Source organism: Apodemus sylvaticus, chromosome 4, assembly GCF_947179515.1.
Source record: "Apodemus sylvaticus chromosome 4, mApoSyl1.1, whole genome shotgun sequence".
Lineage (NCBI taxonomy): Eukaryota > Metazoa > Chordata > Mammalia > Rodentia > Muridae > Apodemus > Apodemus sylvaticus.
Genome location: NC_067475.1, coordinates 70,514,655 through 70,586,743, shown reverse-complemented (window position 1 = coordinate 70,586,743; position 72,089 = coordinate 70,514,655). Strand labels below are relative to the sequence as shown.

General features: G+C 41.5%; 1 protein-coding gene and 4 pseudogenes across 1 annotated transcript; 3 read left to right on the top strand and 2 right to left on the bottom strand.

Moving 5' to 3' along the window:
* The first annotated feature begins 23,581 nt into the window (after positions 1-23,581).
* LOC127683619 (TD and POZ domain-containing protein 1-like) lies at positions 23,582-24,666 on the top strand (annotated as a pseudogene).
* Positions 24,667-30,242: 5,576 nt separating this feature from the next.
* LOC127683618 (TD and POZ domain-containing protein 4-like) lies at positions 30,243-35,149 on the top strand (annotated as a pseudogene).
* Positions 35,150-42,620: 7,471 nt separating this feature from the next.
* On the bottom strand, positions 42,621-43,690 carry LOC127682225 (TD and POZ domain-containing protein 1-like; annotated as a pseudogene).
* Positions 43,691-50,140: 6,450 nt separating this feature from the next.
* Positions 50,141-51,184, bottom strand: LOC127682441 (TD and POZ domain-containing protein 2-like; the record flags this gene model as incomplete). The annotated part of the gene is made up of 1 exon (XM_052178809.1): positions 50,141-51,184. A coding segment is annotated over exon 1 (1,044 nt), but the record flags the coding sequence as incomplete, so codon positions are not given.
* Positions 51,185-64,589: 13,405 nt separating this feature from the next.
* On the top strand, positions 64,590-65,671 carry LOC127683617 (TD and POZ domain-containing protein 2-like; annotated as a pseudogene).
* Positions 65,672-72,089: the final 6,418 nt, after the last annotated feature.

Genomic DNA, 72,089 nt, shown 5'->3' with positions numbered 1-72,089 from the left:
TCAGTGAGTTATCAGAGAGTGCATGTTGGAGTTAGGGGCTAGAATTCAACAAGGAGTTAAGGGGAGGGGGCTTAAAAAGTAATTGTCTCTGGAACTCTCAGGAAATGTAGGCAGGTAGAAAGGAAGACTACAGCTTGTCTTGCTTTTTTTTTTAAAGATTTATTTATTTATTATATGTAAATACACTGTAGTTGTTTTTAGACACCCCAGAAGAGGGCATCTGATCCCACCACAGATGGTTGTGAGCCACCACGATATGGTTTCTGGGATTAGAACTCAGGACCTTTGGAAGAGCAGTAAGTGCTCCTAACCGCTGAGCCATCTCTCCAGCCCACAGCTGGTCTTATGATATAGCTCTATAGATGAGACTGGGGAATTGAATTTGGCATGGAGGAGTGAGTGATGAATTCTTCAGTTTCCATACCTGTTTCCCTGCCCTGTTCTTTTGCTGTGTTCTTAGAGATTGTCTGCTGGTGTTGGAGGCTGAGATGATGGGCTGAGTTGGGGGAAGGAAGATTGGGGGATAAGTTCTTTGTGATCAACTGGGGTTTGTGCTTTATCCAAAAGAAAAAAACAGCAGATTTCCTGCTATAGATCTGGGAATGAGAATGGGGAAATTGTAAGTGGGGGAGCAAAGAGAGGTGTGGATCTGCCTTTAGCCTTCTGTTACCATGGAAAGATGGGCACTTTTGTTAGCAGGAACACAAGCCTGGCTTGGGGCCTTCAGACAGGACAGAGCAGAGAGTGGGGAGAGGGAGGTTAGAGGGGAAGATCTGTGTGATCCACAGGATATGGGAAGAATGGGCAGTGAAGACTCCCGCAGGTGTTGTGCTAGAGATGGGGTTGATATTGTGGAATTGGGTCTGGGCCAACTGAAAGAAGATTTATAGGAAATCTACCTTGTTTTCTGGTAGGCATGGCCTAGAGCCATGGTTCTCAACCTGTTGATCCCCATCCCTTTGGCAGTCTAATGACACATTCACATGGGCTTAATATCAGATATCCTGTATATCAGATAATTACAGTATGGTTCATAAAAGTAGCAACATTACAATTATGAAGTAGCCACAAAGCACTTTAATGGTTTTGGTTGACCACAACTTGAAGAACTGTATTAAGGGGGCACAAGATTAGGAAGTTTGACAACCACTGGCCTAGAGACTATGAATTCATAATGAATCAATCCTTTTGAATGTTTTCAAAACACATAAAAGATTTTTGCATGCCTTGACCCACAAACACTGTTCTCCCAGAAGGAGTAGATGTCCTCTACTTTGGCCTACTCTTCCCAGGCATCAAGAGAGCATGGTGATGGGGTTCTCATTTGCCAAGATTAAATTCTAAGAAAATAGACCAAAGGTTTCTAATACTGATAGGGCAGTGAGGGGTCTGTACAAACATCTACAGCTGAGCTCAGCTGATTGGACTACATGTTACTTATCTGAACATAAACATTTTTGAAATCCAGTCTGATTTCAAAAGTTTTATTCATATTATATTTTAGTTGGTTGAGGTTTTGTCTACAGAGTTGTTTGTGGCCACGGAGACCAGAGGAGGGCTTCAGATTCTCTGGGTCACCAGTTACAGGTAGTGGAAAATTCTGTGTGTGCTGGGAACTGAACTAGAGTTCTCTGAGAGAAAAAGTGATACCTTTTGCAGCTGAGTTTCTGCAAACTGAATCTTTAAAAGAACATCTTCATTGTCTTTTCCTTTTCTGATGAGTTGGCATTTATATTTTACAACGAATATTTAAGTGTACGCCAAATATCAAGGAATTGATGGCCTACACAAATGCTGAATTGTACTTTTTAATTTCTCTCATATGCTTTGTTTAGTCATTTTTCTACACTTTTGATTTTATGTTTTGGTTCATGATTTTGTGTTTTATTGACTTTATGCATTTGTGTGTAAGTGCATGTATGTTTCATGTGTCTTTTCTTTGCTTTTCATCCTGGTTTTGTTTTTCTGCTTGTCATCTAACTGGAAGGAGTGAGACCTGAGCAGTACAGTGAGTAGCGAGATGGCGAGGGACTGGAAGTAGATGGGGAAAGGCAAATTGTAATCTGAATATTTTGTGTGGAGAAATAATTTTCAATAAAAAAGAAAGAAAAGCAGGGCCTCTGTAAGGTGATTTTGTCATATGTTAATCCTTAGGAATAGGAAAGTACTCTCATACAAAATTCAGTCCAGGAATCCCAACATGTTTCAGATGGAGCAAGGATTTGGAGATCGAGATATTCATGCTTAACCATGGCTTTGAGGCCTGCATTGACTGTTGAGCTATTACCATATAAAGAGTCAAAGAGTATAAAGGAAGTGAGGAGGTCCTTGCCAATTGGCTCTTCTACCATTATATCCCTAGAGAAGGTGTCATTTATGAAGAAATGCATGTGTTGATCCTTCCTGACCTTCACACTGTGGGAATAAATTCCATGGTTTGTAAATTACACAGTATAATATAATTTAGTATGCCAGAATGGTATTTTTTCTTAATTCCAATAACACAAGATAGAGCTAGTCACCAGATACAAAAACCTGCAAAAATTTCCAATAGAGGATAATAAAATATTTTCATGGACTCCCAAACTCTTCAATATTAGTAATAGTCAGGGAATGGCATGACACAACTGTGTTGGAAGATGGAGAAACTATAGGGACAGAGGCTGAATTCCTCATTCCAAAGACTGATGCTGAGAGGATGAACCTGAAAGAAGAGATTGTGCTCTGTTAGCTCTGTATCCCATATTCCTCAGAATTCACTTGTCAAGTTTCCCTTCAACTTGACCTCATGCTGAGGACGACCACAGGTGTGTAATCAGAATCAAATGGGACAGGGCCTGAAGAGATGACCGAGCACTTAGTGCTCTTGCTGCCAATCAATAGAACCAGGTTTCATTCCTAGTAGCAATGGGCAACTCACAAAAGTCTAGGTGCCAGCCTCATGGGATCTAGTGCCCTCTTCTGGATTCTGTGGGTAGCACACATCCAGGTAGGCATGCAGAAACAACACTCTAAACATGAAGTAAACCATTTTTCTAAAACATTGATTGAGGCAATAGAGATCCACAGGAGGGAGATAAGGTTTTTCTCAGAATTGGGAGAACCAGCCAAGTGTACTGGCTGGTTTTGTGTGTCAACTTGACACAGGCTGGAGTTATCACAGAGAAAGGAGCTTCAGTTGGGGAAGTGCCTCCATGAGATCCAGCTGTGGGGCATTTTCTCAATTAGTAATCAAGTGGGGAGGGCCCCTTGAGTGTGGTACCACCTCTGGCCTGGTGTTCTTGGGTTCTATAAGAGATCAGGCTGAGCAAGCCAGGGGGAGCAAGCCAGTAAGGAACATCTCTTCATGGCCTCTGCATCAGCTACTGTTTCCAACCCTGCTTGAGTTCCAATCCTGACTTCCTTTTGTGATGAACAGCAATGCAGAAGTGTAAGCTGAATAAACCATTTCCTTCCCAACTTGCTTCTTGGTCATGGTGTTTGTGCAGGAATGGAAACCCTGACTAAGATACCAAGAATATGAAAGAGCAAGTTTATGTATTTTATTTTACTCTCTCTTCCTGATATATGGTTACCACTGAATTTAATATCCCTAATGGCATTGCACTAAAATATAACCAGAGGGGCTTTACTTAGAAATACTTCTTATCTCATTCTGAAAGTTCTGGAAAACTACTATATTTTCTCCCCAGGCATCTGCTCCTCCTCCCCCTTCTTTAATTAAGCATGAATTCGTTTAATACTGTATAATCTGAGTGAATAGTGTTTTCCTCAATTCTTCTAGTTCTTTCCCATGTCCTTTCCCATATAGATCCTCTCCCTTTCTGTCTGTCATCAGATTAGGACAGCTGGTACAGATCCATGGGCCCTGGGACTGCTGCCTCAGTGTATGCAATTTAAAGGGGATTCAAAGGGCATTGTCTTCCTGAGGACCTCCATTCCCTGTGTCTCCCTCCCTGCTTCTGAATGTCTTCCTTAGGGCTCTCTGAACTATGAAGGCATGGATTTAAGGGAAACATCTCATTTACGGTTGTGTGTATGAAGATCTTTCTCTCTCTGTCTCTGTCTCTCCAATGTCTCTGTCTCTGTCTCGCTCTGCATAATGTCTGGGTGTTAATCTCTGTATTTGCTCCAATCTGCTGCAGGAGGAAGCTTCTCTGATGAGTGAATAAGGTATTAATTAAGGAGATTAGTAGGCTAAAAGGATTATTAGGTGTTATTTTATTTTACATTTTTACAAAAAAGACTAGTAGTATTTTACTGGTGTTTTACTCCAGGTCACTGGGTTATCTAACATCTGGTTTGTTTTAGTTGGTGTTCTTTAGCTGTGAAAAGGCACCATGGGTTTTTTTGTAATTCCAGATGAGTTTGAGAATTGCACTTTCTCACTCTTTGAAGAATTGAGTTAGAATTTTGATGGGGATTGCATTGAATCTGTAGATTGCTTTTGACAAGACGGCCATTTTTACTTTATTAATCCTGCTAATCCACAAGCATGGGAGATATTTTCATCTTCTGAGGTCTTCTTCTATTTCTTCTTCCATAATTTCTTTCTCAGCCTGTTTATCCTTTGAGTATAGGAAGGCTACTGATTTGTTTGAATTAATTTTACATCTGGCCACTTTGCTAAAGTTGTTTATCAGCTGTAGGTGTTCTCAGGTGGAGTTTTTTTTGGGGGTCACTTAATTATACTATCATATCAAGGAGAAAGCCAAACCTAAAGATTATATGCATTGATGAAAGTGAAGATTTACAACTGAAAAGGCCAGCAAGTATCTTCAACAAAATTATGGAAGAAAACTTCCCTAACCTAAAGAGAGAGAGATGCCCATGAATAGACAAGAAGCCTACAGAACTCCAAACAGACTGGACCAGAAAAGAAACACCTCCTGTCACATAATAATCAAAACCCCAAAATGTACTAAACAAAGAAAGAATACTTAGGGCAGTAAGAGAAAAAGGGCAAGTAACATATAAAGGAAGACCTATCAGAATTACACCAGACTTCTCACCAGAGACCATGAAAGCTAGAAGATCCTGGATGGAGCTCATGCAGACACTAAGAGAACACAAATGCCAGCCAAGACTAAAATACCCAGCGAAACTCTCAATCACCATAGATGGAGAAACCAAGATATTCCATGCCAAAACCAAATTTACACAATATTTTTCCACAAACCCAGCCCTACAAAGGATAAGAGGGGGAAAACAGCATTACAACGAGGGAAACTATACCCTGGAAAAAGCAGGATATTAAACTTCTTTCATCAAACCCAAAAGAAGATAACCACACGAGTATAAAATTAACATCAAAAATGATAAGAAGCAATAGCCACTACTCCTTAATATCTCTTCAATGGACTCAATTCCCCAATAAAAAGACATAGACTAACAGACTGGATACATAAACAGTACCCTACATTTCACTGCATACAGGAAACACACCTCAGTGTCAAAGACTAAAACTGCCTTAGAGTAAAAGGCTTGAAGACAATTCTACAAGCAAATAGTCTCAGGAAACAAGCAGGAGTTGCCATTCTAATATCAGATAAAATTGACTTTCAATAAAAAGAGACACAGAAGGACATTTCTTGCTTGTCAAAGGAAAACTCTTTGACAACAAGAAGAACTCTCAATCCTGAACATCAATGCTCCAAATGCAAGGGCACCCTCATTCATAAAAGAACCTTTACTAAAGCTCAAAGCACACATTGCACCTAACACAATAATCGTGGGTGACTTCAACACCCCACTCTCCTTAATGGACCGATCAAGAAAACAGAAACTAAACAGGGTGTCAGTGAAATTAATTGAAGCTTTGGACCAACTGGATTTAACACACACACACACACACACACACACACACACACACATATATATATAGAACTTGTCATCCCAAAGTAAAAGAATATACCATTTTCTTAGCACCTCATGGTACCTTCTCCAAAATCGATCATATAGTTGGTCACAAGACAGACCTCAACAAATATTAGAAGATCAAAATAATCCCATGCCTCCTATCAGATCCCTATGGTGTAAGTGGTCTTTAATAACAATAAAAACAACAGAAAGCCCACATACACATGGAAACTGAACAATAGTCTATTCAGTGATACCTTGGTCAAGGAAGAAATAAAGAAAGAATTCAAAAATTTCTTAGAATTTAATGAAAATGAAGGCACATCATACACAAATCTATGGGACACATGAAAGCAGTACTAAGAGGAAAACTCATACCTTCGAGTGCCTCCAAAAAGAAATTGGAGAGAGCATACACTAGAAGCTTAACAGAACAATTGAAAGCCCTGGAACAAAAAGAAGCTAATTCACCCAGGTTGAGAAGAAGTCAGGAAATCATCAAACTCAGGGCTGAAATCAATCAAGTAGAAACAAAGTGTACCATACAAAGAATCAACAAAACCAGGATCTGGTTCTTTGAAAAAAATCAACAAGATAGATAAACCCTTAGCCAGACTAACCAAAGGGTGTAGAAGCCCGTGGCCACATGTGAACTGGAGACCTGGAAGAAAATTTTCAAGTCTCGCAGGTCTCTGCTCGTCTCCAGGTGAGACTGCCCTGAGGCAGCCTTGGTTGTCAAGGTGAAAGCAGCTGCATTGTTCTAGGGGAACAAAGGCCCAAATGGATGGAGCTAGAGAACATCATACTAAGTGTGGTAACCCAGACTCATAAGGTGAATCATGGTATGCACTCACTAATAAGTGGATATTAACCTAGAAAACTGGAATACCCAAAACATAATCCACACATCAAATGAGGTACAAGAAGAAAGGAGGAGTGGCCCCTTGTTCTGGAAAGACTCAGTGAAGCAGTATTCGGCAAAACCAGAACAGGGAAGTGGGAAGGGGTGGGTGGGAGGACATCGGAGGGAGAGAAGGGGGCTTACGGGACTTTTGGGCAGTTGGGGGCTAGAAAAGGGGAAATCATTTGAAATGTAAATAAAAAGAAAAAAAGCCAGTTTTTAAGGGTGCGATGAGCATGCTCGACGATTCCTTGACCAATTGGGTTATAAGGAATTCTAGTTTTATGTTTAATTCCAATTTTTTTACAAAATGAGATGAAGTTCTTACCAGAATAGGCTGGCCCATTGTCTGTCTTAATGACCTTGGGTAATCCCATGGTGTTAAAGACTTGTAAACAGTGATCAATTACTATTTTAGAGGCTTCTTCCAAATGTAGAGAGGCAAAAAGAAGTCCTGAGCAAGTATCAGTGCAAACATGTATAACTTTTAATTTTCCAAATTCTGCATAGTGAGTTACATCCGTTTGCCAAATTTGATTAGGTATAAGGCCTTGTGGATTAACCCCTAAGTGAGGCACTGGTGCTAAAGTAAGGCAATTAGGCATTGTTTTACAATCATTCTTGCTTGCTCCTTTGTGATCTTATGACAGAGTCTTAATGTATGGCTAGAAAGACGAAATTTATCATGATCGCGTCTAGCCATTTCTACAAGTTCTAAAACTAAAGCCTCTCCTATTAGAGCTCTGTCAATGCACTGATTGCCTTCAGCTAAGGCTCCAGGAAGACCGGAGTGAGCTCTTATATGGCCAATGTAAAAGGGAGTTTTCCTAGCAAAATGATACTTTGCAATTGTGAAAACAAGGATCCTGCTGGTGTATTAAAATTAAATGTGCCGCAGGTCTCTAATTGTGGTACATAAAATGCAACGTAAGCACTGTCAGTAAAGAGATTAAAAGTACTATTTACAGATTGAAAGACACACAACACCACTGTCAGTTCTGATAACTGAGCAGAAAGCCCAGGGGTCTCTATATCCACCTGTTGATTATTAATAAGATATCCAGCTCTTCCTTTGGAAGAGCCATCTGTGAAAATTAAAAGAGCGTTATGCAACGGCTGTAAAGATGTCATTTTAGGAAATAAAACCTCATGCATATTTAAAAACTTTATCAATTTGTCTTGAGGATAATGGTTATCTACAGTCCCTTCAAAGCCTATTTGAGCAAGCAACCAATCTGTGCTATGCTGTTTTAACCAAGCATCTTGATCTACGTTATAAGGCTGAATAATAACATCTGGTTCTTTGCCGAAATAAGTTAGCGCCTGCTTTCTTCCAAGCACAATTACTTGGGCTACTGCCTCATAATATGGCAAGATATTAAGCCTTGAAGACACCCTCAAATGAATCCACATCAGAGGAGCCTTATGCCATAATAAACCTGTAGGCAAATAAGTCGTATTAAAAATTAGCAGATGCAAAGGTAAAGAATAATCTATAGAGGTAACAATAACCTTCTCCACTAGCTGTAAAGCCAAATGTCCTTCTGAAGTTAATAATCTAGGGGATGTCGGGTCAGCATTCCCCTTTAGAATATCAAATAAAGGTCGTAATTCTCCTGTAGTAAGCTTTAAATATGGCTGAAGCCTGTTAATGTCACCCAATAACTTCTGAAAATCATTTAAAGTTTTTAAATTGTCCCTGCAAATAATTATCTTCTGAGAAAAAACAGCTTGATCTGTAAATTTGAAACCCAGATAATTATACGGATCCTGGGTTTGTACTTTCTCTGGAGCTATTTGCAATCCTTTAGCGGCTAAAGCTTGCTGTAAATCTTTAAAACAAAAAAGCAAAGTCTGAGGAGTTTTTCCTCCAACCAGATTCATTTGTTATAAAAGGTCTCTCCCCCACACTTAGGACAGATTTCTGGGGAGCAAACTGATTGCCCGCTTATAGCACCCCTGTTATCAGGGCAATCACCTTTAAAATGACCCAGACTACCACATTTAAAACACCTTTTATTTCCTTGTCTCTGCGAAAGTATTCCCTGGATGGTGGTCCCCTGGAACGCTGCAGCTATTGCTAGACCCTGATTATATGAGGCACCAATTTCAGAACAGAGATGAATATAACCAGCCAAGTCTGTGTTCCCTGTGAGGTCTGATGGCCTCCCGGCAGGCTGCATTAACATTTTCATAAGCTAGCTGAGCAATCAATGGATTTTCTGCCTGAGAATTTCCAAAAATTCTATTAGCTGTTTTTAATAATCTATCCACAAAATCCTGACAAAGCTCATCAGGAGCCTGTTTGACACCAGTTAAGCTTCCACTATGATCTCCCTTCGATGGTAAAAGATTCCAAGCATAGCGGGCAGCCATCTCAATCTGCGCATACACTGCGATGGGAAAACCAATCTGATTAGTATTTCCTTCAAATACGCCGTCTCCCAGTAACATATCAGCATTCCATTCTGGATGGCCTGCCTGAGTATTTACGGTGGCAGTTCTTTTGCTAGCCTCACGCCATTCAGAACTCCAAAGCAAGAAATCTCCTCCTGACAAAATAGCCTTACACAAAGTTTTCCAATCCTGTGGAGTTAAATTTGACTCTATCACAGTATCCAATAAAGCTTGTATAAAAGGGGCTGTAGGGCCATACTGAGCTACAGCTGCCTTTAATTCTTTTATCACTTTGAATTTCAATGTCTGATATTGTATAATCCTATTCTCCTGGTCTTCGATCTCAAGGACAGGAAAAGCTAAGAGTTCTGATGCATCCTGCCCTTCTCCACGAGCCTGGCTTACAGCTCCTTCTAGTGGCGATTGGCATGTCCCAGGATCATTGTTCTCTCTACTATTTGATACCCTTTTTAGCTCCTGTAATTCATTAGTCAATTTCTCCAGCTTAATGTCAAACTCCAATTTTTGTAACTGCATATCTCTCTGGATCTCATCTCCTGCCATCAGAGTCATAGGCAGAGCAGAGGGCACGATAGGGGCCTATTTTTCCCCATGAGATTCAGCTGTTCTCTTTTTGGGATGAGTTACCTTTTCTATAATTAGCTCATCAGCACTATCTCTGCGTTTTTGTAACTTAGAGTGGGGAGGGTCCTTCTTTGCGGAGGTCCTCTCTGGCAGGCTTTCTTCTTGAGATTCCTCAAGTTCTTGAATCATATCTAATTCCTCCTGGCCTCCTTCATCTATAATATCCTTTATAAGTGTCCAGAGGCAGAGGGTAATATTATCTGCCTTGGCTGCCTTTAGCGAATTCCCAAATCTCTCCCAGGTTCTCTCGTTTAACGTTCGTTTTTCTTGGAACCAAGGACAGCAAGAATATATTTGATCCAAAAATCCTCTAACCTTCCTTCCTTAAACCCTATCCCTTTTGCCTGAAGCAGCCCTAGGATGCTGCGGGGAGCAAGTTTCCACGCGAACTTTCCTGTCCCATTTTTTCTCTATCTATCTATCTATCCCAAGCAGCTACTGTGCTGGGTCAACACAATTCTGCTTGCCTAGCCATATCCTTCTGCACCCACAACAATAGTTTCAAAGGATAAAATTTTACACTAGCGCTAGCATTTAACTCCTATAGTTGTTTACCGTGCGGATACCATCTTCTTTCCATTTTTTCTGCGAAGCTTTGCCAGATAGGGTTACCTCAGGAAATTCTCCTGTATCAGGTCGGTTCCTGTTCAAGGCACCATTATGTAGCCGCCCACGGCCGCATGTGAACTGGAGACCTGGAAGAGAATTCTGGGGATAAACGGGAAGGGGACTAAAGAGAAATGAGTCAGGACAAAATTTTGCCCATTGAGACTGATTTTACTATTATTTATCCAATATATATAGTCTTTAGAAAACAACCCTCCCCCCCCCCCACATCAAGGGGGAAGGCCGCGAATTCCTTGGCTCTTCTTCTCAGCAGTTCGCCTGCTTCAAGTCTCACAGGTCTCTGCTGGTCTCCAGGTGAGACTGCCCTGAGGCAGCCTTTGTTGTCAAGGTGAAAGTGTCAAGGTGAAAGCAGCTGTATTGTTCTAAGGGGAACAAAGGCCAGAGATAACACCAGCAGAAGGGTGGGGGCTGCCAGCCAGGAATGTCACAGCTTGAATGGAATGGGCTGAGAAGTCCAGCTCAATGCTGTGGGGGAAGGGACAAAAGGGCACAGAAACAGTATCCAAATTAACAAAATTAGAAATGAAAAGGGAGATATAACAACAGAAACTGAGGAAATTCAAAAAATCATCAGATTCTACTACAAAAGCCTGTACTCAACACAACTGGAGAATCTGGGGGAAATGGACAATTTCTTAGACAGATACCAAATACCAAATTAAATCAGGATCAAATAGATCATCTAAACAGACCCATAACCCCTAAAGAAATAGAAGGGGTAATAGAAAGTCTTCCGGCCAATAAATGCACAGGACCAGATGGTTTTAGTGCAGAATTCTATCAAACCTTCAAAGAAAGAAGACTTAACACCAATACTCTTCAAAGTATCCCACCAAATAGAAACAGAAGGAACACTACCCAACTCCTTCTACGAAGCCACAATTATGCTGATACCAAAACCACACAAAGATCCAACTAAGAAAGAGAATTTCAGGCCAATTTCCCTTATGAATATCGATGTAAAATACTCAATAAAATTCTTGCCCACTGAATCCAAGAACACATCAAAACGATCATCCTCCAAGATTAAGTAGGCTTCATCCCAGAGATGGAGGGATAGTTCAATATATGGAAATCCATCCATTTTAAACACTACATAAACAAACTCAAAGACAAAAACCCATGATCATTTCATTAGATGCTGAAAAAATACTTGACAAAACTCAGCATCCTTTAATGCTAAAAGTCTTGGAAAGGAGAGGATTTCAAGGCCCATATCTACACATAGTAAAAGAAATATACAGCAAACCGGTAGCCAACATTAAACTAAATGGAGAGAAACTTGAAGCAATCCCACTAAAATCAGGGACTAGACAAGGCTGCCCCCTCTCTCCATATTTTTTCAATATAGTACTTGAAGTCCTAGCTAGAGCAATTAGACAACATAAGGAGGTCAATGGGATACAAATTGGAATGGAAAAAGTCAAAGTGTCAATATTTGAAGATGATATGATAGTATACTTAAGTGAGCCAAAAAACTCTATCAGAGAACTCCTACAGCTGATAAACAAGTTCAGAAAAGTGGCTGGTTACAAAATCAACTGAAGCAAATCAGTAGCCTTTGTATTCTGAAAGGGCAAGCAGACTGAGAAAGAAATTAGGGAAATGACACCCTTCACAATAGCCACAAACAGCATAAATTATCTTGGGGTGACTCTAACTAATGAAATGAAAGAGCTATACTGATAAGTAGTAGGACATTATGCTAAGATGGCCTGCTTCAGAGTATTATATAATCTGTGACAGGTTCACCCTTCTTTAGAAAGGCTGTAAGGGATTCATTTTAGGGAAGATTCCTGTTATTAATATGCTCTTCCTATTATTATTAAATATCTATATCTATATATATCACTTAGTGATTTCTATCTCTATCTCTATCTCCATCTCCATCTCCATCTCCATCTCCATCTATATCTTTATCTATATCTATATCTATATCTATATCTATATCTATATCTATATCTATATCTATATCTATATCTATATCTATATCTATAATCACTAAGTAATTGCACACCCCTTTGGAGCATATCTCTGCAGGTCTATGAAGATATACTATTTTATAGCAATGCTAAATAGACAAATAGATGACTTAAGGCTTAATGATGATCTTATTAGATTTCCTAAAATTATATCAGTGATTATTAAGCTCTTTTATAATGGGACTATTATTGGGTCCTTTTCTGATAGTCAAAACCGCAATGAGAACTCTGCCATTCTCCCAAGTGTCACCAGTTAACTGCTCTGGATCGCCTCCCAGATAAGATTATTCCTGAGAACCACACACCCTGACTCAGTGATTCCTTTAAGGAATGCCTCAGAGATCAAGCAATGCAGTGTTCAGTGTACCTCTGCCATCCTCTGCTCAGTCTCCAGGCAGTTTTCTTCTTTCAGGAGCCAGTCCACATATACAAGCAGTCACCTGTGGGAAGCTGCATCTGTGTGTTTGGCAGGATATAGAATTAGGGACCTAAACATACTAGGCAAGTTCCCAAGCATTCAGCTAAACGTTTCCACACTTTGTACCCTCATTACTGACACAGGCCCTTTCTTCCTTTCTTAAGTATTTATCAGATTTTCCTTCAGAAAACTTGGTCTAAGAAGGATGCAGAGCATCTAACATTGTGTTTTTGAGACTGATGTTACTCATAATTTATTGTATCAGTGTACAAGGGAGCTCAGGTCTCCTTTCTCAGCACCACAGAGTATAAGACAGGGATATTTCTAAGAATTGAAGGTAAACATCATCTACATCAATAACTGAATATAACAAAAATTACGTTTCTGCAAAACCCATAAGGGGATTTAAAAAGCTCAGCTTGTGAGCTTTTCTGCTCTCCCATGTGCATTGGCTTCTCCCTGCAGACCAGCCCACCCTGTGCTGCAAGGTGAGCATGGTACAAGGCTCCTTCAGCATTTCTGGACAGAACAGGAAGCTTTCAATCGTCGTTCCAAAAAAATCTGAGACATCCACCTACGCTGTCTTCTATTCAATAAAATGGTCAAGGGCTGGAGAGATGGCTCACTGGTTATGAGCACCGATCTCTCTTCCTGAGTTCCTGAGTTCAATTCCCAGCAACCACATGGTGGCTCACAACCATTCATAGTAAGGTCTGACACCCTCTTCTGGTGTGTCTGAGGACAACTACAGTGTACTTACATATAATAAATAAATAAAGCTGTAAAAGAAAAGAAAATGGTTAGGATGACTTCTGTTTGGACACATAGAATTCAGCCATGATCAGTTGATTCAGTGTCCAGAACGTGTGTGAGGCATTTCCAGACATTCCGTGATAGAAGTCATTCAGGATGCAAACCCCAACACATACAAAGCATTTCCAGTTAAAAGTAAAACCAAGGTGTATTTGATCATAGTCCATAGTGTTGGAGTGTAGAGCCATGGAAATTTTAGTGATCTCCTAAAATAGGGAGAGGTGCTCTGTTGCAACTTAAGAAGGATCTTTATTTTATTTGTGTTAGCTCCTGCCACACCATATCCATGTAAGGTGATTACAGTGTTTGGGGAGCCCTGGATATCTATGTGGCAAGGCTATATACTAAGCAGCAAGCAGAGAGTTAATGTGAAAACATCTAATTGTAAAGCTACTGTGTCCTTTAACATAATTGGCTGGTGCTGGGTGTCATAACATAAACTTTTTTTTGTTTTTTGTTTTTGTTTTTCCTCTGAGACAGGGTTTCTCTGTGTAGCCCTGGATGTCCTGGAACTCACTTTGTAGATCAGGATGGCCTCAAACTCAGAAATCTGCCTGCCTCCACCTCACAATTGCTGGGATTAAAGGCGTGCTCCACCACCATGTGTCTAACATAAAGTTAACTTCTGTTCCCCTCTGCTTTGGTGGTCATTAGGCAGGGGCTGGTGGCCTTGAACTCTGAAAACCGCCTGCCTTTGCAGTATTGGGATTAAAGGCTAAATATTTTTCTTAAGTTGAAGTAGGTAGTTTCAGTTAAAATGCAAATTCTTCTGGTGTGTGTGGGGGGAACCTACACATTTAATCTGAGAAAAATATACACCTTTAATCTGAGTCTTGAGGCAGAAAAACACATACCTTTAATCCATATCTTCAGACTAGAAGACACTCCCTTAACTAGGCCACACCTTCTACTGCAGGCACACTATAAGCATAAAGAAGAAGGAAGCTTTTTTACTTTGGCTCCCTGCTCTCATCTCAATAGCATGCCCATTCCTTCACTGGCATTAGACCCTTCTTCTTCTTCTTTTTTTTTTTTTTTTTATTCGATATAATTTATTTACATTTCAAATGATTTCCCCTTTTCTAGCCCCCCCCCACTCCCCGAAAGTCCCGTAAGCCCCCTTCTCTTCCCCTGTCCTCCCTCCCACCCCTTCCCATTTCCCCGTTCTGGTTTTGCCAAATACTGTTTCACTGAGTCTTTCCAGAACCAGGGACCACTCCTGCTTTCTTCTTGTATCTCATTTGATGTGTGGATTATGTTTTGGGTATTCCAGTTTTCTAGGTTAATAACCACTTATTAGTGAGTGCATACCATGATTCACCTTTTGAGTCTGGGTTATCTCACTTAGTATGATGTTCTCTAGCTCCATCCATTTGCCTAAGAATTTCATGAATTCATTGTTTCTAATGGCTGAATAGTACTCCATTGTGTAGATATACCACATTTTTTGTATCCACTCTTCTGTTGAGGGATACCTGGGTTCTTTCCAGCATCTGGCAATTATAAATAGGGCTGCTATGAACATAGTAGAGCATGTATCCTTATTACATGGTGGGGAATCCTCTGGGTATATGCCCAGGAGTGGTATAGCAGGATCTTCTGGAAGTGAGGTGGCCAGTTTTCGGAGGAACCGCCAGACTGCTTTCCAGAGTGGTTGTACCAATTTGCAACCCCACCAGCAGTGGAGGAGTGTTCCTCTTTCTCCGCACCCTCTCCAACACCTGCTGTCTCCTGAATTTTTAATCTTAGCCATTCTGACTGGTGTAAGATGAAATCTTAGGGTTGTTTTGATTTGCATTTCCCTAATGACTAATGAAGTTGAGCATTTTTTAAGATGCTTCTCCGCCATCCGAAGTTCTTCAGGTGAGAATTCTTTGTTTAACTCTGTACCCCATTTTTTAATAGGGTTGTTCGGTTTTCTGGAGTCTAACTTCTTGAGTTCTTTATATATATTGGATATTAGCCCTCTATCTGATGTAGGATTGGTGAAGATCTTTTCCCAATTTGTTGGTTGCCGATCTGTCCTCTTGATGGTGTCCTTTGCCTTACAGAAACTCTGTAACCTTATGAGGTCCCATTTGTCAATTCTTGCTCTTAGAGCATACGCTATTGGTGTTCTGTTCAGAAACTTTCTCCCTGTACCGATGTCCTCAAGGGTCTTCCCCAGTTTCTTTTCTATTAGCTTCAGAGTGTCTGGCTTTATGTGGAGGTCCTTGATCCATTTGGATTTGAGCTTAGTACAAGGAGACAAGGATGGATCAATTCGCATTCTTCTGCATACCGACCTCCAGTTGAACCAGCACCATTTGTTGAAAAGGTTCCTTCACTGGCATTAGACCCTTCTTCTTAAGAATTCCAGTATATAGTGAAGAATACCTGAGACTTCATACCTTTCAGAATAAGTAAATACTGACCCCCCCATGTCCAGCAAGAGATAACACGACACCAGGGAGTTTTCTTCCTCCAAGCAGTTTATTAGGCAACCTTGAACAAAACTTCTTCTTCTTCCAGGGAGTGCCCACCAACCCCTTTTATGCTGTCCCAAGATCAAATCCACAGAAGTTTCAGAGACTACAATTTGAGACACTAGGTTCTCTGAGCTTCTCAGGCAAGGGAGAGGGCAGTGGTCAAGGAATTCCAGAGGGTGTTCAACCTGAGATTCAGATTCCCGAGATTTACCTTAATCAATGTGTTCCCAAAACACACAGTAGTGCCTGACACCTCCATACTAAAAGAAAACTGTCACAGCATATTTGATCAAATTGTGAACCCCAAAAATGTGTTATGCTTGGAAGAAAACTGTTTTTAGTTGTGGAGTGGCTCAGTCTTGGCACACACCTTTAATCCTTCTGGGTGGAATACAGACATTCACTGAGTATACACCTTTAATTCCAAACACTTAAGGTAAAGTTAGTTTATAGAAAGAAGCACCAATGTTCAGAGAAACTAAAAAATTAAAGAAAGATTAGACAGAAAAGGATATGCCCGACCATTACTAGAAGAGAGAAGAAAGGAAAGAGATCACTGCAGAGAGAAAGAGAGAAGAAACAGGTAAAGATAGAATGAGCCAGAGAGTGAGAGGATCTTGAAGATTAGAAGTGATTGTGAAAGTTAGTATGAGACCTCGTGAGCAATTCAGGAGAAGATGAGAAGAGCCAGACTGAGTCAGTTACAGTGGAGCAGACTTTTGAGCCAGAACAAATTAAAGCAGACTACCAGAGGTCAGAGAGAACTAGAAAGTGGTGAGCTTATTCAGCTGTAAGTCTCAGAAGCTGAGAGCATTCTAAACCGAGATTTGATTTGAGGGAAGCTAGAACCTTCCAGGACTAGTCTTAGATGAGCAGATCAAGGCAGAAAGCCTCAGAGACAACAATTAATATGTGCAAATAAAAGTTACTTTTATAGGAAATTATTTGAATTATTTGAAAGGTGCCTGCACTGTCATCCCTGAAGGTAAGTATGGTATGAGAAAGCGTCTTCAGTTTAGACACCAGTGTCCAGAAAGCGTTAAATACATCCCCAGATTCTCATCTTTCTGGACATGTGACAGCTACCACTGGTTGTCTGTGTAGCCTCTGTCTCTCTATCTGTCTCTGTCTTTGTCTCTGTCTCTCTCATCTCTGTTTCTCTCCCCCCCCCCACCCTCTCTTCCAACACACCCTGTCTCTTTCTACATACATTTGACTCTTGTTTTTTTGTAATGACAAGTTGTGTTCTCTGGTATGAGGATGCTTCCAGGGCTATATTCCTTCTGTGTGGTACAAAATTCTATTGGCTCTGGGAAGTCATCTATAAAATCACACCTCTCTGCCACCCCCTAACAAAATACCTCACAGAGGTCCCACTCTGCAACAGAGATTTCATTAGCAAAGCCTATGGTTGCTGCCCAGGGGGTCTCAGTTCTCCTATAGGAGGCAACTTCTACCTACATAAGCTTGTTCCTAGGAGCTAAGAAAACAATTTAGAACATCTCTCATGCAAAGGGCCTGTTGCACTGTGATCATCTACAAGATTTCAAATGTTAGACGTCAAGCAGGGGATCCTCCTATTGAGGCACCAAAAGCATGAGATACAGAGTCACTGATGTTCAGAAGTGACTAATAAGTTTCAATAAGTCTAATGTGGGAATAAAAAATTAAAATAGATTCAGTTATTGAATATTGAGGGATAAGCAAAATTGGAGCAAGACATACCGGAGAGCTAGGAGCTGTGGAGCTGACTGAAACACAGTAATTATTTCCATGTCCTCTAGGACGTGGGTCTCTCTAAGACATGACAACTGAAGAGATGAGAGTCACAGGCAGAATTTTACCTGTCAGTTTAAATGAGGGCAGTAATAACACCCTATTCTTTGATATGTGTTGAATATATGCTTTAACCCTTCAGAGGTTTGTGGCTCTGCTTCCTGCACTCCATAAAGGAGCTCTTCCACATGCCCTACATTTGGTGAACAACAAGACAGATGACAAGTTAAGGAAAACACCCCATCTTTGATCATGCTTATGGCAAAATCAGTGTTAGACCAGCACAAGTATAAATAATATCTGTGCAGAGATTGACATGTTACCTTCATTTAGGGAAGACTGATCCCAGTAAGCAAAGGTGATGCCTATTCTTGTCTAGACTACCTGTGGACTTAAGTAACATCCAAAACTGGAGGGTATGTCTTTAAAAACATTTTTTTTTGCTTAAATTGAAATAGATAGAACAATTCAAACACAGACTATTAAGTTAGAAAATCCCATACCTTTAATCTAAGTCTTCAGGGAGGAAAACAAACACCTTTAATCCAGAATTTGAGACTAGAAGACCCACCCTTAATGGGGCCATGCCTTCTACTGGAGGCCTATATAAGCAAATGAGGAAGGAAGCTTTGTGTCTTTGCCTGCCTGCTCTCATCTTACTAGCGAGCCCATTCCTTCAGTGGCATTAGACCCTACTTCAGAATACCAGCATATACTGAAGTAAACCTGAGACTTCAAACCTTGTGGACTAAGTAAGTACTGGCTTTACCCATTGTTGAAAAGCTGGACCTCAGTCTGTATGTTATATTCAGATATCCACTTTCAATTTATGTGGAGGAATTCATTCTACAGGTCTCTACAGAACCCTGACTAATGAAATATACTTGAAATGAGAATGTATAGCATGTGTATATAGTTTAATGTAGCTTTTGTATGAAATAGAGTTTATTTAAACCATGGGAATTTGAGTTGAGTAGGGATGAGAAGGAAGTAGAGGTAGAGAAAAACACCCAGATATAGCGAGAGAGAGAGAGAGAGAGAGAGAGAGAGAGAGAGAGAGAGAGAGAGAGAGAGAGAGAGAGAGAAAGAGAGAAAGAGACAGAGACAGAGAGAGAGAGAGAGAGAGAGAGAGAGAGAGAGAATGAGAGAGGGAGAGGGAGGGAGAGAAGAGGGAGAGGAGAGGAGAATCTGTCTAGTAACACATGGAGAATGAGGAGGATGGTGTAACAGGAGTGAGGGAGAAAGTGATTACAGAGTTTGGGAGAGGAAAAGACTAAAAGATGATCAGAGAGAAGTAGGGGGCAAACATCTCCTTTCATGGTGAGTCAACGGTACCTGGTTATTGCCAGGAAACTGTTGGGTAGACCCTAGAAAGAATGCTAACATTCCTTCATTTTGGATTAATTTAAAATAAAGGTGAAAACTAGGCAGAAATGATGGTGGAGCAGGGATAGGGACTCCGTGATCTTTAGCTATTTCCCGCTGTTTTGGGAGGATGTGTATTTGTGAAACTAAAGAAAATTTCTATTGGGAAGTTGGTTCCATCTTAGAAAGTTGGCTGTTTCCTTGCTATCCAGGGTTTGTGGAACCATCTTTAGGTAAAAGGAGCAGATCCAGTCGAACCATTTGTGTCTTGGTGGTTGGGGTGAGGAAAGTCCCAATCCCAGGGAAGAGGAGAGGAATCCTACGTTCTGGAATAGGTCACAAGTGGGAACTTAGGCTATTGATTGGCAGTTGTACTTATCCAAATGGAGTCTGTTTCATCCATGAGAGGTCAATCTCAGTGTGTTTCTTGGAGATTATAATTTTACAAAAGAGATAAATGTGTTAATAGCATGAGAAGTCTTCAGGATGAGCTTTGGGAAGACACAAACCTTTTGTGGAACAGGAACCAGAAGGGCTTTTTTTTTTCTCTCTAGGAGACTGACTGTATACCAATGTAGTATAATGAGAAGCATTTTGAAGTATGTATTGAAAAGACAATTAACTGGAAAATTTGACAACCTTGTGAATATGATAATTGATCATATAGTTTAGCATGAGAAACACCTTGAGTTTAGAGTTAAAATATTTAGCATGAGAAACACTTTAAGTCTATAGGTTAAAGACAGTCAAAGGAAACTTCAAATTTGGACTTACAATATAAAAGTGGGATTGTATAGTAGAGTGTTTTATTAGGGTTATTCTAATTTATAAAAACTATTAATGTTAGGACAGTGGCATAACAGGGAAGATAAATTTGAAGCATTTAGTCACTGGGAACTGAGCTTAGAAAAGGAAGTAACAGAAGGGTAGGTCTGAAAGGTTATATCTGAACTGTGTGTACTTTATCTTGAATCCTGTGAGTGAGGCAAACTTGTCTTTCTTTGATAAAATATCTGGTAGTCATAATTAGTTAACAAATTGACTAATGAGCTAATAAAGTGGGAGATTTAGATTTGGGGTAAAGAATTAGGGTTCTGTTTTCTAGAGTTAGCTTAGCTGTCAATGTAGTTAGACATTTATGAACAGTAAATTAAAATCTAGAAGTCATTAATTAAAATGACAGAGTTTGCTCAATAGTCCACTACCTAGACAATTTTCCCAGGTGCCTGGGTTCTCCATCATAACTCGGGCAGAGTCAATGTCACCATTAGGCCCAGAAGACAAGAAGCTTTTTTCTTGAGGAGTAGAAATGTGGGAGAAATCTGGGCGTGGTGGTGTATGCCTTTAATCCCAGCACTTGGGAGGCAGAGGCAGGTGGATTTCTGAGTTCAAGGCCAGCTTGGTCTACAGAGTGAGTTCCAGGACAGCCAGGACTACACAGAGAAACCCTGACTCAAAAAAACCCCCAAATTTGTGAGAAATGACCCACCCTGTCCTAGGCAATATGAGACATTTAACCCTCTGGTTATCCTCAGTTTGACAATAATGTAGGCTGAGTGCCGGCATCAGCAATGCAATGGAGCACAGAACCTCAGTGCTTATCATAATACAGTCTAGGCAGTCTTGTCACTGCATACATCTTTTTAGAGATCTTGGTTGGGGGAGGGGGTGGTAACTGTTATGCTATGGAGTCTTTCTGTCCTAATAAGCTTAAACATTTGTTGTTACATTCAGCAGTTTCTGAGAAGAATGAGAGCTAGTATCTATTAAGCATATCTGAGTTAGGCAATCTTTAACTTAAAGCAGTGATCTTTTACCTGTTTGCTATTCTAAATCTTTAAATTAATATTTAAATTATTATTTATCAAGGCAGAATAGACTTCAAAGACCCTGTCACGATGTTCTAAGGTGAGGAGGCAGTGAGGTAGGAACTGCCCATAACAAAGATGCTGGGTGATCATGGGACTGTCATTAATTAAGATGGCACTAAAGCTACAGCCATTTATCTGACCTCCCTTATTTAAGATGGTACTGAAGCAAAAGCATAGGAAAACCTTATCTGCTTACAAAAAAGATGGCAGACACTCACAAGACTGCCCAGAACAAAAGTAGTGTTGAAGGGGTGGATGGGAGAACAGGGGGATGGAAGGGAGCTTATGTGACTTTGGGGAGTGGGGGACCTGAAAAGGGGAAATCATTTGAAATGTAAATAAAAAATATATCGAATAAAAAAAAGATAAAAAAGAAAAAAAAGATGGTGCTGAAACAAAAGCATAGGAAATCCTTATCTTCCTACAAAAAAGATGGCAGACACTTACAAGACTGCCCAGAACAAAGGTAGTGCTGAAGGAGTGGATGGGAGAACAGAGGGATGGAAGGGAGCTTATGTGACTTCGGGGAGTGGGGGACCTGAAAAGGGGAAATCATTTGAAATGTAAATAAAAAATATATCGAATAAAAAAAAGATACAAAAGAAAAAAAAGATGGTGCTGAAGCAAAAGCATAGGAAAACCTTATCTTCCTACAAAAAAGATGGCAGACACTCACAAGACTGCCCAGAACAAAGGTAGCACTGAAGCTACAACTCTGCCTAGAGGAATGTAATGTGTTTGTTATATGTGGGAATGGCAGAAATAATTGTGCATCAGCAGATAACATGTAAAAGGATATACGTATGGAGATGAATGGACACATTTTGTCTGGTGGACAGCAGGTCTCCCCTTTCACTGTAGTCAGCCTCTGTTGATGTGTACAGAGCAGTGGGTCTGATCTGTGCATGGAGCAGCTCAGCTGTCACACCTGGTTTAGAGCTGATGCAGAACAGAATGGAAAGTATTCAGAGAGCTGACAGTGGTGGTGGTGCGGGGACCCCGGGAGCACAGAAGCATAGGCAGCAGCTCAACCTAGTGTAAGTAGGGCACAAGTGGGGCAGGGCAAGGAAGGAAGCACCTTGGGTGGGCCAGGGAATAAGAGGCAGGGCGTGCAGCTGTGCTCTGTCTGCCTGCAACTCTGCTCTAGCACAGCATGTTTTGTGTCCCATCGTGTTGGGTCAGGCAGGGAGCAAGAAAGCAAGGGGGAACAGAGATAGGAGAATAGAGGCAGCCTTAGATCAAGGTGGAACACTGTTTCTCAGTGTTTATCATACCACAATCAAGGCAGCCTTCTCACTGTGCCTGTATGTGGGAGGGAGAGCAAAGAAGTAAAGTTGCAAGAGAAGAAGGTAGTGGGAGGGGGCCCTGCATAGAAATCTTTCCATTTATCTGAATGGCTGGTGAGAGGTTTGTAAAAATTTAAGTGCCCTCAAACAGCAATGGAGAGTTATTGCTTAGTGCATATTGGGGCCAAATTTAGCCTGTGAACTTGGAAGCCTTTAAGAGTCCGTGGCATCTCAGGAGGGAGCATGGGAGTGTCAGCGAAGATATACCCTTTCTGGGTGAGATAGGCAGTTATTAATTTCTGCTAGCAGTATTCTGAGGAAATGTTTATAACTAAACAACAAGAGGGTCAGTTCACTAAGACCTCAAGCATTGCGTTGTGGTCTGAGCTCAGGCCAGTACCTGAGTGGGCTGTGAGGAGAATGGTCCACACAGGCCTGGGGTTTTACAACAGTGAGAAAAGGAAATGATGCAGAGGAGAGAGGAAATCTCACTCAAGGGAAAATGTCCTAAAATGAGGAGTGAGCAAGGATGCCAGTCTTAAAGACTGTAAATGTCACCATCCACCAGGACACCATAAAGTGGCTGTGAGGTCAACACCCCTCCCTTGGGACCAGGGGATGTATACACTGACCAGTGTGGGAGAGGGAGCTAACCAATTTGCTGATGTTTGGATGGATAGCTCTAGAGAGCAATATTGTTGCTGGCAAGTTCATGTGGCAGTGGGAGATGTTAACCTGTAAGTTTCTAAATCTGAGTCACAACATCAATGCTGTGTTTTATAAAAAGAAATGCAGGACATGCCTATGGTAAGGGTGGGAGGGGTACTCTGGCTGGACCATGCTAAGGCTTCCCTTGCCCCTAGGGTACCAGTCATATGACAGGACTAGCATAGAATAGAGTTTATTTGCAGCCTTGGGAGGGGAGTTAAGTAGGGATACTAAGAGAGGAGATGAAGAGGGAGAGGGAAAGAGAGAGAGACAATGAAAGACAGACAGACAGAGAGAGAGAGAGAGAGAGAGAGAGAGAGAGAGAGAGAGAGAGAGAGAGATTTAGAGAAATTGAAACTCAAATCGAATGTTTACCTATAATTGTATCCAAGAGGAAGACATATAAGTAACTTCTAGTTCTTCTTTCAGATCACCTTTAACTTCCAAATTCTACCTCCTTCAGAAATGTCAGGAGAAATGGAAGCCAAGAGCTGGGACTCCACACAGAACAGTGTTCAGAAATTGTGCTATGAGTGGACCATTAGCAACTTTTCAACTTACATGTGGGGGATTAAGAAAGAGATTACAAGCCCAGTGTTCTCATCAGAGGCCAGTGAAGAAGTGGCGTGGTGTTTGAGAGTACACACAAATGGGGTTGATGAAGAAAGCAAAGGTTTCCTGTCAGTTCACCTGGTGTTGATCAGCTAACCAGGAAGCCTAGTTTGGGCCAAGTTCCAGTTCTGGATCATAAATTTCAAGGAGAGAAATTTCAAAGTATGAAGTGCACGAAAGCTGCCTGCTTTCTGCCAAATAAACCACTGGGATTCAAAAAGTTCCTCTCTCGAGATTTCCTCCTCTCCCTTCAGCACTGGCTTGTCCCTCAAGACCAGCTCACCCTTTGCTGCAAGGTGAACATAATAGGAGCCTTCTTTAGCATGCCTGAACAGAACATAACACCTGCAATCAAGAATACAGGGCAGATGTTGATAGATGACCTAACAAAGCTGTGGGAGAAATCTCTTTTCACAGACTGCTCCCTATTGGTAGGTGACCATGAATTCAGGGCTCACAAGGCCATCCTAGCAGCTCGCTCTCCAGTTTTCAGAGCCATGTTTGAACATGAAATGCAGGAGAGACTAACCAACCTTGTGAAGATCCCTGACCTGGATCCTCAGGTCTTCAAGGAGATGATGGACTTCATCTACACAGGGAAGGCACCACACCTCAACAGCTACCCTATGGCCACTGGTGTGCTGACAGCAGCTGACAGGTATGGCCTGGAGTACTTGATGGTCATGTGTGAGCATGCCCTCTGCAGGATCCTCTCTGTGGAGAATGCTGCACACACTCTCATCCTGGCTGACCTCCACAGCAGAAAGAATCTAAAGACCCAGGCCCTGAATTTCATTGCACTTCATTCCTCTGAGGTCTCTGAGACCTCGGAGTGGAAGTCAATGTTGGAGTCACATCCCCGCTTGGCAGCTGAAACCTTCCACTCCCTGGATTCTGCACAGAGAATATTTTCTTTGAGCCCTCACTCAAACGCCTAAAGAGATTTTAGAAGCTAGTCAGACATGTCCAACACCTGTCTTCCAATGGCAACACCCAATGTAGCTATCAATGACTTCTGGTTAGAGTACAGTATTATGGGAGCATTTATACAGAATCTGTGGCAAGACAGCATGGTGGCTCAAGATTAAAACAGCTGTACTATGTTAAAATGGCAGGTGTGAGAAGGGCAGCACAAGAGTCTGGGTCAATCAAGTTGACATCTGCCCTGTTGATGTTCTTGTTTATTTTTTGACTGACACGTTGGAAACTGGGATTCAAGTTAGGTGCTGACCCTAAGCACAGCTCAACAGAGTTTCATCCAGGAAAACTGTATGTACTGATCTAAACAGAACAAATGACCAGGGCCCAGAGAAAGGGAGAAATCAAACATGAATGTTTATTTATCTGAGACTAAAATGACAATGAAGACTTTTTAAAGGCTCAGTTTGTGGGAACTCAGCTGCAAAAGGAATTACTGCTCTCTCAGAAAACTGATTCAGTTCCAGCAGACAGAGGAGAGTTTTTTCAGCCACCTGTAACTGGTGATGCAGTGGATCTGAGACACTTTTCTGGTCTCAATGGGCACAAACAGTTCTGTATACAAAACCTTAACCTAATAAAATATAATAAAAATAAAACAGTTGAAATCATTCGGTGGATTTCAGAGCTGTTTATGTTCCAAGAAGTCACATATAGTCCAATCAGCTCTGCTCAGCTCAAGATATTTGTGCAGACTTTCTTACCAGTATTAGAAATCCTTTGTCTTTTTCTTGGCATCTAAATTAGCAAAAAGCTCCATCATCATGCTTTTATGATGACTAAGAAGAGTAGACCAATGTAGAGGAAGTCTACTCCTCCTGGGAGGGAAGTGTTTGTTGGTCAAGATATGCAAGAATCTTTTATGTATTTTGAAAACATTTGCAGGGATTCATTTCATATGGATTCATGCACCGTAGGCCAGTAGTTCCTCCTCTTCTCAATGTTGTGCCCTCTTAAAATAGTTCTTGTTGTGGTCAACCAGAAGCATTAAATTACTTTGTGGCTACTTCATAACTGTAGTGTGGCTCCTGTTAGGAATTATATTGTAAAATCGGATATAGAGGATTTTTGATATTCAACCCCCATGAAATGGTCATTACTCTTCCAAAGAGGATGAGGAAGCCACAGGTTGAGAACCATGGCTCCAGGCCATGCTTTCTGTAACACCAGCCAGACCTCTTATAGAACTTCTCATACTAAAGTTCTCCCAGACCCAATTCCACAATCTCTGTCAACCTCTGTACCACAATACCAGTGGGAGTCTTCACTGTCCATTCGTTTTATATCCACGGATGCCATATATCTTTCCCTTCTGGCCTCCGTCTGAAGTTCTTCAGGTGAAAATTCTTTGTTTAGCTTTGTACCCCATTTTTTATAGGGTTATTTGGTTCTCTGGGGTTTAAGTTCTTGAGTTCTTTGTATATATTGGATATTAGTCCTCTGTTGGATTTAGGGTTGGTGAAGATCCTTTCCCAATCTGTTGGGTGACATTCTGTCCTTTTGACAGTGTCCTTTGCCTTACAGAAATTTTGTAATTTTATGAGGTCCCATTTGTCAATTCTTGATCTTAGAGCATAAGCTATTGGTGTTCTATTCAGGAACTTTCCCCCTGTGCCCATGTCCTCAAGGGTCTACCCCAGTTTTTTTTTTTTTTTTTTTTTTTGGCCTTGAATTTATTTTTTTTTTTTAGATTCGATATATTTTTTATTTACATTTCAAATGATTTCCCCTTTTCTAGCCCCCACTCCCCGAAAGTCCCGTAAGCCCCCTTCTCTCCCCCTGTGCTCCCACCCACCCCTTACCACTTCCCTGTTCTGGTTTTGCTGAATACTGCTTCACTGAGTCTTTCCAGAACAAGGGGCCACTCTTCCTTTCTTCTTGTACCTCATTTGATGTGTGGATTATGTTTTGGGTATTCCAGTTTTCTAGGTTAATATCCACTTATTAGTGAGTGCATACCATGATTCACCTTTTGAGTCAGGGTTACCTCACTTAGTATGATGTTCTCTAGCTCCATCCATTTGCCTAAGAATTTCATGAATTCATTGTTTCTAATGGCTGAATAGTACTCCATTGTGTAGATATACCACATTTTTTTTGCATCCACTCTTCTGTTGAGGGATTCCTGGGTTCTTTCCAGCATCTGGCAATTATAAATAGGGCTGCTATGAACATAGTAGAGCATGTATCCTTATTACATGCTGGGGAATCTTCTGGGTATATGCCCAGGAGTGGTATAGCAGGATCTTCTGGAAGTGAGGTGCCCAGGTTTCGGAGGAACAGCCAGACTGCTTTCCAGAATGGTTGTACCAATTTGCAACCCCACCAGCAGTGGAGGAGTGTTCCTCTTTCTCCACACCCTCTCCAACACCTGCTGTCTCCTGAATTTCTAATCCTAGCCATTCTGACTGGTGTAAGGTGAAATCTCAGGGTTGTTTTGATTTGCATTTCCCTAATGACTAATGAAGCTGAGCATTTTTTAAGATGCTTCTCCGCCATCTGAAGTTCTTCAGGTGAGAATTCTTTGTTTAACTCTGTTTCCCATTTTTTAATAGGGTTGTTTGGTTTTCTGGAGTCTAACTTTCTGAGTTCTTTATATATATTGGATATTAGCCCTCTATCTGATGTAGGATTGGTGAAGATCTTTTCCCAATTTGTTGGTTGCCGATTTGTCCTCTTGATGGTGTCCTCTGCCTTACAGAAACTTTGTAATTTTATGACGTCACATTTGTCAATTCTTGATCTTAGAGCATACGCTATTGGTGTTCTGTTCAGAAACTTTCACCCTGTACTGATGTCCTCAAGGGTCTTCCCCAGTTTCTTTTCTAATAGCTTCAAAGTGTCTGGCTTCAGAGGACCTTGATCCATTTGGATTTGAGCTTAGTACAAAGAGACAAGGATGGATCAATTCGCATTCTTCTGCATGCTGACCTCCAGTTGAACCAGCATCATTTGTTGAAAAGGTTATCTTTTTTCCATTGGATGTTTTCAGCCTCTTTGTCGAGGATCAAGTGGTCATAGGTGTGTGGGTTCATTTCTGGATCTTCAATCCTGTTCAATGGATCCTCCTGCCTGTCACTGTACCAATACCATGCAGTTTTTTTAACACTATTGCTCTGTAGTATTGGTTGAGGTCAGGGATACTGATTCCTCCAGACTTTCTTATGTTGCTGAGAATAGTTTTATCTATCCTGGGTTTTTTGTTATTCCAGATGAATTTGATAATTGCTCTTTCTAACTCTGTGAAGAATTGAGTTGGGATTTTGATGGGTATTGCATTGACTCTGTATATTGCTTTTGACAAAATGGCCATTTTAAGTATATTGATTCTACCTATCCACCCAGTTACTTTTCTATTAGTTTCAGTGTGTCAGGTTTTATGTGGAGATCCTTGATCCACTTGTAGTTGAGCTTAGTAAAAGGAGATAAGAATGGATCAATTTGTATTCTTCTGCATGCTGACCTCCAGATGAACCAGCACCATTTGTTGAAAAGTCTATCTTTTTTCCACTGGATGTTTGCAGCTCTTTTGTCAAATATCAAGTGACCATAGGTGTGTCGCTTCATTTCTGGGTCTTCAATCTTATTCCATGGATCACTTGCCTGTCATTGTATCAACACCATGCAGTTTTTAACACTATTGCTCTGTAGTAAAGTTTGATGTCCAGGATACTGATTCCCCCAGAAGTTCTTGTATTGTTGAGAATAGTTTTAGCTATCCTGGGTTTTTTGTTATTCCCGATGAATTTGAGAATTGCTCTTTTTTTAAAATTCCATTTATTTTTTATTTACATTTCAAATGATTTCTTCTTTCCTGGCTCCCCACTTCCTGAAAGTCCCATATGCCCTCTCCCCTCCTCCTTTTCCCCCATCCACCCCTTCCCATTTCCTTGTTCTGGTATTGCCCTATACATCTGCACTGAGCCTTTCCAGATCCAGTGGCCACTCCTCCATTCTTCTTGGACATCATTTGATATGTGGATTATGACTTGGGTATTCCAAGTTTCTAGACTAATATCCACTTACCAGTGAGCACATACCATGATATAGGTCTTTTGAGACGGGGTTACCTCACTTAGTATGATGTTCTCCAGCTCCATCCATTTGTCTAAGAATTTCATGAATTCATTGTTTCTAATGGCTGAATAGTACTCCACTGGGTATATATACCACATTTTTTGTATCCATTCCTCCATTTATGGAAACCTTGTTTCTTTCCGACTGCTGGCTATTATAAAAAGGGCTTCTATGAACATAGAGGAGCATGTATCCTTATTACATCAAATTGCTCTTTCTAACTCTATGAAGAACTGAGTTGGGATTTTGAAAGGGATTGCATTGAATCTGTAGATTGCTTTTGATAAAATGGCCATTTTAACTATATTAATCCTGCCAATCCATGAGCATGGGCGAATTTTCCATTTTCTGAGGTCTTCTTCCAATTCCTTCTTCAGAGACTTGAAGATCTTTTCATACATATCTTTCACTTGTTTGGTCATAGTGACACCAAGATACTTTCTGTTTTTTGTGGCTATTGTGAAGGGTGTCATTTCCCTAATTTCTTTCTCAGTCTGCTTATCCTTTGAGTATAGGAAGGCTACCGATTTGCTTGAGTTGATTTTGTAACGAGCCACTTTGCTGAAGTTGTTTATCAGCTGTCAGACACTCTGAAGCTAATAGAAAAGATACTGGGGAAGACCCTTGAGGACATCGGTACAGGGGGAAAGTTCCTGAACAGAACACCAATAGCTTATGCTCTAAGATCAAGAATTGACAAATGGGACCTCATAAAATTACAAAGTTTCTGTAAAGCAAAGGACACCATCAAAAGGACAAATTGGCAACCAACAAATTGGGAAAAGATCTTCACCAACCCTACATCAGATAGAGGGCTAATATCCAATATATATAAAGAACTCAAGAAGTTAGATTCTATAAAATGAAATAACCCTATTAAAAAAATGGAGTACAGAGTTAAACAAAGAATTTTCACCTGAAGAACTTTGGATGGCGGAGAAGCATCTTAAAAACTGCTCAACTTCATTAGTCATTAGGGAAATGCAAATCAAAACAACCCTGAGATTTCACTTTACACCAGTCAGAATGGCTAAGATTAAAAATTCAGGAGATAGCAGATGTTGGCGAGCATGTGGAGAAAGAGGAACATTCCTCCACTGCTGGTGGGATTGCAAATTGGTACAACCACTCTGGAAATCAGTCTGGCGGTTCCTCCAAAAACTTGGCACCTCACTTCCAGAAGATCCTGCTATACCACTCCTGGGCATAAACCCAGAAGATTCCCCAGCATGTAATAAGGATACATGTTTCACTATGTTCATAGCAGCCCTATTTATAATTGCCAGAAGCTGGAAAGAACCCAGGTATCCCTCAACAGAAGAGTGGATGTAAAAAAATGTGGTATATATACACAATGGAGTACCATTCAGCCATTGGAAACAATGAATTCATGAAATTCTTAGGCAAATGGATGGAGCTGGAGAACATCATACTAAGTGAGGTAAACCAGACACAAAAGATGAATTATGGTAAGCATTCACTAGTAAGTAGATATTAACCTAGAAAACTGGAATACCAAAAACATAATCCACACATTAAATGAAGTACAAGAAGAACAGAGGAGTGGCCCCTTGTTCTGGAAAGACTCAGTGAAGCAGTATAGGGCAAAACCAGGCAGTTTTCTTCTTTCAGGAGCCAGTCCACATATACAAGCAGTCACCCATGGGAAGCTGCATCTGTGTGTTTGGCAGGAGATTGAATTGGGGACCTCAACATGCTAGGCAAGTTCCCAAGCATTGAGCTAAATGTTTCCACACTTTGTACCCTCATTACTCCCACAGGCCCTTTCTTTCTTTCTTAATATTTATCAGATTTTCCTTCAGAAAACTTGGTCCAAGAAGGATGCAGAGCATCTAACATTGTGTTTCTGAGACTGATGTTACTCATAATTTGTTGTATCAGTGTACAAGGGAGCTCAGGTCTCCTTTCTCAGCACCACAGAGTATAAGACAAGGCTATTTCTAAGAATTGAAGGTAAACATCATCTACATCAAGAATTGAAGTATAACAAAAATTACGTTACTGCAAAACCCATGAGGGGATTTAAAAAGCTCAGCTTTTGAGCTTTTCTGCTCTCCCATGGGCATTGGCTTCTCCCTGCAGACCAGCCCACCCTGTGCTGCAAGGTGAGCATGGTACAAGGCTCCTTCAGCATTTCTGGACAAAACAGGAAGCTTTCAATCATCGTTCCAAAAAAATCAGAGACATCCACCTATGCTGTCTTCTATTCAAGAAAATGGTTAAGGGCTGGAGAGATGGCTCTCTGGTTATGAGCACTGATCTCTCTTCCTGAGTTCCTGAGTTCAATTCCCAGCAACCACATGGTGGCTCACAACCATTCATAGTAAGGTCTGACACCCTCTTCTGGTGTGTCTGAGGACAACTACAGTGTACTTACATATAATAAGTAAATAAAGCTGAAAAAGAAAAGAAAATGGTTAGGATGACTTCTGTTTGGACACATAGGATTCAGTCATGATCAGTTGATTCAGTGTCCAGAACGTGTGTGAGGCATTTCCAGACATTTCCGTGATAGAAGTCATTCAGGATGCAAACCCCAACACATACAAAGCATTTCCAGTTAAAACTAAAACCAAGGTGTATTTGATCATAGTCCATAGTGTTGGAGTGTAGAGCCAGGGAAATTTTAGTGATCTCCTAAAATACAGAGAGGTGCTCTTTTGCAACTCAAGAAGGATCTTTATTTTATTTGAGTTAGCTCCTGCCACACCATATCCATGTAAGGTGATTTCGGTGTTTGGGGAGCCCTGGATATCTATGTGGCAAGGCCATATACTAAGCAGCAAGCAGGGAGTAAATGTGAAAACATCTAATTGTAAAGCTACTGTGACCTTTAACATAATTGGCTGGTGCTGGGTGTCATAACATAAACTATTTTTTTTTGTTTTGTTTTTCCTCTGAGACAGGGTTTCTCTGTGTAGCCCCGGATGTCCTGGAACTCACTTTGTAGACCAGGCTGGCCTCAAACTCAGAAATCTGCCTGCCTCCACCTCAAAATTGCTGGGATTAAAGGCGTGCTCCACCACCATGTGTCTAACATAAAGTTAATTTCTGTTCTCCTCTGCATTGGTGGTCATTAGCCAGGGGGTGGTTTTGTAATCTGGGGGTGCAGGTGTTGGTGGAATAACCTGGTCTTGTTGAGGATGTAAATTGAAGATGCTGGTCTTATTGGAGATTGGCTTAGAGAGTGATTAAGGGGGTGTAAATTGAAGATGCTGGTGTTATTGGAGATAGGCTCAGGTTTTGTTGAGGGGCAACTTGGAAACTAATGCTAGGTGCCAGGATGTTAATTTGAACAGGTTTTTAAAAATGGAGTCTGAACTTCAAAGATTTGACCATACATCAGGAATATCTGTATTCTCTAACCTTAGTTTTTCATGTTCAAGTTTCTGCTCCTGGATATATATTTTTGTTAGCTAAATTGCATCAATGAAAAGTGTGGGTTTTGTAATTAAAACACACCCCCACAGACCCTAAATTACCAGAAGCAAATGCAGCTGTTGATCTAGCTTTTATTACTTAGCCAGCATATTTAAAAAAAAAAACCTCCAGTGGGTTTAGAGCTTATGGAAAGGTGTTTGAGATATTTAGTGATAGTGGCAGAGAGTATTTAATTAAAGAACTACAAAAGATAAAAAAATAAGTGGACAGAAGCAACAGACTCCAGACCCGTAAAAAAGGCTGTTGGCAGTCAAGGAAAAACCAGAAGACTGCAGGGGGTGCCTAAAACAGATAGCTTCAGAGGAAGGAGGTAAGGGGGCCCTGAAGACCCTGAGGGGAAGTACAAAGTCTAAATGGAATAAAACACAGGAAAGTATAGAGCCATCTTCAGAGGTTTGCGGCTCTGATCCTGCCCACCATACAGGAGCTCTTCCACATGCCTTACATTTTGTGAACACTCAGACTCCTGAGCAGTTAAGGAAAGCCCCCCTTCCCTGATCATGTTTATGGTAGCATTTGTAAGACCAGTGCATGTGTAAATAGTATCTGTGCAGAGATTTACATCATCTCTTTATTTATGCAAGGTTGTCCCTAGTAAGCAAAGTCTATTGGTGATGGTTATTCTTCTAGTCTGCACTACTTGTGGACATACTAAAGTGGAAGGCATGCCTTTTAAATTTTTTTCTTTTGCTTTTTTTCAAGACAGTGTTTCTCTGTGTAGCCATGGCTGTCCTGGAACTCACTTTGTAGACAAGGCTGGCCTTGAACTCAGAAATCTGCCTGCCTCTGCCTCCCTATTATTGGGATTAAAGGCGTGTGCCCCCAGTGCCCTGCGAATTTTTTTTCTTAAGTTGAAGTAGGTAGATTCAGTTCAAATGCAGATTCTTCTTGTCAGAAAAAACATACACATTTAATCTGAGAAAAACATACACCTTTAATCTGAGTCTTGAGGCAGAAAAACACACACCTTTAATCCAGATCTTCAGACTAGAAGACACTCCCTTAACTAGGCCACACCTTCTACTGGAGGCCCACAATAAGCATAAAGAAGAAGGAAGCTTTTTTCTTTGGCTTCCTGCTCTCATCTAAATAGCAAGCCCATTCCTTCACTGGCATTAGACCCTTCTTCTTAAGAATTCCAGTATATACTGAAGAACACCTGAGACTTCACACCTTGTGGAATAAGTAAATACTGACTGTAGTCATTGTTATATTAGCTAGACCTCAGCCTGTATGTTATTCTTCTATATTCTCTGTCTATTTACATAAAGGAATTCATTCTGTACATTCTCTATAGGACCCTGAAAATACAACACACTTGAGATGAGAATATATAAAGTTTTACAGACTTTCCTATCCAGAGGTGGATAGAATAGCCCAACTAGTGGCCACTGACCTAAGAGTCACGAAACTCAAACACATACACACACATAGAAATTCCAGTGTTTGGGGGAAAGAGAGAGGGGGGAAGAGGGAAAGAGGGAGAGATGGAGGGAGAGGGAGAGGGGGAGGGAGATAGGCAAAGAGAGGGAGAGAGAGGGAGAGAGAGGGAGGGAAAGGGAGAGGGAGAGAGAGAGAGGAAAAGAGAGGGAGAGACGGAGAGAGAGGGAGAGAGGAAAAGGGAGACAGAGAGGGAGAGAGAGAGAGAGAGAGAGAGAGAGGGAGAGAGAGAGAGAGAGAGAGAGAGAACTTAGGGAAATTGAAACTAAATTCCAAAGTATACCTATAATCGTGTTCAATAGGATGAAGAGTAAATAACCTCTGGTGTTCTCTCAGGTCAAGATTAACCTTCAAACTACCTCTAGCAGAAATGTCAGGGGACATGGAGACAAAGAGCTGGGGCTCCACACAGATCAGTGTAAAAAAAAAATCTGCTATGAGTGGACTATAAGCAACTTCTCATTTTGCATGGGGGGAATTCAGAAAAGGATTTCAAGCCCAGTGTTCTCATTAGAGGCCAATGAAGAAATAGCATGGTGTTTGAGAGTACACCCAAACGGGGTTGATGAAGAAAGCAAAGATTACCTGTCAGTTTACCTGGGGTTGCTCAGCTGTCCAGAGAGCCCAGTTTGGGCAAAGTTCAAATTCTGGATCATAAATTCCCAAGGAGAGAAATGCCAAAGTATGAAGAACCCCAATGTCGTAAGCTTTCAGCAATACGAAAAGTGGGGATTCAAAAAGTTCATCCTTCTAGGTTTCCTCCTCTCCCATCAGCAATGGCTTGTCCCTGAAGACCAGCTCAGCCTCTGCTGCAAGGTGAGCATAATAGGAGCCATCTTTGCATGCCTGGACAGATCATGACACCTGCAATCAAGGAGCCAAGACAGATGTTGAGAGATGACCTAGCAAAGCTGTGGGAGAAATCTCTCTTCAAAGACTGAACCCTATTGGTAGGTGGCCATGTATTCAGGGCTCACAACGCCATCCTAGCAGCTTGTTCTCCAGTTTTCAGAGCCATGTTTTAACATTAAATGCAGAGAGCCTAAAGAACCTTGTTGAGATCCATGACCTGGACCCTCAGGTCTTCCAGATGATGTACTTCATCTACTCAGGGGAAAAACACCACACCTCAACAGCAACTCCATGGCCACTGGTGTGCTGGCAGCTGCTGACAAGTATGGCCTGGAGGACTTGAAGGTCATGTATGAGGATGCCCTCTTCAGGATACTCTCTGTGGAGAAAGCTGCAGACACTCTCATCCTGGCTGACCTGCACAGCACACAGTGGCTCAAGAATCAGGCCCTGGATTTCATTGCACTTCATTTCTCTGAAGTCTCTGAGAACTCAGAGTGGAAGGCAATGTTGGAGTCACATCCCTATTTGGCGGCTGAAGCCTTCCACTCCCTGGATTCTGCACAGAATGTTTTCTTTGAGCCCTCACTGAAAGGCATAAAGAGATTTTAGGAGCTAGTCAGATATGACCAACACCTGTCTTCCAATGGCACCACCCAATGTAGTTACCAATGACTTCTGGTTAGCGTACAGTATTGCTGGAGCATTTACACTGCATCTGCAAGAAAGCAGCATGGTGTCTCAGAATTTAAAACAGCTCTACTATGTTAAAATTGCAGGTGTGAATGGCAGAACAGGAGTCTCACACAATCTAGATGATATCTGCCCTGTTGAAGTTCTTGTTTGTTTTTGTCTGACATGATGGAAACTGGGATTCAAGTTAGGTGATGACCATAAATAAGCACAGCCCAAAGGAATTTCATTGGGGGAAACTGTATGGACTGATCCAAACAGAACAAATGACCAGGGCCCAAAGAAAGGGAGATATCAAACATGAATATTGATTTATATGAGACTTAAATGACAATGAAGACTTTTTAAAGTTTCAGTTTGTGGGAACTCAGCTGCAAAAGGAATTACTGCTCTGTCAGAGAACTGTGGTTCAGTTCCCAGCACACCCAGGAGAGTTTTCAACCAACTGTAACTGGTCATTCAGAGGATCTGAGGCCCTTCTCTGGTCTTCATGGCCACAAACAGCTCTGTAAACAAAATCGTAACCCAATAAAATATAATATGAATAAAACATGTGAAATCAGTCTGTGGATTCCAGAGATGTTTAGGTTCAGAGAAGTCACATATAGTCCAATCAGCCCTGATCAGGTGTGGATATTCGTGGAGACTATATTACCAGAATTACAAACCCATTGTCTTTTTTCTTGGCATCTACATTAGCTAAAAGCTCCATCATCATGCTCTTATGATGACTAAGAAGTGTGGACCAATGTGGAGGAAGTCTCCTCCTCCTGGGAGAGAAGTGTTTGTTGGTCAAAGCATGCAAAAATCTTTTATTAATTTTGAAAATATTCAAAGAGATTTATTCATTATGTATTCATATTCCCTAGGCCAGTATTTTCTCATCTTCTCAATGTTGTGCCCCCTTAATACCGTTCTTCCTGTTGTGGTCAACCAGAACCATTAAATAACTTGTTGGCTACTTCATTACTGTAGTGTGGCTCCCGTATGAATTATACTATAAAGATCTGATATAGAGGATATCTGATATCCAACCCCCATGAAATGGTCAATACTCCACCACAGAGGATGAGGGAGCCACAGTTTGAGAAGCATGGCTCCAGGCCATGCCTGCCTTCATACCAGATAGACTTCTTACAGAACTTCTTGTACTAAAGTTCCACCACACCTAATTCCACAATCTCAATTAACCTCTGTACCGCACCACCTGTGGGAGTCTTCACTGACCATTCTTTTTATATCTTGTGGATGCCACAGATCTTTCCCTTCTGGCCTCCCTACCCAACTCTATGCTCTGCCCCAGGCTTTAAGTACAGCTTGCACCCCTGCTAACACAAGTGTCACTCTTTCCATGGTAACAGAAGGGTAAGGGCAGAATTAAAACTTGTCCTTTGCTTTCCCACTTACTATTTCCCCAATCCTATTCCAAGATTTATAGTGGGAAATTTGATGTGTTTTTTTTTCTGTCCTGTAAAGCACCAAACAAGTGGATCACAAAGACCTTCTCACCCATCTTCCTATAGCTGTTCAGTTGTTAAAGTGAATAGAATCCAGGCATGGATACACTGTTGCCATGTTCAGCCTGCCTGGAGTGAGAGGAAGTTCCCAAGGAATTAGCACTAGAACAATGGAAAGTCATGCCACGCTCAGCTGATCTGCTGAAGTTGTTACTTCAATATTCCTAATTCTGCTCCCTTTATGCTGACATCTTACAACCATCACAGACCGTCTTCATCAGGCTCTTATGTTCACTTGGATAATTGTTAACCTTGACCAAACAATCTCATCCATCTGGCCAGCCACATGGCCCCCACCTGAAACTTGCTTCCCATTTTTATAGTTTGACCTGGAAGATTTGTTGTATCACCAGTTAGACCCCTCTGTGAGAAAATACCTGTCAAAACAATATTTTTACATGCACCCAGAGCATCAGGTCCATCAGAGAGTCTGTGAAGGAGCTTCGGACTACTACTGTGCACAGTGGGGTTATGAAAGCACAGGTTCTACTAGGACTCTCACTAAAATCTGATTTCATCAAGCTAGTTGGGCTACCAACAAAAGAATACAAATGGAGGGACCCATGGCTCTGGCTGCATATGTAGCTTAGAATGGCCTTGTTGGAAATCATTGGGAGAAGTGGCTCTTGGTCTTGTGGGGGTTTTATGCTCCAGTAGAGGGGAATGCCTGGTCAGGAAGGCAGGAGTAGGTGCATGGGTAGGGGAGCACTCTCATAGAGGTAGGGGGAGGGGAATGGAATAGGGGGTTTTCAGAGGGGAGACTGGAAAGTGGATAACATTTGAAATGTAAGTAAAGAAAATATCCAATGAAAGAAAAGAAAAAAAGAAGAAAAACCTCCATGCTTCTCTCATGCATATTCACCTTATAGCCACATGACACTCAGCTTCACTGAAAGAAGAAAACAGGCCACTGGATGGGATTCAGGCTATATTTGGGGATGTAGAGCATGTACAAAAAAAGGAGTTACGTATGCATACAGATTCCAGGGTAAGCAATAGAAATACTCTCTTCTCTATCCAACAAGTTGTTAGACAGGTTCTGGCTGGCTATTGGGCCCAATAAAGTCCTTGCAAGGCTGGACTTCAGGCCCTAGCCTCTGCCCATGACCACACCTACCCTAACATAAGTGTCACTAAGTTTACTCGCTTCCTGTCTCAACAACCCACTCCACAATTATGACCCCTGCATTTATGAAAGCTTGTTCCAGATGATTGACTCCTCCTGTCCTGATTTGACATAGGACTGTTGGTTATGCTTAAATGCCTAGCCCACCTACTATGATAGAACAGCTCTCCCTGGAAACTATTCACAGACTACAGAAAGTACTCAGTGTACATGGCAGCATTCAGAGAGAGGTAAGCTCACCCTTCAGTAACAGAAGAAAGCCTCTGTATTGGGAATCAGTTATCCTCAGAACGTTCACATCTCTGCAATTTCATTGTAACTCCTACCAATTAAGAATATGAGTGTCTCTTGCTTCCAGAGGATGATAGGTGGGCTTGTGCATCAGGACTTACCCCTTGCAGACATTCCCTAGTTGTAAATGTATCATCTGATATTTGTATCCTGGCACAGTAGTTACCCCAATAACCTCCCACACAGGGAAAGCATTCCCAATGAATTAGACTCTGTAGATCACCAGGTGAAAAGGGTTGCTGCACCTGTTGTGGTGTTCTCCACCTTGCTTGGTATAGGAGTAGCTGGTACAGCTGGCACAGGAACTTCTGCACTAGATCTTCAATCTACCAGGTGAACAAACTGAGAGACAGCAGCCTCACAATCATCACATTAGATGCAGAAAAAGCCTTTGACAAAATCCAACATCCTTCTTGACAAAAGTCCCAAGAGACAGGGATGTAACTGAATATAAAAAAGGCAGTTTAGAGCAAGCCCATAGCCAACCAACATCAACTTAAATGGAGAGAAACTTGAAAAATTCCACTAAAATCCAGACAAGGTAAGGTGGTCTCCTCTGTATATATACCTATTAAATAGGGCACTTGATGTCTTTGAGCAATAAGACCACTGAAGCAGATCAAGGGTATACAAATTAGAAAGGAAGAAGTCAAATATTGTTATTTGTATTAACATGAGGGTAGACATATGTCTCTGCATGGGTCTAGAGGAGGTGCCGGAGCTGAATCGGGGAATTTTATACTATCTCCTATCCCTGACTGAGATGTTCTCTCTAACTCATAACTGCCTGGAAATGAAAAATTATTTTTCCAGCAGATTTACCCTGGTTATACAAAGAATATTTAAGAGTAGGCCAACTCTCAAGGAGTTGATGGCCTACACAAATGCTGAATTGTACTTTTTAATTTCTCTCATATGCTTTGTTTAGTCATTTTTCTACACTTTTGCTTTTATGTTTTGGTTCATGATTTTGTGTTTTATTGACTTTATGCATTTGTGTGTAAGTGCATGTATGTTTCATGTGTGTTTTCTTTGTTTTTCATCCTGGTTTTGTTTTTCTGCTTGTCATCTAACTGGAAGCAGTGAGACCTGAGCAGTACAGTGAGTAGTGAGATGGGGAGGGACTGGAAGGAGATGGGGAAAGGCAAATTGTAATCTGAATATTTTGTGTGGAAAACTCATTTTCAATAAAGAAGAAAGAAAAGCAGGGCCTCTGTAAGGTGATTTTGTCATATGCTAATCCTTAGGTATAGGAAAGTACTCTCATACAAAAATTCAATCCAGGAATCCCAACATGTTTCTGATCGAGCAAGGATTTGGAGATCGAGAAAGTCCTGCTTAACCATGGCTTTGAGGCCTGCCTTGACTGTCGAGCTTCTACCATAATAAGAGTAAAAGAGTATAAAGGAAGTGAGGAGGTCCTTGCCAATTGGCTCTTCTACCATTATATCCCTAGAGCAGGTATCATTTATGAAGAAATGCATGTGTTGATCCTTCCTGACCTTCACACTGTAGGAATAAATTCCATGGTTTTAAATTACACAGTATAATGTAATTTATTATGCCAGAATGGTATTTTTTCTTAATTCCAATAACACAAGATAGAGCTAGTCAGCAGATACAAAAACCTGCAAAAATTTCCAATAGAGGAGACAATAAAATATTTTCATGGACTCCCAAACTTCTCAATATTAGTAATAGTCAGAGAATGGTGTGGACACAACTGTGTGGGAAGATGGAGAAACTATAGGGACAGAGGCTGAATTCCTCATTCCAAAGACTGATGCTGAGAGGATGAACCTGAAAGAAGAGATTGTGGTCTGTTAGCTCTGTATCCCAGATTCCTCAGAATTCACTTGTCAAGTTTCCCTTCAACTCGACCTCATGCTGAGGACAACTACAGGTGTGTAATCAGAATCAAATGGGACAGGGCCTGAGGAGATGACTGAGCACTTGGTGCTCTGGCTGCCAGTCAATAGAACCAGGTTTCATTCCTAGTAGCAATGGGCAACTCACAAAAGTCTAGCTGTCAGTCTCATGGGATCTAGTGCCTTCCTCTGGATTCTGTGGGTAGCACACATGCAGATAGGCATGCAGAAACAACACTCTAAACATGAAGTAAACCATTTTTCTAAAACATTCATTGAGGCAATAGAGATCCACAGGAGGGAGATAAGGTTTTTCTCAGAATTGGGAGAACCAGCTAAGTGTACTGGCTGGTTTTGTGTGTCAACTTGACACAGACTGGAGTTATCACAGAGAAAGGAGCTTCAGTTGGGAAAGTGCCTCCATGAGATCCAGCTGTGGGGCATTTTCTCAATTAGTGATCAAGTGGGGAGGGCCCCTTGTGGGTGGTACCACCACTGGGCTGGTATTCTTGGGTTCAATAAGAGAGCAGGCTGCGCAAGCCAGGGGGAGCAAGCCAGTAAGGAACATCTATTCATGGCCTCTGCATCAGCTCCTGCTTCCTGACCTGTTTGAGTTCCAGTCCTGACTTCCTTTTGTGATGAACAGCAATGCAGCAGTGTAAGCTGAATAAACCCTTTCCTTCCAAACTTGCTTCTTGGTCATAATGTTTGTGCAGGAATAGAAACCCTGACTAAGACACCAAGAATATGAGCAAAAAGGGCACGTTTATGTATTTTATTCTCTCTTCCTGATATTTGGTTACCACTGAATTTAATGTCCTTAATGACATTGCACTAAAACATAACCAGAGGGGCTCTACTTAGAAACACTTCTTATCTCATTCTGAAAGTTTTGGAAAACTACTATATTTTCTCCCCAGGCATCTGCTCCTCCTCCTCCTTCTTTAATTAAGCATGAATTCTTTATTAATACTCTATAATCTGAGTGAGCAGTGTTTCCCTCAATTCTTCTAGTTCTTTCCCACGTCCTTTCCCATATGGATTCTCTACATTTCTGTCTGTCATCAGAAAAGGACAGCTGGTACAGATCCATGGAGGCCATGGGACTGCTGCCTCAGTGTCTGTGAGTTAAAGGGGATTCAAAGGGTGTTGTCTTCCCGAGAATCTCCATTCCCTGTGTCTCCCTCCCTGCTTCTGATCATCTTCCTTAGGGCTCTCTGAACTATGAGGGCATGGATTTAAGGGAAACATCTCATTTACAGTTGTGTGTATGAAGATCTTTCTTTGTCTCTGTCTCTCCAATGTCTCTGTCTCTGTCTGTCTCTGCATAATGTCTGGGTGTTAATCTCTGTATTTGTTCCAGTCTGCTGCAGGAGGAAGCTTCTCTGATGAGTGAATAAGGTATTAATTAAGGAGATTATTAAGATTAAAGGATTATTGGAAGATATTTTACCCTTTTTAAAGAAGACCAGTAGTATTTTACTGGTGTTTTACTCCAGGTCACTGGGTTATCTATCATCTGGTTTGTTTTAGTTGGTGTTCTGGACCAAGGACTTGTACCTCTGCTCCTTCCCCAGCCGGTTCTCCCTCAACAGGTATACAGGCCTGCAAATCTGTAATGAATAAATCCCTTTGGATGTTTTCAAAACATTTAATAGATTTTGCATGCCTTGATCCACAAACACATCTCTCCCAGAAGGATTAGACTCCCTCTACTATGGCATAGTCTTCTCAGTCGTCATAAGAGCGTGAGGGTGGAGTTCTCATTTTCCAACATTAAATTCCAAGGAAAAAGACCAAGGGTTTCTAATATTGGTAGGAGAGTGAGGGCTCTGTTCAAACATCCACAGCTAGCTAGGCTGCTTGGTCTACATGTTACTTCTCTGAAATAAACATCTCTGGAAACCATAGACTGATTTCAAAAGTTTTATTCATCTTGTATTTTATTTGGTTAAGGTTTTGTCTACAGAGTTCTTTGTGGCCATGGAGACAAGAGGAGGGCCTCAGATCCTCTGATTCACCACTTTCAGGTGGTGGAAAACTCTCCTATGTGTGCTGCAAACTTAGCTAGAGTTCTCTGAGAGAGCAGTAATTGCTTTTGCAGCCGAGTTCCCTGAACCTTGAATGTTTAAACAGAAACTCTTCATTGTCTTTCCTTCTCTGATGAGGAAGCAATCATGGTTGATTTCTCCTTGCCAATGGCCACAGTCATCTCTTCTGTTCAGTCCAAGGCAGAAGTGTTTCTCCAAAGAAACACAGTTGTTCTCTGCCTAGGGCCAGCTCTAAATTGAATCTCAGTTTCCAAAAATCAGACAAATTCAAACAGGAACATTAACATCATAGATGTCATGTAGAGTGTCCCAGACTGCAGTGCTGCCTATTGCACACCTTCCATTTCAGTATGTATAATATATTGCAGGTGTTTTAAATCCTGAGCCACCATGCTGCCATTCCTCTGATAAAGTGCAAATGCTCCCTCAATACCATTGTCTAAGCAGAAGTCATTGGTAAAAAAGCTGGTTGTTGCTGTTGCAGAAGAGGTGCAGGTCACAGCTGTCTATCTTCTGAGATCACTTTAGGCATTTAAATCATGGCTCCAAAGAAGGACACTGTGCAGAAGCCAGGGAGCAGAAGGCTTCAGCCACCAAGGGGGGATGTGACTCCACCAATGACTTCCACCCTGAGGTCTTAGAGACCTCATAGGCAAAATCTGTGATGAAATCCAGGGCCTGAGTCTTCAGCCACTGTGTGCTGTGGAGGTCAGCCAGGATGAGAATGTTTGCAGCATTCTCCACAGAGAGGATCCTGCAGAGGGCATCCTCACACATGGCCTTCAAGCCCTCCAGGCCATACCTGTCAGCAGCTGCCAGCAGACCAGAGGCCATGGAGTAGCTCTTGAGGTTTGGTGCCTTCCATGTGTAGATGAAACCCATCATCTCCTGGAAGACTTGGGGATCCAAGTCATGAATCTCAACGAGGTTCTTTAGTCTCTCCTGCATTTTATGTTCAAACATGGCTCTGAAAACTGGAGAGCGAGCTGTTAGGATGGCCTTGTGAGCCCTGAATTCATGGCCACCTACCAATAGGGAGCAGTCTGTGAAGATGGAATTCTCCCAAAGCTTCCCTAGGTCATCTGCCAACACATGCCTTGGATCCTTGATTGCAGGTGTCATGTTCTGTCCAGGCATGCTGAAGATGGCTCCCGCTATGCTCACCTTGCAGCAGATGGTGAGCTGGTCTTCAGGGAGAAGTAAATGCTGATGGGAGAGGAGGAAATCTCGAAGGATGAACTCTTTGAATCCCCTGTGTTGGTATTGCCAAAAGCTTACAACACTGGGGTTCTTCCTACTTTGACATTTCTCTCCTTGGGAATTTATGATCCAGAACTCAAACTTTGCCCAAACTGGGCACACGGGACAGCTGAGCAATCCCAGGTCAACTGACAGGTAATCTTTGCTTTCTTTATCAACTCCATTTGGGTATACTCTCAAACACCATGCCACTTCCTCATTGTCCTCTAATGAGAACTCTGGGCTTCTATCTCTTTCTGAATTCCATCCATGCAAAATGAGAAGTTGCTAATGGTCCACTCATAGCAGATGTTTTTTACACTGATCTGTGTGGAGCCCCAGCTCTTGGCTTCCATGTCCCCTGACATTTCTGTTGGTGGTAGTTTGGAGGTTAACATTGATCTGAAAAGAAGAACTAGCATTTATTGACTCTTCATCCTGATACATACAATTATATATACCCTTTAAATTTTATTTTAGATTTCTCCTAAATTCTTTCTCTCTGCTGTTTTTCTCTCTCTGTCTCTGTGTAACTGTCTCTGGTTCTCTGTGTCTCTCTTCCCCCCTCTCTGTCTTCTCTCTCTCTTTCTCCCTCTCTCTGAGTGTATATCTGTGTGTGTTTATTGAACATACAGAATTAATTCCTTTATATAAATAGAAAGAGGATTTATGAGAATAACATAAATTCAACTAATATAACAATGACTACAGTCAGTACTTACTTAGTCCACGAGGTGTGAAGTCTCAGGTTTTCTTCAGTATATGCTGGTATTCTTAAGTAGAGTCTAATGCCAGTGAAGAAATAGGCTTGCTAGTAAGATGAGAGCAGGCAGGCAAAGACACAAAGTCTCCTTCTTCATATGCTTATATAGGCCTCCAATAAAAGGCGTGGCCCTATTCAGGGTGTGTCTTCAAGTCTCAACTTCTGGATTAAAGGTGTTTGTTTTACTGCCTGAAGACTCAGATTAAAGGTGTGTGATTTTCAACCCTAAGAATCTGTGTTTGAACTGGATCTATCTATTTCAATTTAAGCAAAACAAGCTTTTAAAAGATGATCCCTCCATTTTATATGTTACATGAGTCCACAGGTAGTCTAGACAAGAAGAGCCATCACCACGGTACTTTGCTTACTGAGACTTCAGACTTCCATAAATGAAGGTATCATGTCAATATCTGCAAAGCTATTATTTACTCCTGTGCTGGTTTTTACACTGATTTCTGCCATAAACCTGATCAGGGAAGGGATGTTTTCCTTAACTGGTCAAGAGTCTGAGTGTTCACCAAATGGAGGGCATGTAGAAGAGCTCCTGTATGGTGGTCAAGAATCAGAGCCCCAAAACTCTGAAGATGGCTTTCTTCTTTCCTGTGTGTTATTCCAATCAGAAGCACAGACCTTGTGATCACTCCTCCCAATTTGGTCGGTGGTAGTCTTGTACTTCCCTCCGAGGAAATCCTTCTTCAGAGCCAATTAGAACAATGGTTCTGGAATATCCTAAATGCTTCTCTTTCTGTTTCTCTCTGTCTCTCTGTCTCTCTGTCTCTCTGTCTCTCTGTCTCTCTCTCTCTCTCTCTCTCTCTCTCTCTGTGTGTGTGTGTGTGTGTCTTTCTGGTTTTTTGAAACAGGGTTTCTCTGTGTAGCCCTGGCTGTCCTGGAACTCACTTTGTAGACCGGGCTGGCCTCAAACTCTGAAATCTGCCTGTCTCTGCCTCCCAAATGCTGGGATTAAAGGTGTGTGGCACCACTGCCTGGCTGGATTCTCCTTTTTTCAATTTTTATTTTATTAATTTTCATCTGAAATTCTTCCTCACTGCAGTGCTCCCCTCACAGTTTTTCAGCCCTCCCCCATCTCCTTTGCCTCTGAGAGGGTGCTCCCCATGCATTCCCCCTCCCTGGGGCATTAAGTCTCTATAGGATTAGGCACATCCTCTTCCACTGAGGCCAGACAAGGTATGCCTGTACTTCATTTGTGCTTGGGGCATCAGACAAGTTCATGTATGCTCACTGGTTAGTGGCTTAGTCTCTGGTGGCTCCTGAAAGTCCAGATTAGGTGATACTGGTCATCTTTTTAGAGTTGCCCTCTCCTTTAGTTCCTTTAATCCTTCGCCTAACTCATCCATAGGGTTCCCCTACTACAACCCAATGCTTAGCTGTAACTGCATTTCAGTTAGCTGTTGGTAGCGCCTCTGAGAGGACAGCCTTGCTAGCCTCCTGTCTGCATGGAAATGCATTAGTAGCATGTGTGTGTGTGTTTTGCCCAAACAGCATTACATGTAAATATTTACTGCAAGTAGTCAATGTTCTGGTTCAAGGATTCTGCTTTCTGAAACATCATAGGAGTGGCTCCTCCATGACCTCCAGAAGCTGGTAGATGGAGTAGATTGTCAGGTGAACCATCTCAAAACATTGGCTTCCAGCGTGGATTGCAGCAGAGTGAGTAAGCCCAGTTTTTGTGTTCTGGCTTTTTTGCCATTATTTATTTATTTTTCAATTTTAATTAAATATTTTCTTGATTTTTTGTTTGAAAGGTCCCCTTTGCTCATTTCCCCTCTGCAAAGCTCTATCCCATCCCCCTCCCTCTGCTCACTAACCCACCCACTCCAGCTTCCCTGACCTGGTAGGGGTACCCTGAGGCAATGAGCCTTTAAGGGTCCAAGGGTCTCTCCTCTCATTGATGTCTGTTCAGGCTGTCCTCTGTTACCCATGTGGCTAGAGTCATTGTTTCTTCCATGTGTACTCTCTCATTTGTGCTTAAGTCCCTGAGAACTCTGGGCTTACTGGTTGGTTCATATTGTTGCTCATCCTATGGGGTTGCAAACACCTTCAGCTCCTTGGGTCCTTTCTCTAGTTCCTCCATTGAAACCCTTTGCTCAGTTCAATGGTTGGCTGTGTGCATCCCCCTCTGTATTTGTCAGGCACTGGCAAAGCCTCTCAGAAGAGAGTTATATCTGGCTCCTGTCAGCAAGCACTTATTGGCATCCACCATAGTGCCTGGGTTTGTTAACTGCATATGGGATGGATCCACAGGTGGGGCAGTCTATGGATATCCATTCTTTTACTCTCTGCTCCACACTTTGTATTTCTTCCCATGGGTATTCTGTACCCCTTCTAAGAAGCATCAAAGTATCCACACTTTGGTCTTCTTTCTTCTTGAGCTTCATGTGGTCTGTGAATTGCATCTTGGGTATTCTGAGCTTCTAGGCTAATATCCACTTATCAGTGAGTTGGTCTTGAAGTCCTCTATCAACCTCATGCAATGTGATTTTAAATTCAAATCTTGCTCTGTCATATATTCAGTTATCCAGGACTTGCTGTGGTGGGAGAACTGTCCTCTGATGATGCCAAGTAGCCTTGGTTTTTGTTGGTAGGGTTCTTGTGCTTGCCTTTTGCCATCTTGTGACTTTTGGTGTTACATAGTTCTGTTGTTTCTGTGTTTCTGACTGGAGCTTGTACCTCCTGTAGTCCTGGAAGCCTGTGCCAGATCTCCTGGGAGCCCAGCTCTCTTCTGGTGGGACCTGTGCACAGAGGGCTGTGGAGCAGCCCCAGCTCCATGGTACAGATAGCTCAACTTTTTTTTTTTTTAATAATAGCTCAACCTGTGTCATTGTTTTTTCTTTCTTTTAATGTTTGTGTGTTTGTTTGTTTTAGATATTAATTTATTTATGAAGAATGACATCAATTCAAATAAACTAATTTTCCCAGAACAGCCCTACTGTGTATCCTAGGGTACCACTTCAGTTTAGGTTCTTCTGCCTCTGTCTCTTGAATATCATTTTCAGGGCACCTCTTTATCCTCAGAGTTGATCTTTTGGGGAGTTATTGCTTTTTTTATTTGATGTATTCTTTATTTACATTTCAAATTATTTCCCGTTTTCTGGGTCCCCACTCCCTGCAAGTCTTATAAGCCCTATTCCCTCTCCCTGTTCCTCCAAGACAGGGTTTCTCTGTGTAGTCCTGGATGTCCTGGAACTCACTTTGTAGACCAGGCTGGCCTTGAACTCAGAAATCTGCTTGCCTCCTCCTCACAAGTGCTGGGATTAAAGGCGTGCTCCACCACCACCTGGCTAACATAAACTTAACTTCTGTTCCCCTCTGCATTGTTGGTCATTAGCCAGGGGGTGGTTTTGTAATCTGGGGGTACAGGTGTGTTGGTGGAATAACCTAGTCTTGTTGAGGGTGTAAATTGAAGATGCTGGTCTTATTGGAGATTGGCTTAGAGAGTGAAGCTAGGCTCAGGTTTTGTTGAGGGGCAACTTGGAAACTAATGCTAGGTGCCAGGATGTTAATTTGAACAGATTTTTAAAAATGGAGTCTGAACTTCAAGATTTGACCATACATCAGGAATATCTGCATTCTCTAGTCTTACTTTTTGGTGTTCAAGTTTCTGATCCTGGATAACTATTCTTGTTAGCTAAATTGTATCAATTAATAATGTGGATTTTGTAATTAATACACACCCCACAGAAAGCAGAAGCAAAGACAGCTGTTGATCTAGCTTTTATTAATTAGGCAGCATATTAAAAACAAACCTGCAGAGGGTTTAGAGGTTAGGGAAAGGTGTTTGAGAGATTTAGTGATAGTGGCAGAGAGAGTATTTAATAAAAGAAGACTACAAAAGAGAAAAAAGTTAAGTGGCCAGAAGCAACAGACTCCAGACCCATCAAAAAGTCTGTTGGCAGTCAAGGAAAAACCAGAAGACTGCAGGAGGTGCCTAAAACAGATAGCTTCAGAGGAAGGAGGTAAGGGGGCCCTGAAGACCCTGAGGGGAAGTACAAAGTCTAAATGGAATAAAACACAGGAAAGTATAGAGCCATCCTCAGTGGTTTGCGGCTCTGATCCTGCCCACCATACAGGAGCTCTTCCACATGCCTTACATTTTGTGAACACTCAGACTCCTGAGCAGTTAAGGAAAGCACCCCTTCGCTGATCATGTTTATGGTAGCATTTGTAAGACCAGTGCATGGGTAAATAGTATCTATGCAGAGATTTACATGATCTCTTTATTTATGCAAGATTGTCCCAAATAAGCAAAGTATATAATTTGGTGATGGTTATTCTTCTAGTCTGCACTTATTGTGGACATCCAAATGTGGAAGGCATGCCTTTTCCTTTTTTTTTTTTTTTTTTTTTGGGTTTTTTCAAGACAGGGTTTCTCTGTGTAGCCCTGGCTGTCCTGGAACTCACTTTGTAAACCAGGCTGGCCTCGAACTCAGAAATCTGCCTGCCTCTGCCTCCTAAGTGCTGGGATTAAAGGCATGTGCCAGCAGTGCCCAGCTAATTTTTTTTCTTAAGTTGAAGTATATAGATCCAGTTCTAATACAGATTCTTCTGGTCGAAAAACATATACATTTAATCTGAGAAAAACATATACCTTTAGTCTGAGTCTTGAGGCAGAAAAACACATACCCTTAATCCAGATCTTCAGACTATAAGACACTCCCTTTACTAGGCCACACCTTCTACTGGAGCCCCATAATAAGCATTAAGAAGAAGGAAGCTTTTTTCTTTAGCTTCCTGCTCACATCTCAATAGCATGCCCATTCCTGGATGGAGCTAGAGAACATCATACTAAGTGAGGTAACCCAGACTCAAAAGGTGAATCATGGTATGCACTCACTAATAAGTGGATATTAACCTAGAAAATTGGAATACCCAAAACATAATCCACACATCAAATGAGGTACAAGAATAAAGGAGGAGTGGCCCCTTGGTCTGGAAAGACTCAATGAAGCACTATTTGGCAAATCCAGACCGGGAAAGTGGGAAGGGGTGGGTGGGAGGACAGGGGGAGAGAAGGGGGCTTATGGGACTTTCAGGGAGTGGGGGGCTAGAGAAGAGGAAATCATTTGAAATGTAAATAAAAAATATTTTGAATAAAAAATATTTCTATGTTGATTGAAAGTGGAGTCATATTTTCTGGTAAAATTGAAGAAGTACATGAAAAACAAAAAATAGAGCATGAGGGTGGAGTTCTCATTTTCCAACATTAAATTCCAAGGAAAAAGACCAAGGGTTTCTAATATTGGTAAGAGAGTGAGGGCTCTGTTCAAACATCCACAGCTGAGCTAGGCTGCTTGGACTACATGTTACTTCTCTGAAATAAACATCTCTGGAAACCACAGACTGATTTCAAAAGTTTTTTTCATCTTGTATTTTATTTGGTTAAGGTTTTGTCTACAGAGTTCTTTGTGGCCATGGAGACAAGAGGAGGGCCTCAGATCCTCTGATTCACCAGTTTCAGGTTGTGGAAAACTCTCATATGTGTGCTGCGAACTTAGCTAGAGTTCTCTGAGAGAGCAGTAATTGCTTTTGCAGCCGAGTTCCCTGAACATTGAATGTTTAAACAGAAACTCTTCATTGTCTTTCCTTCTCTGATGAGGAAGCAATCATGGTTGATTTCTCCTTGCCAATGGCCACAGTCATCTCTTCTGTTCAGTCCAAGGCAGAAGTGTTTCTCCAAAGAAACACAGTTGTTCTCTGCCTAGGGCCCACTCTAAATTGAATCTCAGTTTCCAAAAATCAGACAAATTCAAACAGGAACATTAACATCATAGATGTCATGTAGAGTGTCCCAGACTGCAGTGCTGCCTATTGCACACCTTCCATTTCAGTATGTATAATATATTGCAGGTGTTTTAAATCCTGAGCCACCATGCTGCCATTCCCCTGATAAAGTGCAAATGCTCCCTCAATACCATTGTCTAAGCAGAAGTCATTGGTAAAAAAGCTGGTTGTTGCTGTTGTAAAAGAGGTGCAGGTCACAGCTGTCCATCTTCTGAGATCACTTTAGGCATTTAAATCATGGCTCCAAAGAAGGACACTGTGCAGAAGCCAGGGAGCAGAAGGCTTCAGCCACCAAGGGGGGATGTGACTCCACCAATGACTTCCACCCTGAGGTCTTAGAGACCTCATAGGCAAAATCTGTGATGAAATCCAGGGCCTGAGTCTTCAGCCACTGTGTGCTGTGGAGGTCAGCCAGGATGAGAGTGTTTGCAGCATTCTCCACAGAGAGGATCCTGCAGAGGGCATCCTCACACATGGCCTTCAAGCCCTCCAGGCCATACCTGTCAGCAGCTGCCAGCAGACCAGAGGCCATGGAGTAGCTCTTGAGGTTTGGTGCCTTCCATGTGTAGATGAAGCCCATCATCTCCTGGAAGACTTGGGGATCCAAGTCATGAATCTCAACGAGGTTTTTTAGTCTCTCCTGCATTTCATGTTCAAACATGGCTCTGAAAACTTGAGAGCGAGCTGCTAGGATGGCCTTGTGAGCCCTGAATTCATGGCCACCTACCAATAGGGAGCAGTCTGTGAAGATGGAATTCTCCCAAAGCTTCCCTAGGTCATCTGCCAACACATGCCTTGGATCCTTGATTGCAGGTGTCATGTTCTGTCCAGGCATGCTGAAGATGGCTCCCGCTATGCTCACCTTGCAGCAGATGGTGAGCTGGTCTTCAGGGAGAAGTAAATGCTGATGGGAGAGGAGGAAATCTCGAAGGATGAACTCTTTGAATCCCCTGTGTTGGTATTGCCAAAAGCTTACAACACTGGGGTTCTTCCTACTTTGACATTTCTCTCCTTGGGAATTTATGATCCAGAACTCAAACTTTGCCCAAACTGGGCACACGGGACAGCTGAGCAATCCCAGGTCAACTGACAGGTAATCTTTGCTTTCTTCATCAACTCCATTTGGGTATACTTTCAAACACCATGCCACTTCCTCATTGTCGTCTAATGAGAACTCTGGGCTTCTAATCTCTTTCTGAATTCCATCCATGCAAAATGAGAAGTTGCTAATGGTCCACTCATAGCAGATGTTTTTTACACTGATCTGTGTGGAGCCCTTGGCTTCCATGTCCCCTGACATTTCTGTTGGCGGTAGTTTGGAGGTTAACATTGATCTGAAAAGAAGAACTAGCATTTATTGATTCTTCATCCTGATACATACAATTATATATACTCTTTAGATTTTAGTTTAGATTTCTCCTAAATTTTTTCTCTCTGCTGTTTTTCTCTCTGTCTCTGTGTAACTGTCTCTGGTTCTCTGTGTCTCTCTTCCCCCCTCTCTGTCTTCTCTCTCTCTTTCTCTCTCTCTCTGAGTATATATCTGTGTGTGTTTATTGAACATACAGAATTAATTCCTTTATATAAATAGAAAGAGGATATATGAGAACAATATAAATTCAACTAATATAACAATGACTACAGTCAGTACTTACTTAGTCCACGAGGTTTGAAGTCTCAGGTTTTCTTCAGTATATGCTGGTATTCTGAAGTAGAGTCTAATGCCAGTGAAGAAATGGGCTTGCTAGTAAGATGAGAGCAGGCAGGCAAAGACACAAAGTCTCCTTCTTCATATGCTTATATAGGCCTCCAATAGAAGGCGTGACCCTATTAAGGGTGTGTCTTCAAGTCTCAGCTTCTGGATTAAAGGTGTTTGTTTTACTGCCTGAAGACTCAGATTAAAGGTGTGTGATTTTCAACCCTAAGAATCTGTGTTTGAACTGGATCTATCTATTTCAATTTAAGCAAAACAAGCTATTAAAAGATGAGCCCTCCATTTTATATGTTACATGAGTCCACAGGTAGTCTAGACAAGAAGAGCCATCACCACGGTACTTTGCTTACTGAGACTTCAGACTTCCATAAATGAAGGTATCATGTCAATATCTGCAAAGCTATTATTTACTCCTGTGCTGGTTTTTACACTGATTTCTGCCATAAACCTGATCAGGGAAGGGATGTTTTCCTTAACTGGTCAAGAGTCTGAGTGTTCACCAAATGGAGGGCATGTAGAAGAGCTCCTGTATGGTGGTCAGGAATCAGAGCCCCAAAACTCTGAAGATGGCTTTCTTCTTTCCTGTGTGTTATTCCAATCAGAAGCACAGACCTTGTGATCACTCCTCCCAATTTGGTCGGTGGTAGTCTTGTACTTCCCTCAGAGGAAATCCTTCTTCAGAGCCAATTAGAACAATGGTTCTGGAATATCCTAAATGCTTCTCTTTCTGTTTCTCTCTGTCTCTCTGTCTCTCTGTCTGTCTCTCTGTCTCTCTGTCTCTGTCTCTGTCTCTGTCTCTGTCTCTGTCTCTCTCTCTCTCTCTCTCTCTGTGTGTGTGTGTGTGTTTATCTGGTTTTTTGAGATAGGGTTTCTCTGTGTAGCCCTGGCTGTCCTGGATCTCACTTTGTAGACCAGGCTGGCCTCAAACTCTGAAATCTGCCTGTCTCTGCCTCCCAAATGCTAGGATTAAAGGTGTGTGGCACCACTGCCTGGCTGGATTCTCCTTTTTTCAATTTTTATTTTATTAATTTTCATCTGAAATTCTGCCTCACTGCAGTGCTCCCCTCACAGTTTTTCAGCCCTCCCCCATCTCCTTTGCCTCTGAGAGGGTGCTCCCCATGCATTCCCCCTCCCTGGGGCATTAAGTCTCTATAGGATTAGGCACATCCTCTTCCACTGAGGCCAGACAAGGTATGCCTGTACTTCATTTGTGCTTGGGGCATCAGACAAGTTCATGTATGCTCACTGGTTGGTGGCTTAGTCTCTGGTGGCCCCTGAAAGTCCAGATTAGGTGATACTGGTCATTTTTTTAGAGTTGCCATCTCCTTTAGTTCCTTTAATCCTTTGCCTAACTCATCCATAGGGTTCCCCTACTACAATCCAATGCTTAGCTGTAACTGCATTTCAGTTAGCTGTTGGTAGAGCCTCTGAGAGGACAGCCATGCTAGCCTCCTGTCTGCATGGAAAACATAGCATTAGTAGCGTATGTGTGTCTGTGTGTGTGTGTTCTGCCCAAACAGCATTACATGCAAATTTTCACTGCCAGTAATCAATGTTCTGGTTCAAGGATTCTGCTTTCTGAAACATCATAGGAGTGGCTCCTCCATGACCTCCAGAAGCTGGTAGATGGAGTAGATTGTCAGGTGAACCATGTCAAAACATTGGCTTCCAGCGTGGATTGCAGCAGAGTGAGTGAGCCCAGGTTTTGTGTTCTGGCTTTTTTGCCATTATTTTTTTTTCAATTTTACTTAAATATCTTCTTTATTTACATTTCAAATGTCCTTTTTGCTCAATGCCCCTCCGAAAACCTCTATCCCATCCCCTCCATCTGCTCACTAACCCACCCACTCCAGCTTCCCTGACCTGGTAGGGGTACCCTGAGGCAATGAGCCTTCAAGGGTCCAAGGGTCTCTCCTCTCATTGATGTCTGTTCAGGCTATCCTCTGTTACCCATGTGTCTGGAGTCATCGTTTCTTCCATGTGTACTCTCTCATTTGTGCTTAAGTCCCTGAGAACTCTGGGATTACTGGTTGGTTCGTATTTTTGTTCATCCTATGGGGTTGCAAACACTTTCAACACCTTGGGTCCTTTAGCTAGTTCCTCCATTGAAACCCTTTGCTCATTTCAATGTTGGGATGTGTGTGCATCCCCCTCTGTATTTGTCAGGCACTGGCAAAGCATCTCAGAAGAGAGTTATATCTGGCTCCTGTCAGCAAGCACTTATTGGCATCCACAATAGTGTCTGGGTTTGTTAACTGCATATGGGATGCCCCCGCCACAGGTGGGGAAGTCTATGGATATCCATTCTTTTACTCTCTGCTCCACACTTTGTATTTCTTCCCATGGGTATTTTGTACCCCTTCTAAGAAGAATCAATGTAGCAACACTTTGGTCTTCTTTCTTCTTGAGCTTCATGTGGTCTTTGAATTGTATTTTGGGTATTCTGAGCTTCTAGGCTAATATCCACTTATCAGTGAGTTGGTCTTGAAGTCCTCTATCAGCATCATGCAATGTGATTTTAAATTCAAATCTTGATCTGTGGTATATTTGGTTATCCAGAACTTGCTGTGCTGGGAGAACTGGCTTCTGATGATGCTAAGTAGCCTTGGTTTTTGTTGGTAGGGTTCTTGGGCTTGACTTTCACCATCTTGTTATTTTTGGTGTTACATGGTTCTGTTGTTTCTGTGTTCCTACCTGGAGCTTGTACTTCCTGTGTGCCTGTAAGCCTGTGCCAGCACTCCTGGGAGCCCAGCTCTCTTCTGGTGGGACCTGTGCACAGATGGCTGTGGAGCATCCCCAGCTCCATGGTACAGATAGCTCAACTGTTTTTTTTTTAATAATAGCTCAACCTGTGTCATTTTTTTTCATTTAATGTTTTTGTGTTTGTTTTAGATATTAACTTAGTTATGAAGAATGACATCAATTAAAATAAACTTATTTTCCCAGAACAGCCCTAGTGTGTATCCTAGGGTACCACTTCAGTTTAGGTTCTTCTGCCTCTGTCTCTTGAATATCATTTTCAGAAGGACACCTCTGACTTTAGCTTCAGAGTTGATCTTTTGGGCACTTATTTTTTTCTTTCTTTTTTTTATTCGATGTATTCTTTATTTACATTTCAAATGATTTCCCCTTTTCTGGGTCCCCACTCCCTGCAAGCCCCATAAGCCTTCTTCTCTCTCCCTGTTCCTCCAGACAGGGTTTCTCTGTGTAGTCCTGGATGTCCTGGAACTCAGTTTGTAGACCAGGCTGGCCTCGAACTCAGAAATCTGCTTGTCTCCTTCTCACAAGTGCTGTGGTTAAAGGCATGCTCCACCACCACCTGGCTAACATAAACTTAACTTCTGTTCCCCTCAGCATTGATGGTCATTAGGCAGGTGGTGGTTTTGTAATCTGGGGTTGCAGGTGTGTTGTTGGAATAACCTGGTCTTGTTGAGGGTGCCAATTGAAGATGCTGGTCTTATCAGAGATTGCCTTAGAGAGTGATGCTAGGCTCAGGTTTTGTTGAGAGGCATCTTGGAAACTAATGCTAGGTGCCAGGATATTAATTTGAACAGATTTTTAAAAATGGTGTCTGAATTTCAAAAATCTGACCATACATCAGGAATATCTGTATTCTCTAGTCTTAGTTTTTGGTGTTCAAGTTTTTGATGCTGGATAACTATTCTTGTTAGCTAAATTGTATCAATGAATAATGTGGAATTTGTAATTAAAACACACCCCCACAGAAAGCAGAAGCAAAGACAGCTGTTGATCTAGCTTTTATTTATTAGGCAGCATATTTAAAAAAACATGCAGAGGGTCTAGAGGTTAGGGAAAGGTGTTTGAGAGATTTAGTGATAGTGGCAGAGAGAGTATTTAATAAAAGAGGACTACAAAAGAGAAAAATGATAAGTGGACAGAAGCAACAGACTCCAGACCCATCAAAAAGTCTGTTGGCAGTCAAGGAAAAATCAGAAGAATGTAGGAGATGCCTAAAACAGATAGTTTCAGAGGAAGGAGGTAAGGGGTCCCTGAAGACCCTGAGGGGAAGTACAAAGTGTAAATGGAGTAACACACAGGAAAGTATAGAGCCATCTTCAGAGGTTTGGGGCTCTGATCCTGCCCACCATACAGGAGCTCTTCCACATGCCTTACATTTTGTGAACACTCAGACTCCTGAGCAGTTACGGAAAGCACCCCTTCCCTGATCATGTTTATGGTAGCATTTGTAAGACCAGTGCATGGGTAAATAGTATCTGTGCAGAGATTTACATGATCTCTTTATTTATGCAAGATTGTCCCTAGTAAGCAAAGTATATTGGTGATGGTTATTCTTCTACTCTGCACTAATTGTGGACATACTAAAGTGGAAGGCATGACTTTTCCTTTTTTTTTTTTTTTTTTTGGTTTTTTTCAAGACAGGGTTTCTCTGTGTAGCCCTGCCTGTCCTGGAACTCACTTTTTAGTCCAGGGTGGCCTTGAACTCAGAAATTTGCCTGCCTCTGCCTCCCAAGTGCTGGGATTAAAGGCATGTTCCACCAGTCCCCAGCTAAATTTTTTTAAGTTGAAGTATATAGATCCAGTTCTGATACAGATTCTTCTGGTCAAAAAACAGATAAATTTAATCTGAGTCTTGAGGCAGAAAAACAGATATGTTTAATCCAGATCGTCAGACTAGAAGACACTCCCTTAACTAGGCCACCCCTTCTACTGGAGGCCCACAATGAGCATAAAGAAGAAGGAAGCTTTTTTCTTTGGCTTCCTGCTCTCATCTCAATAGCTAGCCCATTCCTTCACTGGCATTAGACCCTTCTTCTTAAGAATTTCAGTATATACTGAAGAACACCTGAGACTTCACACCTTGCACAATAATACTGACTGTAGTCATTGTTATATTAGCTAGACCTCAGCCTGTATGTTATTCTCATATATCTTCTGACTATTTATATAAAGTCATTCATTCTCTATATGACCCTGAAAATAAAACACACTTGAGATGAGAATATATAAAGTTTTACAGACTTTACTATCCAGAGGTGGATAGAATAGTCCAAATTAGTGACCACTGACCTAAGAGTCACTAAACTCATACACATACACACACACGGAAGTCCAGTGGGGAGGGAGGGAGAGAGAGAGAGAGAGAGAGAGAGAGAGAGAGAGAGAGAGAGAGAGAGAGGTGGGAAAGAGAAGAAGAGAGAGGGAGAGAGAAGGAAGGAGGGAGAAGGAGGGAGCAAGGGAGGGAGAGAGAGAAAGAGAGAGAGAGAGAGAGAGAGAGAGAGAGAGAGAGAGAGAGAGAGAGAGAGAGAACTTAGGGGAAATGTAGTGAGCCACCCTTTGTTCTTCTCTGTTACAAGATGGCACTGGCCACATGCTGCTCCCTGGTAGTAAGTCACTTGAATACATGCGCAGTGTGCTGTATTCCTCATCTCACTTAGATGCTAATGAAGAACTCACTGAGTTCACCTATGAGAAAACAGCTGGTTATCTCCCTTGGCAGATGAGGCTATCTAGGCTTTATAAGGTCAGGCTGGGAGAGAGCCCTGGGCCGCCAAAAGAAGAAATAAGCTTAATTCAAGGTTTCCTGCATAAACCATTAAAGGAAGAAACTCCTTGGTGTTGTGTACTCTTTGCTGGTGAAGGTGGACGCGACATTATTGGTGGCCCGTACTGTCTGGAGTCTTCAGAACCTTTATTGGTCGGGGGTTTTCAGTGCGCTGGTGAGTACCCAGTAGTTGGGGGTTAATTAAATTAAAAATTCCTGGAATATGGGAGGTATAAAGATCCCGGTTATGGGACAAGACAGCTCTCGGTATTAAGAGGCTATAAAGATCCCAGTAATGTATGGGACAAGGCAGCTCTCGGTATTAAGTGGCTATGAAGTTCCCGGTATTTGGGGCAAGTTTTAAATTATAAAAGAAAAATTAATCGGTAATAGAGGCCACGGGAGTCTCAGGTCTGTAGTACAAATGGACAAATGGAGGAAAGTGTGGTTAGTTCGCCCTGCCCTACAAATTAAGGCGGGGGCGGGGGGAGTTTGAGGTGGAACAAAAGGATAGAGGATTTGCATAGTAATCAACTAACAGTGAACTCCATGGTTAAGAACCATGGGAATTTTAAGTAAGAAGTTCTCATGCCTGTTTTTAAAGGACAGGCACCTTGTTACTCTGCCTGGTCAATTAGAAGCAGTTTAGATTCTGCCTCTAATTACGTGATAGCAGTGATAATAGAAATTTATTTAGGATGGGGACTTCCCAGTCTCATCCAATTTTTCTGGCTCTGCAAGAGCTATTATTTTCTAAAAACTTAAAACTTAAGAAATCCACCCTGGAGAGATTCCTGAATGAATGTGATACAGTAGCTCCTTGGTTTGCAGTCTCAGGGAACCTTAAGGTACCCTGCTGGGATAAATTAGGCAAGGACTTGGATTTCTCTTGGGAACAGGGCACCCTGAAACCGGGGGTGAAGCCCGTTTGGAAATTGGTGAGGAGCTGTCTAGAAGATCACAGATGTTACAGGGCCCTTGAGAATGGCCGAAATGCTTTGGAAATGATAAAGGAAGAAAGGTCAGAAAAAGCTGAAAGTGAAAAAGGAGATAGGAGAGGGTCTCTGTATCCTAGCCCCAGGGACTTAGAACAAACAGAATCTGAAGATTCCCACAGCGAAGATGAAATTCAGGCTCTCATGAGCAAGTTAGAGGCCCAGGTACTAAAGAGAAAAAAGACATTCAAAGACAAAAAGCAAATTCCGGCCAAGGCAGCAGAGTGCCACTCCCCTATGCCAGCCCTGCCTCCTTACCAGAAAGGCATTTCTACAACGCACCCTTCCCCCCTTCCCCTCCCGCACTTTGTGGGCTTTCCTTTTGCCCAGAACTCTAGGGGCAGTCCCGAGCAAAACCTCTCACTGGGTGAAAACATTCCAGGGTTCCGCACGGAAAAAGAGCTTGCTTTAATAGCCTTCTTACAGGATCTATGAGATTTAAAAGGAAAATTTAAAAGGTACTTTAAATCTTCCGCGGAAGGCTGAATCCTACACGAGCTAAATTTTCTGGAGGAAAATTTATTCTTTATAAGTCAGAGACAGTTAAAACAGCCAGACAAAGAAATTCCTGGGCTCTCCTCTACCCCCCCCCCCCACCTCTCTCTACATGGTCATGGCCAATATACCGTGTCTCACATTTTTTAAAACTTTTTCTCTTTTTATAAACTTAATATGGATTAAAAAAGCAAGACACTATACAATAACTATCAATGGTTGGCACTATTTCTTTCCTTCCTTCCCTGGCAGAACTCCCAGAAGAAAAAGAAGACAAGGAGTTAACTCTTAAACAAGAGAAAAAGCAGGTTTCAAAAAAAGCAGTTTTTCCATGTACAGGACATGGTATCAAATAGTATAATAATAATTATACTACTACTAATAATAATAGTAATAATAATAATAATGGTTAAAAGCTAATTTCAAAACTCTCCAAGAAACAGAAGAAAATGGGAGATGTCCTATTTTCTCTCTGAATCCTAATGGAGATATTCTTAGTTCTGGTTAAGGTATTTGGATCTTTTTGGGACATCAAGTTCCATTTCTGTCTGTTGCCTACCTTTGGTGCACCAAACTTGTCTATATGTGTGTCAATTCATGTTGTCTATTGTTTGAGTGCTGAATGATTGTTGTGTTTATGTTATGTGTTAAAAAGAAAAAAATAAAATGGTTAAAAAAAAAGGTATTATCTACTGGCAGTCATGCCAGTCTATAATTTACACAGAAGATGATTAAAGGTGCTTCACATTCTTAACTATGAGTTAAACATAGCTGGAGAAAAAAGCTACTTTTAAGAGGCCAACAGCCTCAAACTTAATGGTTAATTCTCCTGGAAAAATTTCTACCATGGTGATGGTTGGGTTCAAGGTGTTTTATTCCCCTAAAATTACAGCTAGAAAAATATATATGTATTTGGTTTAAATTAATGAGATTTGTGTAATTGCTTCATCTTTATTTCTAATTGATCTTAAAGGTATAAATGTTTTACATGCCTTGACTATAGAGTATTGACTCATAAGTTATTGGACATGATTTAAAAAATATAATGATGGTAACAAAAGGTAAGTTTAAAACTAACAATTTAGGGTTAAAGCTATCTTAAGCAACATGTGGCATGACAGAAGTCAAGAAATACAGGTCTCTAAGGTATTTCTAAATTGACATAACGTTTTATGTGATTCTTATCCTAGAACTCAGACTTATAAAATATAAGACTTAAAGTAATGTCTCTTCAATAAGTTACATTGTCATACAATCAAACACACAAGCTGATAGACAAACTTTGCAATATGAAAATAATGTGTTTGCTATTATTTTAAGGAGAAAAGATTATTTAAACTGGGTTTTGCTTTCAAAAAATTGCAGCTATGCTTTGATATTACAGCTTACTTTTGTTATTTGACCTTCATACAGTGGGGTCTGGTTACAGGCTGCTCCTTGCAAGATTGATGGGTATAAGGCTGGCCTTATCTTCACCTAGAGAGTTATGGCCAAAAGAACGTTTTTAACAGATTCATACAGATGTGGTTCAAAATAAAGTTTTAAACTTAGATCCATAAAACATTAATAAGGCTATATAGAAATTATAAAGGCATTAAAATTCGGCCTTGGATTCACCCCAAATATTAACACAGGAGGCTAGAGTAGCCCTCAAAAGAATAGAACAAGGGTTACAAGACGCAATATTGTTTCACTACAAAGAAAGAGAGAAAATTGCTTTATATATTTTGTCTACCTTTTTGCAGCCTACAGGCCTGCTTTGGCAGGAATGTCCCCTGTTGTGGGTACATCCTATAGCCTCACCAACAAAACCTATTGATCATTACTCTACTGCAATTGCTAAATTGGTCCTTCTGGGGATACAACAATGTCTACAGATTTTTTGGGAAGAATCTTACATCACTGATCGTTTCCTATACTGCTTCTCAGGTGCAGGTTTTGTGTGGGAAAATTGATGACTGGGCCATATTGCGCTGCTGTTTTGATAGATTAATAGATAATCATTTTCCCAGACATCCTTTGCTTTCATTTTTTAAGGAGCATCCTGTGGTGTTTCCAAAAGTAACTGCACAAGCACCCTTGCCGGGTGCCCCCAATATATTTACAGACGGATCTAAAACAGGCTGTGGAGCTTATATGATCGAGCACAATAAGCCCGTTTTGTGCCAATATCAGCCTGGCTCCCCACAGGTGGTTGAGTTACAAATTGTGTTAGAAGTTTTCAAAAAATGTTCCTTTCCATTTAATTTACTTTCGGATTCATCTTATGTGGTAAATGCTGTTAAGATATTAGAAGTAGCTGGCTCCATAAAACCTACTAGTACAGTAAGTCATCTTATGAAGGAATTACAGAAAATTATCTGGTCCAGAGATTCAAAAATTTTTATACAACATATTAGAGCCCATTCTGGTCTGCCAGGCCCGCTGAATAAGGGCAATGACCTTGTTGATCGATGCACCAGAATGGAATATGCCCTCCTGGCCTCATCCCTGGAAGCTGCATGGAAATTTCATCAACAATTTCATGTTTCAGCTAGGACATTACAACAAAAATTCCATCTTTCCCATGCAGATGCATGACAGATCGTGCTGGAGTGCCAACAATGTATATTTTTTCACCATCCCCCGCGTCTAGGAGTTAATCCAAAGGGCCTATTGCCCCTAAAATTATGACAGATAGATGTGACTCATATATCTTAAGTTTAGAACCTTAAAGTATGTTCATGTCTCTGTGGATATATGCTCTGGCATTATTCATGCTACTGCCATGAGTGGAGAGAAGGCTCGCAATATGATTGGACATTGCCTTGAAGCATGGGCTGCCTGGGGGCAGCCTTGTTAGTTAAAACAGATAATGGTCCATCTTATACTGCTCAGTCGTTCCAGTCTTTCTACAAACAAATAAATATATAGTTAAATCATGGCCTTCCTCATAATCCCCAAGGTCAGGGCATTATAGAGCATGCCCACTACACCTTAAAAGAACACTTAATAAAACAAAAAGGGGAATTGGCTATGGTCACACCCCTAAGGACGGCATAGCATTTGCCCTCTTCTGGTGTGTCTGAAGACAGCTACAATATACTTATCTATAATTTAATCTTTAAAAAGGTGCCTAGACAGGACCCTTTGGGACAGGACACATAAAGTGTGTATCCCAAAGAGGGTATATAGAAACATTCAGATATATAAGCACACTTATTATTCGTATCATCAAAAAGGTAATGGCTTAAAAAACAATTTTACATTTTTGTATACATCAAATTATAAAGATTTGTTCTTGATGTAGCACATTATGATGTTGATTCTAAAGGACTTAATTAGCTTCTGAGGATGGTTGATACTCATATTTCTAATTTAAAAAATCAATATATGTGCACATAACTATGATTCATCTTGGGACATCATTTTCATGAATGGCTTTTTTGAAGGAAGAGCTAGATATCTTGTTTATAATCAACAGGTGGCTGTGGAAACACATGGGCTCAGCTCAGTTAGCAGAGCTGACCATGATCGACTTATGGATTATGCTTTTAATCCTTTTACAATTTGCCAAAGGGCTCATGCTCTGAGTAATCTGTCATCTAGCGTTGCTCATGCAATTGATGTGCAAGTGAGCCTTTATGGTCAACTGAAAGGAGGCTTAATGGTAATAAACCAAAGAATTGATTTAGTACAAGAACAAATTGAGACCTGTGGCAGCTAGCCCAATTGGGATGTCAGTGGAAATATTCTAGTTTATGCATTACCAACATTTAGTATGAAAATTTTAAAAGAGCTGCGAATTTGTCTAAACAAATGTCTAAGTATCTTTTAGGAAATTGCATTGGTGAATTTGACACCCTGATGGACCAACTCCATATGGCTATCATATCCATGAATTCCACTCCAGTGGATGTGTCTTTGGCTGAAGGACTGTCATCATGGATCAGCTCAGTGGTGTATCATCTGAAGGAGTGGGCGGGACTTAGAGTCCTTGCTGTTCTCATGATTTTAATAGCATTTGCTTGCCTGTGGTGTATCTGTAGGATAGGTTTGTCCAACAGAGACAGGCCACAATGATAGTACAGGCACTCACAGCTATTAAAGCTGGACAGTTCCCCCAGGCCTGGCTGACAGCCTTATATACTCTTACCTGATAGCGTGTTTAATAATAAAAAAGGAGGAACAAACAGGAGCACAGAATGCATGGCCATGGTATGATGGGATCTTGTCAAATTATCAAAATGCTTTTACCCCACTAACTCCTCTTGCTCGCATTAAGGGAGAATTTTTTCTTTATAATATATTTGCTGTTAGGAACGTTAACAGAAGGGCAGTCAGACTTCTTAATATAACCATAAACTCACTTTTGCAAAACATGAATTATTCTTCTGCCCCGGTTTGCGTCAAACCACCCTTTTTCTTCCTTATTAGTACCGATGTGTCTAGTGATCGCCTAGATTGTAACAGTACCCATACACAATGCTATCTATCAGAATGTTGGGATGGCGGCAACGATACTGCCTTGGTAGTTCACCTACCCATGTTTGTGCCCATTCCAGTTATAGAAGACGCAGACACTTTTCCTATAGGACAATTGTTCCATTTCAAGAGAGATTTTGGTATTACTGTTGCCATTATTACAGCCATTACTATATCTGCAGCAGCCGCTGCTACTGCTGCAGTAGCCATGGCGTCTCAAGTGCAGACTGCAGAGGTAGTGAATAGTATAGTTGAGTGGTCTGCACGAGCCTTACAGACCCCAAATCAATATAATTCCCATTTAGAAGCTGGAATACGACTTTTGAATCAGAGAGTAGATATTCTACAAGAAGAAATTGATGCACTTGTAACAATGGTGCAGGTATCTTGCGTTAAACATACCCCAGGATTGTGTATTACTCCCCTTCAGGTAAATATGACAGTTCTAAAAGAAAGTCAGTACAATATAAGTGAATTCCTTAAAGGAAATTGGTCTCTTGAGGGAGAATTATTAACCAAACAGCTTGTATTTCAGATAGCTTCGCTTAATGCCACAAGACTGAAGCCAATCACCGTGGAGGACCTGACCTCGTGGATCTCCAGTGTCTTTTCTTGGATCAAAGAGTGGGCTGGATTGTTAGCTATAGCCACCCTTATGTGCTTAGCAGCCTTTGTCTGCCTTTGGTGCTTCTGCCGTATTAGACGAGATCATGTAGCTCATAGAGCCATAGTTTATCAGGCTCTTGCAGCTATAGACGCTCAGGAAGACGTCTCTGTGTGGCTGGCCTCTCTAAAATCTTAGAAGCCTACTCTCCAGGGTACACTGTACATACTATACTGTCTGGAATCCAATGGTACTCAATGACAGGCAAATTCTCAGCGCTTGGATCAACCTGAGACATGGGGCTCGGTGGGCGATAGGGTAACCCTTTGATGGGTAAGACTAAGTCATGGCAGAGATGACATAAGTCAGGGGTCATTGGACAGTAGGATGCCAGTGACCCGATTAGCCCTGACCTGGGACGGCTTCTATTAAAACAAAAAAGGGTGATATGTAGTGAGCCACCCTTTGTTCTTCTCTGTTACAAGATGGTGCTGGCCACATGCAGCTCCCTGGTAGTAAATCACTTGAATACATGTGCAGTGTGCTGTATTCCTTATCTCACTTACATGGTAATGAAGAACTCACTGAGTTCACCTATGAGAAAACGGCTGGTTATCTCCCTGGGCAGATGAGGCTATCTAGGCTTCATAGGGTCAGGCTGGGAGAGAGCCCGGGGCCGCCAAAAGAAGAAATAAGCTTAATTCAAGGTTTCCTGAATAAACCATTAAAGGAAGAAACTCCTTGGTGTTGCGTCCTCTTTGCTGGCGAAGGTGGACGCGACAGAAAAATTGAAACTAAAATGTAAAGTGTACCTATAATTGTGTTCAAAAGAATGAAGAGTAAATAACTTCTGGTGTTCTTTTCAGGTCAACATTAACCTTCAAACTACCTCCAGCAGAAACGTCAGGGGACATGGAGGCAAAGGGCCGGGCCTCCACACAGATCAGCATTAAAAAATCTGCTATGAGGGGACCATTAGCAACTTCTCATTTTGCACGGGGGGGAATTCAGAAAAGGATTTCAAGCCTAGTGTTCTCATTAGAGGCCAATGAGGAAGTGGCATGGTGTTTGACAGTGAACACAAATGGGGTTGATGAAGAAAGCAAAGATTACCTGTCAGTTTACCTGGGGTTGCTCAGCTGTCCAGAGAGCCCAGTTTGGGCAAAGTTCAAATTCTGGATCACAAATTCTCAAGGAGAGAAATGTCAAAGTATGAAAAACTCCAATGTCGTAAGCTTTCAGCAATATGAAGACCGGGGATTCAAAAAGTACATCCTTCGAGGTTTCTTCCTCTCCCATCAGCAATGGCTTGTCGCTGAAGACCAGCTCAGCCTCTGCTGCAACATGAGCCTAGTAGAAGCCATCTTTAGCATGCCTGGACAGAAGATGACACCTGTAATCAAGGATTCAAGATAGATGTTGACAGATGACCTAGCAAAGCTGTGGGAGAAATCTCTCTTCACAGACTGTTCCCTATTGGTATGTGGCCATGTATTCAGGGCTCACAAGGCCATCCTAGCAGCTCGCTCTCCAGTTTTCAGAGCCATGTTTGAACATGAAATGCAGGAGAGCCTAAAGAACCTCGTTGAGATCCATGACCTGGAACCTCAGGTCTTCCAGATGATGTGCTTCATCTACTCAGGGGAAAAACACCACACCTCAACAGCAACTCCATGGCCACTGGTGTGCTGGCAGCAGCTGACAAGTATGGCCTGGAGGACTTGAAGGTCATGTGTGAGGATGCCCTCTTCAGGATCCTGTTTGTGGAGAAAGCTGTAGACACTCTCATCGTGGCCGATCTCCACAGCACACAGTGACTGAAGACTCAGGCCCTGGATTTCATTGCACTTCATTCCTATGAAGTCTGTGAGACCTTGGGGTAGAAGGAAATGTTGGAGTCTCATCCCTACTTGGCAGCTGAAGCCTTCCACTTCCTGGATTCTGCACAGAGTATTTTCTTCGAACCCTCACTCAAAGGCATAAAGAGATTTTAGGAGCTGGTCAGATATGACCAACTCCTGTCTTCCAATGGCAGCACCCAATGTAGTTACCAATGACTTCTGGTTAGAGTACAGTATTGCTGGAGCATTTACACTGCATCTGCATGAAAGCAGCATGGTGGCTCAGGATTTCAAACAGCTCTGCTATGTTAAAATTTCAGGTGTGAATGGCAGAACAGGAGTCTCAGACAATCTAGATGATATCTGCCCTGTTGATGTTCCTGTTTGTTTTTGTCTGACATGATGGAAACTGGGATTCAAGTTAGGTGCTGACCATGAGCACAGCCCAAAGGAATTTCATTGGGGAAAACTGTATGTACTGATCTAAACAGAACAAATGACCAGGGCCCAAAGAAAGGGAGAAATCAAACATGAATATTTATTTATCTAAGACTTAAATGACAATGAAGACTTTTTTAAGGCTCAGTTTGTGGGAACTCAGCTGCCAAAGGAATTACTGCTCTGTCAGAGAACTGTGGTTCAGTTCCCAGCATACCCAGGAGAGTTTTCAACCACCTGTAACTGGTCATCCAGAGGATCTGAGGCCCATCTCTGTTCTTCATGGCCACAAACAGCTCTGTAGACAAAATCGTAACCCAATAAAATATAATATGAATAAAATATTTGAAATCAGTATGTGGATTCCAGAGATGTTTATGTTCAGAGAAGTCACATATAGTCCAATCAGCCCTGCTCAGCTGTGGATATTTGTGGAGACTATCTTACCAGTATTACAAACACTTTGTCTTTTTTCTTGGCATCTGCATTAGCCAAAAGCTCCATCATCATGCTCTTATGGTGACTGAGAAGTGTAGACTAATGTGGAGGAAGTCTATTCCTCCTGGGAGAGAAGTGTTTGTTGGTCAAAGCATGCAAAAATCTTTTATGTATTTTGAAAACATTCGAAGAGATTGATTCATTATGTATTCATACTCCCTAGGCCAGTTGTTTCTCATCTTCTCAATGTTGTGCCCCCTTAATACAGTTCTTCCTGTTGTGGTCAACCAGAACCATTAAATTACTTGTTGGCTACTTCATTACTGTAGTGTGGCTCCTGTTATGAATTATACTATAAAGATCTGATATAGAGGATATTTGATATCCAACCCCCATGAAATGGTCAATACCCCACCACAGAGGATGAGGGAGCCACAGTTTGAGAAGCATGGCTCCAGGCCATGCCTGCCTTCATACCAGCTAGACTTCTTACAGAACTTCTTGTACTAAAGTTCCACCACACCTAATTCCACAATCTCAATTAACCTCTGTACCGCACCACCTGTGGGAGTCTTCACTGACCATTCTTTTTATATTTTGTGGATGCCACAGATCTTTCCCTTCTAGCCTCCCTACCCATCTCTATGCTCTGTCCCAGGCTTTAAGTCCAGCTTGCACCCCTGCTAACACAAGTATCACTCTTTCCAATACAAGGAGGGAAACTACACCCTGGAAAAAGTAAGATAGTAACCTTCCTTCATCAAACCCAAAAGAAGATAATCACTCAAATATAAAAATAACATCAAAAATGACAGGAAGTAATAATCTCTATTCCTTAATATCTCTTAACATCAATGGACTCAATTCCGCAATAAAAAGACATAAACTAACAGACTGGATAAGGAAACAGGACCCTACATTTTGCTGCATACAGGAAACACACCTAAATGTCAAAGACAAAAACTACCTTAGAGTAAAAGGCTGGAAGACAATTTTACAAGCCAATGGTCTCGGGAAACGAGCTGGAGTAGCCATTCTAATATCAGATAAAATCGACTTTCAACCTAAAGTCATCAAAAGAGACACTGAGGGACACTTCTTGCTGGTCAAAGGAAAAATCCACCAAGAAGAACTTTCAATTCTGAACATCTATGCTCCAAATACAAGGGCACCCTCATTCGTAAAAGAAACTTTACTAAAGTTCAAAGCACACATTGCACCTAACACAATAATTGTGGGGGACTTCAACACTCCACTCTCCTCAATGGACCGATCAGGAAAACAGAAACGAAACAGGGACACAGTAAAACTAATTGAAGCTTTAGATCAGTTGGATTTGACGGATATTTATAGAACATTTCACCCTAAAGCAAAAGAATATACCTTTTTCTCAGCACCTCATGGTACCTTCTCCAAAATCGACCATATAATTGGTCGCAAGAAAGACCTCAACAAATACAAGAAGATCGAACTAATTCCATGCCTCCTATCAGAGCTCTATGGTGTAAGAGTGGTTTTCAATAGCAACAAAAACAACAGAAAGCCCATATACACATGGAGGCTGAACAATACTCTACTCAATGACACCTTGGCCAAAGAAGAAATAAAGAAAGAAATCAGAGACTTTTTAGAATTTAATGAAAATGAAGGCACAACATACCCAAATCTTTGGGACACAATGAAAGCCGTGCTCAGAGGAAAACTCATAGCCCTGAGTGCCTCCAAAAAGAAAATGGAGAGAGCATATCCTAGCAGCTTAGTGACACTGAAAGCCCTGGAACAAAAAGAAGCGATTTTACCCAGGAGGAGTAGAAGACAGGAAATCATCAAACTCAGGGCTGAAATCAATCACGTGGAAACAAAGAGAACCATACAAAGAATCAACGAGTCCAGGAGCTGGTTCTTTGAGAAAATCAACAAGATAGATAAACCCTTAGCCAGATTGACCAAAGGGCACAGAGAAAGTATCCAAATCAACAAAATTCGAAATGAAAAGGGAGATATTACAACAGAAAATGAGGAAATCAAAAAAAATCATCAGATCCTACTACAAAAGCCTATACTCAACACAACTGGAGAATCTGGAGGAAATGGACAATTTCCTAGACAGATACCAAATACCAAAATTAATTCAGGACCAAGTAGATCATCTAAACAGTCCCATAACCCCTAAAGAAATAGAAGGGGTCATAGAAAGTCTTCCAACCAAAAAAAAGCACAGGACCAGATGGTTTCAGTGCAGAATTCTATCAGACCTTCAAAGAAGACCTAACACCAATACTCTTCAAACTATTCCACAAAATAGAAACAGAAGGAACCCTACCCAATTCCTTCTACGAAGCTACAATTACGCTGATACCAAAACCACACAAAGATCCAACAAAGAAAGAAAACTTCAGACCAATCTCCCTTATGAACATCGATGCAAAAATACTCAATAAAATTCTTGCCAGCCGAATCCAAGAACACATCAAAACGGTCATCCACCATGATCAAGTAGGCTTTATCCCAGGGTGGCAGGGGTGGTTCAATATATGGAAATCCATCAATGCAATCCACTACATAAACGAACTCAAAGAACAAAACCACATGGTCATTTCATTGGATGCTGAAAAAGCATTTGACAAAATTCAGCTTCCTTTCATGCTTAAAGTCTTGGAAAGAACAGGAATACAAGGCCCATACCCAAACATCGTTAAAGCAATATATAGCAAACCAGTAGCCAGCATCAAACTAAATGGAGAGAAACTTGAAGCAATCCCTCTAAAATCAGGGACTAGATAGGGCTGCCCCCTTTCTCCTTATCTTTTCAATATTGTACTTGAGGTACTAGCTCGGACAATTCTACAACATAAGGAGGTCAAAGGGATACAAATTAGAAAGGAAGAAGTCAAACTATCATTATTTGCAGATGACATGATAGTCTACCTAAGTGACCCAAAAAACTCCACTAGAGAACTCCTACAGCTGATAAACAACTTCAGCAAAGTGGCAGGTTATAAAATCAACTCAAGCAAATCAGTGGCCTTCCTATACTCAAAGGATAAGCAGTCTGAGAAAGAAATTAGGGAAATGACCCCCTTCACAATAGCCACAAACACTATAAAGTATCTTTGGGTGACTCTTACGAAACATGTGAAAGATCTGTATGACAAGATCTTCAAGACTCTGAAGAAGGAAATGGAAGAAGAACTCAAAAAATGGGAAAACCTCCCATGGTAATGGATCAGCAGGATCAATATAGTTAAAATGGCCATCTTGCCAAAAGCCATATACAGATTCAATGCAATACCCATCAAAATCCCAACTAAATTCTTCACAGAATTAGAAAGAGCAATTATCAAATTCATCTGGAATAACAAAAAACCCAGTATAGATAAAACTATTCTCAGCAACAAAAGAAAGTCTGGGGAAATCAGTATCCCTGACCTCAAGCAATACTACAGAGCAATAGTGTTAAAAACTGCATGTTATTGGTATAGTGACAGGCAGGAGGATCAATGGAACAAGATTGAATATCCAGAAATGAACCCACACACCTATGGCCACTAGATCCTCGACAAAGGGGCTGAAAACATCCAATGGAAAAAAGATAGCCTTTTCAACAAATGGTGCTGGTTCAACTGGTGGTCAGCATGCAGAAGAATGCGAATTGATCTATCCTTGTCTCCTTGTACTAAGCTCAAATCCAAATGGATCAAGGACCTCCACATAAAGCCAGATATCCTGAAGCTAATAGAAAAGAAACTGGGGAAGACCCTTGAGGACATCGGTACAGGGAGAAAGTTTCTGAACAGAACACCAATAGCATATGCTCTAAGATCAAGAATTGACAAATGGGACCTCATACAATTACAAAGTTTCTGTAAGGCAAAGGACACCATCAAAAGGACAGATCGGCAGCCAACAAATTGGGAAAAGATCTTCACCAATCCTACATCAGATAGAGGGCTAATATCGAATATATATAAAGAACTCTAGAAGTTAGACTCCAGAAAACCAAACAACCCTATTAAAAAACGAGGTACAGAGGTAAACAAAGAATTCTCACCTGAAGAATTTCGGATGGCAGAGAAACATCTTAAAAAATGCTCAACTTCATTAGTCATTAGGGAAATGCAAATCAAAACAACCCTGAGATTTCACCTTACACCAGTCAGAATGGCTAAGATTAAAAATTCAGGAGACAGCAGGTGTTGGCGAGGATGTGGAGAAAGAGGAACACTCCTCCACTGCTGGTGGGGTTAGAAATTGGTACAATCACTCTGGAAATCAGACTGGCGGTTCCTCTGAAAACTGGGCACCTCACTTCCAGAAGATCCTGCTATACCACTCCTGGGCATATACCCAGAGGATTCCCCACCATGTAATAAGGATACATGCTCTACTACGTTCATAGCAGCCCTATTTATAATTGCCAGAAGTTGGAAAGAACCCAGGTATCCCTCAACAGAAGAGTGGATGCAAAAAATGTGGTATATCTACACAATGTAGTACTATTCAGCCATTAGAAACAATGAATTCATGAAATTCTTAGGCAAATGGATGGAGCTGGAGAACATCATACTAAGTGAGGTAACCCAGACTCAAAAGATGAATCATGGTATGCACTCACTAATAAGTGGATATTAACCTAGAAAACTGGAATACCCAAAACATAATCCACACATCAAATGAGGTACACGAAGAACGAAGGAGCGGCCCCTTGTTCTGGAAAGACTTAGTGAAGCAGTATAGGGCAAAACCAGAACAGGGAAGTGGGAAGGGTTGGGGGGAAAACAGAGGGAGGGAAGGGGACTGATGGGACTTTCGGGGAGTGGGGGTCCAGAAAAGGGGAAATCATTTGAAATGTAAATAAATATATCAATAAAAAGGTCTGATATAGAGGATAGCTTATATTCAAACCCCATGAAATGGTCAATACTCCACCACAGAGGATGAGGGAGCCACGGTTTGAGAAGCATGGCTCCAGGCCACGCCTGCCTTCATACCAGCTAGACTTCTTACAGAACTTCTTGTACTAAAGTTCCACCACAGCTAATTCCACAATCTCAATTAACCTCTGTACCGCACCACCTTTGGGAGTCTTCATTTCCCATTCTTTTTATATCTTGTGGATGCCACAGATCTTTCCCTTCTAGCCTCCCTACCCAACTCTATGCTCTGCCCCAGGCTTTAAGTCCAGCTTGCAGCCCTGCTAACAGAAGTGTCACTCTTTCCATGGTAACAGAAGGGTAAGGGCAGAATCAAAACTTGTCCTTTGCTGTCCACTTACTATTTCCCCAATCCTATTCCAAGCCCTATAGTGGGAAATTTGATGTGTTTTTTCTGTCCTGTAAAGCACCAAACCAAGTGGATCACAAAGAACTTATCCCCCATCTTCCTACCTACAACTCTATCCGTCATCTCAGTCTGCAGGCATTCACTAAGAGCATAGCAAAAGAACAGGGCAGGGAAACAGTTATGGAAACTGAAGAAGTTAGAGCTCCCCCTCCTTGCCAAATTCAATCCCCTAATCTGATCTACAGAGTTATATAATTACACCAGCTGCAGCTATCTTTTCTGCCTGCCTACATCTCCTTTGGGTCCCAGGGACAATTCCTTTTTAAGTTCCCTCTCACTACTTCCAGGCTGTATGGTAGCCCCTAACTCCAGCATCAAATCCATGTTACCTCACTGACCAATCCTGACAGGG